This window comes from Arachis ipaensis, chromosome B6, assembly GCF_059453495.1.
Source record: "Arachis ipaensis isolate K30076 ecotype BB chromosome B6, ASM5945349v1, whole genome shotgun sequence".
NCBI classification, from domain to species: domain Eukaryota; kingdom Viridiplantae; phylum Streptophyta; class Magnoliopsida; order Fabales; family Fabaceae; genus Arachis; species Arachis ipaensis.
Window position 1 is genome coordinate 149964983 of NC_142441.1, and position 72089 is coordinate 150037071.

At 28.3% G+C, this 72089-nt stretch overlaps 3 protein-coding genes across 5 annotated transcripts; 1 reads left to right on the plus strand and 2 right to left on the minus strand.

Annotated features, from left to right (window-relative positions):
• The first annotated feature begins 16265 nt into the window (after window positions 1–16265).
• Window positions 16266–19621, plus strand: LOC107605576 (S-adenosyl-L-methionine-dependent methyltransferases superfamily protein). Of its 3 annotated transcripts, none has more exons than XM_016307489.3 (10): window positions 16266–16412; window positions 16481–16663; window positions 16783–16844; window positions 17227–17278; window positions 17987–18101; window positions 18204–18298; window positions 18831–18937; window positions 19014–19128; window positions 19206–19250; window positions 19373–19621. In XM_016307489.3, exons 2-10 carry the CDS (start codon window positions 16541–16543, stop codon window positions 19442–19444), a joined length of 786 nt encoding a protein of 261 aa, XP_016162975.1. In that variant the 5' UTR covers window positions 16266–16412; window positions 16481–16540; the 3' UTR covers window positions 19445–19621. The 3 variants fall into 3 exon arrangements, with proteins under 3 accessions (XP_016162975.1, XP_088347869.1, XP_088347870.1); XM_088491743.1 differs by having other exon boundaries at window positions 16492–16663; XM_088491744.1 differs by having other exon boundaries at window positions 16285–16412; window positions 16527–16663.
• A 16153-nt stretch (window positions 19622–35774) lies between these two features.
• On the minus strand, window positions 35775–40652 carry LOC107648565 (uncharacterized). The gene is made up of 9 exons (XM_088492184.1): window positions 39891–40652; window positions 38955–39741; window positions 38757–38839; window positions 38550–38558; window positions 38359–38447; window positions 38087–38160; window positions 37914–37964; window positions 37133–37209; window positions 35775–36631 (listed from the first exon to the last, which is right to left on the minus strand). The coding sequence occupies exons 1-9, from the start codon at window positions 40288–40290 to the stop codon at window positions 35940–35942; spliced, it is 2262 nt and encodes a 753-aa protein (XP_088348310.1). The 5' UTR covers window positions 40291–40652; the 3' UTR covers window positions 35775–35939.
• A 22004-nt stretch (window positions 40653–62656) lies between these two features.
• On the minus strand, window positions 62657–64820 carry LOC107605577 (uncharacterized). The gene is made up of 5 exons (XM_016307491.3): window positions 64421–64820; window positions 63935–64062; window positions 63759–63871; window positions 63254–63445; window positions 62657–62949 (listed from the first exon to the last, which is right to left on the minus strand). Exons 1-5 carry the CDS (start codon window positions 64687–64689, stop codon window positions 62920–62922), a joined length of 732 nt encoding a protein of 243 aa, XP_016162977.1. The 5' UTR covers window positions 64690–64820; the 3' UTR covers window positions 62657–62919.
• Between the last annotated feature and the right edge of the window lie 7269 nt (window positions 64821–72089).

A 72089-nucleotide genomic window follows, 5' to 3' on the forward strand; every position in this document is an offset into this window, starting at 1 on the left:
TTACAATTTTATTTTAACATAATAAAAGCATATTTGTTGATCAACAATAAAGGATTCATTATTTAATTTTGTGTAGTAAGTTCAATTCATCACCGCAATTTACATGTGTGTGGGCCATTTTTAATCTCTCTTTCAGAGAACAGAGATGGTAGTTATGTGGAAAACGACTGCAATAGAAACAAAGAAAGAAGACAATACAAAAAGATAACTAAAACTTAATGTGGGAACACGCGGAGTAGTTCGGTAATAAACTCTTTTAATTTAAAGATATAATAATATTTTATAAATAATATTACATAACCACTAAATATTATTATTTTTTATTGACAGTTAGTCATTAATAATTTATATTTATATTTACATACGTTTTTAATATAAAAAGCATATGTAATTTACACTTAATTTTGTTAGAATTTTTATATACATAAATTAATACCGTTTATATTTATATTTTTTAAAATTTATATATATAAATTAATAAAATTTATTTATTAAAAATAATTTAATATTTATATTTATCAAATAATAATTAAAAATATTAAAAATTGTTGATTTCTAATAATTTTTCATATTTTATTACTAATTAAGGTTATGCTTTGTTAGAAAACAAACTTGGGGTAAACTTTTTTATGAATATTATTGTTTCGAGATATTATATTGGGTTGGTGAAGACTTGAAATTCTTTGGCAATACGCAAACTAGTAATTGGGGATATTTACAAGGGATTTGTACTTTGTAGGTGTAGATAAGTAGAGTTTGAGTAACAGTTTTTGAAAGGTTTATGTAATTTGTGCAACATGTTATTTGAAAATTATAATATACATCAAATGAAATAAAATATCAACTTTTAAGGATGAAGAATAAATAATGCACCATGTTATTCTCAAAATTTCAAGGTGAAATATCGGAATGGAAGAGGGAAAATAAAAGAAAGAGAAAAAACAATGAATACGGATTTTAATTAGAACCATATTACTCTTCTATCTCATTCTCTTTAATATTTTAATAAGAAAAGTATCGTTTTTATTCTTAACCTTTGGATAAATTTTAAAATTATTTTTAATGTTTAAATAATTTTATTTAAATTTTTAATATTTTAAAATTATTTTAATATTATTCTGTTGTTAGTGATCTATTAAATTAACAAAACAATATTGAGACGATTTTAAAATATTATAAATTTAAATAAGATGAAAATATTAGGAATAAAAACGATACTTTACTTTTAGAAGAATTTTCAAATCAAGTAAAATAAAAGCGAATTTTAACAGAATAAATTACATTACAAATTCAAGATTTTTATTCATCATGGAATGCTGGTAGAATAACTAATAGATAAACTTCCAAAAAAAGAAAAATAAATCTTTTTAACGTATATTTTTGTCGCTAAATTATACCTTTTTGTCGCTAATGTACCGAACTTCTTTAATATTTAATTTAAATAAACTTTATTTTTATCTTTGAAATAAATTTTTATTTTATCCTTCAATAATATCAAATTTTTACGATACATAATTATTTAATTATTTTTTAGTCACATCTAAAAAAATTACTTTTAGTTACATTATTTTTATTCTAAGTAAATTTATTTTTAAATATTTTTACTCATTATGTGAAAGGAGTAAAGTATAGATAGCTTGTAATTAGTTATTAATAATCTGTATAGTCAGTAATCAGTCATAGTTAGTCAAGTGTGTATATAAATACATTAAGTCCATAATTATAATCAGTTAATCAATATAATATACACATTCTTATATCCAAAACTCTGTGTGTGTGTGTGTGTTAGGATCTGATACCTTTCATGGTATCAGAGCCAGATCCTCAACAATGACTGACTCAAGTTACAGAGGAATTCAAGCCTTCAACAACCCGTTCGGAATCAAGCTCGACGGAGATAACTTTCTGCCGTGAAAGGACTGAGCCGAATCAACCATAGAAGGATATGAACTTACTGATTATGTTCTTGGAGAAAGAATTCCAGAAATGTTCAGAACAAAGGAAGATCAAAGAAATGGAACAATCTCACCCAATTACAAGATGTGGAAAAGACAAGACGCACTCTTGAAGATCTGGCTCCTCGCATCGATGATGTCGTAGCTCACTGCAAGAATGGTTGGGTGCACGTTTTCATACCAGGTTTGAAAAAAAATAGAGACATTTTTTGCCTCACAAACTAGGGCAAAAGAGAATCAATTGAGAAATAAACTAAGAAATGTGAAGAAAGAATGTGCTAAAGGTTTCTTTAAAATCAATTCCTGGTCTTTGGTGAAAACCTTGAGCTACGAGTCATGCCTTGTATTTGTTTATAAAGCCATCTAGGTGATACTTTACACGAAACACCCACTTATTACCAATGGATTTTCGGTTTACAGGCAACTCAACAACATCTCAAGTATGATTCCTCATTAAGGCAGCATATTCTTCATCCGTGGCTTGCTTCCAATGAGGTATGGAAAGGGTTCTTTTGCTGTTTTTGGTGTAAGCTGCTTGAGTTCAACAGAAAATAATCTGGGTCTAAGTTTACCACTTTTAGCTCTCGTGACTATAGAACGAGTTTTTAGGGTAGGACAAGGTCGAGGCGGAGAAGAGGGAGGGTCGGGTTGAGTTGAATGTGGTTCAAGTTGAGGGGGTAATAAAGGTGGGAACTGTGGAGTGATATTTGTGGGAATTGGTTTTGGGATAATTAAAATTGCTGGTACAGGTTGAGGTAAGGGGGATAAGTTCGGTGGTGGTGATAAAGAAGCCATAGCTGGGATCTTTGAATGGGAACACTTTCTCTTCAAATATCATATTCTGGGTAATGAGTATTGTGCAAGATTTTGTGAGGCACTTGAACCCTTTGTATTGGGTTGCCATACCTAAATAAACGCAGGCCTCTGACCGAAACTATAGCTTAGTTTTGTTATATGGCCTAGTGTTGGAAAAACACAAGCACCCGAAGACTTTTAGCATGTCCAGCGACTGAGTTTTGCCAAAAAAGTTTTTGGTTTGGGGAGCTATGGGTCGCAGTAGCACAGGCTTCGCCCCAAAATTTCATTAGCAAGCCGGCTTCAGTAAAAAGAATGAGTCCCATTGTAGTAATATGTCGATGTTTTCACTCTGCACTACCGTTCTATTGGTGGACATAAGGACAAGAGAACCTATGTTGTATACCTTCATCACAAAGAAATTTTGTTAGAGCAACAAATTCTTTAGCATTATCAGATTGAATTTGTTTAATCTTCACACCTAGTTGAAGCTCTACCATTTTCTTAAATTGCATAAAGACATCATGTACTTGAGATTTAGAATAAGCATCAAGAAAGTGTATGTAATATCGAGAACAATTTATTGAAGGAATGGGAGAAGGTCCCCAAATATCAGTGTAAACAAGCTCTAATGGACTAGTAAGTTTTGTACTTAAAATATTGAAAGGAAGCTGCTCGGACTTTCCAAGACAGTAAGAACTACAAATCAAATCAGGGACTTTGAAGGGAATATTACACGACTTCAAGACTCTTACTAAAATATTAGTGGAAGGGTGACCTAATCTCAAGTGCCAAAGACAAAAATTTGCATTTTCTTGAACAGTGGTGACATTTGCAGCTGGTGAAACCGAGCTTTTATTGTTTGGTCCAAAGGAATAAAGGCCATAATCAACTGTTCTTCGGAGAAGTGTCTTCTTAGAATCCTGACATTTCACGTAACAAGCATCAGTATGAAATTCAATCCAGACTTTATTATCATAAACAAATTTGTGGATACTGAGAAGATTCTTTGTTAAATCAGGTACATACATTAATCTTTGTAGTTTAAAAGTTCTTGAAGCTGAAAATGATTTAAGTAAAGAGCTACCAACATTAGAGATGTGTAAAGAGTTACCATTACCCACTTGCACTTGCTCATTGCCTTTATGTGGATAATATTCTATGAATTGCAAAGCATCTGGTGTCGTATGATGAGTCGCTTCTGAGTCCGGGTACCAATTCGAATCAAAGATAGTGGATGATGAAGCTTGTGTGTCCGTGGCGGTGAGATTGGCTTGTCCTTTAAACTATCCACCAGAAAATTCTTTATTGAACCCGTGCTAGCAGTCTATGGCTGAATGACCATATTTCTGGCATAGTTGGCACGTAGGCCTCTCCTAAAGGAATCTGCCTCTGCTTCTTGTCACTCCCTGCCTCTTCCTCTAAAATTGTAGTTGCTGCCACTTCCATAGTTATTATTCATGTAATTTCTTCTAGCTCCTCTGTTATAGCCTTCAATAAAGTATCCATTTCCACCATTTACTCTATCGTATCCTTCATTGTTGAATTTTCTTTGTGCTACATTTTCTTGAATCACAGTCTCAGAATTTCGAAATTTCTCAACCCACTCCTCTTGTGCTAACAACATCGATTCAAGAACATCAACATTTATTGGAGTTTCTTTAGTATTAAATCGCTGCTATGAATGGACTGTATTCTTCCGATAAACCTCTCAAGATCACATTTACACATTCAGTTTCACTCATTTGAATCTCTATGGAGGTCAGAGAGTTTACAGTTTTTTTTATTTCTAACAAGTACTCAAACAGTTAGATGTTAATAATGCTTTTCTTAATGGAGAGCTGTGTGAAGAAGTTTATATGCAGCAACCCTATGGTTATGAAGTTGATGATTCTAAATTAGTGTACAAGCTGACCTGCTCTCTCTACCGTTTGAAGCAAGCGCCACGGGTCTGGTTTGAAAAGTTGACTAGTGCATTACAAAAGCTTGGTTTTACAGCAACAAAATCTGATGTCTCTCTTCTTTATAGGACTACATCTTCAGGCACCATCTTCATTATACTCTATGTGGATGATATTATTGTCACAGGGACATCAGCCACTGCTATTTCTACTCTTATTCAGTAGCTTAATGCTAGTTTTTCTCTTAAAGACATGGGTGATTTGTATTTCTTTATGGGGGTTGAAGTTAGACCGGTTAGCAATGGCCTTTTACTTACCCAATCCAAATATATTTTGATGTTCTAAAGAAATCCGATTTAGAAAATTGCAAGCCACTTCCCACGCCTATGATGTCTAATTTGAAGTTAACATCCACTGATGGTGAACTATTTGAGAACCCAAGTCTCTACCATTCTATTGCGGACAGCCTCCAGTATCTTACTATGACCAAGCATGAATTAGCTTATCTAGTTAATAAGGTCTGTCATTTCATGCAGCAGTCTCAAAAATCACATTGGAAATCCGTAAAGCGTATTCTTCGGTACCTTCAAGGGTCACTTACTTTGGGCTTGGATTTTCAACCAGCACCTTCTTTCAAGCTTACCAGCTACATTGACTCGGATTGGGCCTCCGACATTGAAGATCGAAAGTCCACCTCTAGTTTTTGTGTCTATTTTGGATCGAACTTAATTTCTTGGTCCTCTCAGAAGCAAGCTTCAGTCTCTCGCAGCAGCACAGAGGCTGAGTACAGAGGGGTGTGCAATTTAGCCACTGAACTACTTACTATCAATAAGCTTTTGTTTGAAATTCATATTACACTACATGTTCCTATGATATACTGTGATAATCAAGGAGCAATGCTCATGGCAACTAATCCGGTGCAACACTCACGGTCTAAACACTTTGAGACTGATCTTCATTTCCTCAGAGATCATATTGCAAAAGGAAGACTGCAAGTAACTCATATTCCTAGTGATGCTCAGTGGCAGACATTATGACCAAAGCTGTCTCCTCCACTAAATTTCTGGAGTTTCGTAACAAACTTAGGCTGCAGAATTTTAGCACCCTAAGTTTGAGCGGAAATGAAATGAGTAAAGTATAGATAGCTTGTATTTAGTTACTTATAACCTGTATAGCCAGTAATCAGTCATAGCTAGTAAAGTGTGTATATAAATACATTAAGTCCTAATTGTAATCAATTAATCAACATAATACACACACTCTTATATACAAAACCCTCTCTCTCTCTCTCTCTTCAATACTATTAATTTTTTACAATAGATAATTATTTAATTATATCTAAATAAATTACTATTAATCATGTTATTTTTATTCTAAATAAATTTATCTTTTATTAAGAGTAAAATTAAAAAAATTGAATAATTATGAACTGTAAAAATTTTGATATTATTAAAGAATAAAATTAAAATTAAAAATAAAATTTAATTAAATTAAATATTAAAAAAATTTGGTAGAGAGACAAAGTTAAAATTAAAATTTGATTAAATTTAACTTGATTTGATATTTTTTAAGAGTAATGTATCTATCGTTTTTGTCCCTAAAATTTTCATCTTATTTAAGTCCCTAATATTTCAAAATCATTTTAATATTGTCTTACCGTCAACCTTTTTTAATAGATTACTAACAATATGACAACATTAAAATAATTTTAAAACGTTAAAAACTTATGTAAAAAGATTTAAACATTATAAACAATTTTAAAACTTACCTATACGTTAAAAACAAAAACGATCATTTACTCTATTCTAATTCACAAACACATACGCTCTAATTTTAGGAGTTCATCAAATTTAGATTTACTTACACATTTTTTTCCATATTCCTTCTTTCTGATGCCATTTTCTTGAATTCTATCCTCATATGCTAATCATACTTATGTGAAAATACACATTTAATACTTAGCTTGTATATATAAATTCAAATTGTTAACTTTGTACTCACAAATTGGGATATAATTCTCTTCGGCAGAAGGAGTATTCGCAGGGATGGATTTACTCACCAAAGAATAAGTTTGGAGAACATTTTCTTTCCATGGGGATGGATACGGATACCCATGTAATAAATAGTGCAGGAGTGGAGATAAAGGTACCCACCCCATGAGTACCCGTTTAATATATATATATATATATAATTACAAAAATAACCCTATATATATATATATTAAAATCTAAACCTAATTCACAATTTCACACCGTCACTTCTCTTTATTGCTCTCTCATGCTTTCTTACAGGAGTCTCACTCTCTCATTCACGATCTCACCAGTCACCACCTCCTTTAGTCCTTCTTCCTTCTCACTGCATCCCTGGTGTTCTTCCTCTCAGCCCCTCACGTTGTCATCCCTCACCTTCCTTCGCCGTCGCCGCCATTCACTTTCTTTCTCTCATTGCGTCGCTCGCTGCTCACAGCTTCGTCGTCGCCTCCGCCTTTGCTCCAACAATGTCTCTTCAACATGACGTCTATGCTCCACGACGCCTCTGCTCCATGACGACGCCTCAGATCTGCAACGACGATGACAATTGTTCTCCAACGTCGCCTCTACTCAATGAAGACGATGATGTCTTTACTCTATAGCTAGTTTCTGTTGATTGATGAAATTGGCCGGTTTTAATATATATTTTGATTTTTCATTGATGAAATTGGATTTAGGGTTTGATTTATGGGTTTAGGATTATTGTTTTGATTCTGTTAGTTGATAAATTTGAGTTCAGAGTTAGATTCTATTGCTGTAAAATTTGATTTAGGATTTGAATTTATAAAATTGGGACATATACTAAGTTTATTTTGAACTATTTTTGAAATTTTTATTGATTATGTTTTTTTTTCTTTCAAACCTGTGAATATTCGCGGATATCCGAATATCTGGCGGGTACCAGGTCCTCGTGACCCATCACGGGACGGGGAGTGTTTTTAGAGGCGGAGACAGGGGCATGTCTCCATCTCCATGGAGACCCGTTGTCATCCCTACTCACAAATTATCTTTAAAAGTATACCGACAATAAAATATATATTAAAAATATGAAAAAATTGAATAGTACATTGTGAAAGATAATATTTATGCACGAAATTAAAGTTTATACAACAATGTGGCATAATTTTTGTTTTTTTACTTAATTATTACTTTCCCACCTAATTAATTTCCCTATTTTTTTTTCATATGTTAACTTGCCTATAATTTCTAAAATTAAATTTTAAATGTTTTCTTTAAGCAGCAATAAGAACAATGAAAAGTAGTGAAGGCAGTGTACACCACCACCATTTTAAGTTATGATATACATACAACAAAGTGAAGGAAAATGACTAAATATATATTTGATCTTTGTGTTTGTTTTTCTAATAACGGTTTATTTAATTTGTGTTCCAAAAATATATAATAAATTATTTTTTTTAAATATAATAAATTTAAATTTTTAATATATTTATTTTTTATTTATTAAATAAAAATATTTAAAACATTCTGTTAATATAATAATAATTTTGTCATGTGCTCTTAAAAACACATATTAACCAACTCTTCTGATAATAGAAATTAATGGTGGAGAAAAGCATAATTAAAGATGGGAGAAGCAACAAATAGAAGTGGGAAAAGAGAGTTTTTACAGCTAGGAGTTTGGGATTAATTAATTAAGTTGACAATAATTTGGCATCAAATGACAATAATGAGAACAAGCCTCTATTAGTCTAACTACTTTTTGGTCTGATGCCATCACAAGTTTTCAGGTTTTGTCTCACAATATTATAACTAATTATTTGATTATTCCAATTAAATTAATGCAATCGCTGAAAAAGGACGTTGACCCACCAACACCGGCGAAGCAATAAACATAGGTGAAGCAAACACAGTATATTATTGTTTACTTTAATAAATGCATGAACTTCTAAGTTGATGTAATGCAGTAATAGTAAGGGCAAGCAACAATTTTTTTCCTAAATATTTAGGTTAAATATTAATGTTTGTTTATAATTTTTTTTATTTAATTTTATTTGTGTTATAAATATTTTACAAATAATTAACTTAAGTTGGTAGAGTGGTCAGCTCGCTCGTCTGTTTAAGCAACTGCTGGGTTTTCGAATTTTACCTTATATATACAGCAATTCATTGGCTAACGACAAACTTTTGAATGGAGTTCAGATCCGCGATGGATTAATCATTGGTCTGTCAAACAGGAGAATATCGTGGACAATAAAAAATTTTTTTAAAACTTATTTAATATTATTTTATTATTAATTTCGACAACTATTGAGTCATTTTAGAAATATTAGCATAAATATGACAAAATGTTTTGGATAATATTGATATTTAATTTACTCTAAATATTTGGGAGTTTAAAACAAAAATAATACTTTATTAAATAATAATGTCTTAAATGCATCTTAAAACTTGTCATATTTGAAAAACTTTGTTTGTTCTCTGTTATTTTTTATTATTCTCAAATTTTTTAACCATATAAGTAAATTATTACTAGAAAAAATTTAGATACCTAAACTTTAATAATGATAATCTTTTCTTTATCATCCTCTTATTTAACAAGTTCATCTCTCACTATTTGAAAAAAAATCATCTAGGCAATAGTCTTTTTCCTGTAAACGTACATATTGGTATAGAAATGTTGTGATAATATGTATGTTATCAATTTTTAATTTAAATTTTAGAGAATTACTTTTCCCCCCATAGTTTACGTTCACAATTAAAACATTTGGGCTTGTTAGAAAATACTAAAAAATAAAATTATCTAACGTATAAATTGTTATGGATCAATTTATATTTTATTCTTAATTTAATGAATGTTAAATTACTCTATATAATCAAAATTTCAATTAGGTTCTAACATTTCGAAATTTGTAATTGAGTTCCTAAACTAGATAAAAAATTTCTTATTAAATCCTTACTAATTTTTTTTGTTAAAAATATGAAATATTTATTGTTGTGTTTTTATATAAGATGGATTATAAATATTCATGATTATTATTATCCATTTCCCCCTAAAATATAACAAATACCAATGGCTTATAATTAACGAAAACAATAAATTAATTAAAGAATTTAATTTTAATATAATATTAATATAAAATAATTTTATAAACATATTAAATTACGTAATATTATATTAATAAAAATAACAATATTTTACAATAATCACATAAGTAATTATAAAAAATAGATATAACTAAACGAACTTATAAAATATTTTATATCATCCTGTATAAAGATTAAAGTTTTAATTAAAGTTAAAACTTTGGATGAAATTAAGAAGGAGAAAGTAGGCGTATAATAAATTAAAGAAAGAGAAAAAGATAGAGAAGCTTATTGGGAGCACGCGTGCGTAGGTCTTCCAATTAAACTCATTGTCTTAATTATAATTATGGTCCACAAAGATGTATGTGGTCCTCCTCTTAATTAGCATTTAGCAATCATGCCTTTTATGTTGGTAATTACCATCAGAATCTTTCTTCAAGATATCCTCTCTAATTATTACAAGAGAAAAAGATAAATAAATTTTTAACCTTTTAATTCTTAAGTATTTAAGTTTTTAAAAATTTAAAAATATATTTAAATTTTTAATTTTTTTAAAATTTGGATATATCATTTCTTAATGTTCACTTGGATCTGTTAGAATTTACAGAAAAATCGAATGTGACTCTCATTGTACTGACTTAGTTGATACGGATGCACACATAAAAAAGTTTTTAAAATTTGATAAATTAGACTCAGTGATCGATATGTCCAGATTTTGAAGAGGCCAGACATTTAAATGTATTTTTAAATTTTTAGGAAATTAAATATCTGCGGTCTAAAAAATTAGAAATCAATTTATCCTTTACTCTTATTATAACAAGAGGATCTACACTTAACCATCTAAACTCGTAACGATTTAAATTTATATATTTTGTGCTATAAGAACACACATTAATATTATAAAATAATTTTTTTTTTAAAATATTAAATATTTTAATTTTTGAAATTTTAAAATACATAAAAATTTTTTTAACATTTATTTTTGTTAGATAATATTTCTCTCTAATTTAATTTAAAGAATGAAGTACAAAACATGTTTTAAAGAATTTAAAAAATTTTAAAAATTATCATTTTAATTAAACAAATTAAATTAGAATAAAATTATATTGTCCAACAATAATAAACGTTAAAGATTATTTTATATATTTTAAAATCTTAGAAACTAGAGTGTTTAATATTAAAAATCTAACGATCTGAACTTTTTTAAAAATAACACCAAATTTTTAAAAAATAGCACCAAATTTTTAAAAATAGCACCAAAATTTTTAATTGTAATACTGAATTTTTTTTAATATATCTTATTTTGTTTATTTTTCTTCCTGTTTTATCTTTTTTTTCCCTCTCAACATATTCTTTTTTTTTTTCAAATTTTGTTATTGGTGTAAATTTTTTTCTATATCTTCTGATATTTTACTTTAAAAATAAATGATTTTATCTAAATAAATTTATCTTAAAGTTGAATTGTATAATTTTAAGTTCTAAACAATAAACTGTTATGCAATATAACGCAAATATTAATTCAAATTTTATGTTTATTGTGATAACATTTTTGTGTTTTATATAAAAAATTTTGACATCATTTTTCATTATTATTATCATCATCATTATTTTTTGTATTCTATTTTTTATTCTTTTTTCATAATTTTTAAATACACAAACAAATAAATAGATAAAAAAATAAAAACAAAAGACATAAAAAAAGAAGAAAGTAATGCCAATGATAATAATGATAACAACGACGATAAAAAGAAAGAAAAAAAAAAGTCAAAAAAAAGAAAGAATAAATATATATCATGATTTGATTGAGTTTAATTATATTAAAGACTTTATATAAATTTAAATTTAGGTTGTTTAACGGAAGTAATTAATTTATTACAATATGACGAATTACAAGAGATAATTTTCAAAATGCGGCAACTAGCATCAAAGCATATAAGTAGTTTTTCTGGCAACGAGCAAATAATAATGACATTTTTAATTTTCACGAGAGCTGGTCTTTGGAAAAAGTAACTTGTCTGTTATTAGTTTTAGAAAAAGAGTTTAGGAGTATTTTTGAATTACAATGTATATCTCTTCTTTTTATTTTAAGTGGTTCTTGAAATCCCCAATCCCTTAGTATTTTTAAGATTAATTGTGATGCAAGTTATTCTGATTCTTATGATAGTATTGATTTTGCTTGCGTTATTAGAGATTGTAATATAAATTGGCAAATGGGGTATTTAAGAATGATTGGGAGTAACAGTATTTTTTATGAGGAATTGTTTGCTATTTGGAGAGAATATTTCTTAATCTGATGTGGGTCAACGAAATGTTATTTGTGAGACGGATTGTGTGGAAGCGTTTAATTTTGTTACTAATCACCAATATAATCTTGGATTTATTGATCTGTTGGTACTCAAAATAAGAGATATCATGCATTGAAATTAGCGTGTTGACTTTTATTTGATTATGAGAGATATAAACACGGTGTCAGACATCATAATAAAGATGGCGATGAGATTACAATTTTATTAGGTGGAACTTCTTTCTCCTTAAAAAGAGTTTGAGAATAATCTTAAATGGAACTGTCTCTATATTTAAACAAATTTTTTTTGTTTTTCTTAATTTTTTTATTTAACTTATTTAAATTAAAAAAAAAACACATAAAAGTAGTTACACCTAACGAAATGATAAATATTCAATCAATGTCCATTTAAGATATAACAAATATATGTCGTTTTCAATATATATATATAACAAATATGTCTAATTCAGAGTGATTATGCTCCAAAAAAATATTATATGAATAAATTATTTTTTTAATTAAAATTTTTATTATTAATCTTTAAATTATTTAACTAATTGAATTGAATTGAATTATCTAAATAATTTAGTCCTGTGGCATCCCATTCTTTATACCTCGGCTGTAATTGGTGTCTCATAATAATGGGATTTTTTTTTTAACATTTGATATTTATATTGTTATGCCACACACACGTGTATATATATAGAAAGATAAATAAAAACCAAAAATTTAGATAAGTAAAATTTCATTGTATATTGCATGACATAATCTAAAGGATAAATTTTACCGAACCTTTCTAATATCAGATGATGCTGCTTAAATATCCTTTCATTTATCATATTTTATAGGGCAAAAAACATAAATAAACTAAGGAGAGAATAATTTTATACACATCAGTCAAAGTAAAATCTGATTTATCAATCAACCAAACTATGTTTATATGTAGTTTGAATATACTTGTTTTAAACTTGGATTGTATATAATTCGAATCACATAGATTCGAATTACTTACTGACACTCAAAGCAACATAATTCGAATTCAGCTTATTCGAATTAGATAGAAACATGTAATTCGAATCAAGTTGATTCGAACTACTTTCATGCAGGCCATTCAACGTAATTCGAAGTGGATTAATTCGAACTACACCTGAATATTTTTTTTATGAACTTTTTTAATAAATTTATTTAAATTATACCACAAAAAAATATTTTATTCTATACAAAATAATTTTAAAAAATGGTTTAAAAGATGTTAGGAGTACTATAAAAATTTGTAATGTCCTAATGACTTAGGATATTAAAGAAATACTCTACATCGTCAACAATAATTTAAAAATTAAAATAAATATAGTTATAACCAATAGTTACCTAAATTACTATAATATTACAAACTTTTATACTACTTCTAACATTTTTTAAGCTATTTTTTAAAAATTATTTTGCATAGAATAAAGGGCATTTTAAGCCATTTTCTATACAAAATAATTTTAAAAAAATGACTTAAAAAATGTTAGGAGTACTATAAAAGTTTGTAATATTCTAGTATTTTAGGTAAATACGGGTTATAACTATATTTATTTTAATTTTTAAATTATTATTGACTATGTAGCGTATTTCTTTAATGTCCTAAGTCATTAGGATATTACAAACTTTTATAGTACTTCTAACATTTTTAAGCCATTTTTTTTAAATTAAGCTATTTTCTATGCAAAACAATTTAAAAAATGGCTTAAAAAATGTTAGGAGTATTATAAAAGTTTGTAATATTCTAGTAATGTAGGTAAATACTGGTTATAACTATATTTATTTTAATTTTTAAATTATTGTTGACTATGTAGAGTATTTCTTTAATATCCTAAGGACATTACAAATTTTTATAGTACTCCTAACATCTTTTAAGCCTTTTTTTTAAATTATTTTGTATAGAATAAAATATTTTTTGTGGTATAATTTAAATAAATTTATTTAAAAAATTTATAAAAAAATATTCAGGTGTAGTTCGAATTAATCCGCTTCGAATTACGTTGAATGGTGTGCGTGGAAGTAGTTTGAATGAACTTGATTCGAATTATGTTGCTTTGAGTGTCAGTGAGTTGATTCGAATTACATGCAATCTAAGTTTAAAGCAAGTAAGTTCGAACTACATATAAACGTAATTTAGTTGATTGATGAATCAGATTTTGTTTTGGCTAATTTGTATAAAATTATTCTCTCCTAGGCTTATTTATGTTTTTTGCCCTATTTTATATATACGCACTTAAAAGTTTAAGGAAATTTAATATATATTTTTAAAAATAAAAAGTTATCGTATAGTTTCACCTAATATTAAAAGGATTAGTAAAATTTACTCAAATTAAAATATTAAAATACGAATAAAAATGTGTACATATTTGATGTGGGTATTTGCTTTCACAAGCAAACTTGTATGCATTACATAAATCTCTCAAACATATTTCTTAGTCTTTTCGAGGCAAGCAACAATTAAACAATATTTCTCAATCTCTACTTCTAAAGAAGCTTTTCCCTTCTTTTTCTTTACATAAAGTTGTGTCAAATTGCCAACCGTACCTTAACTTTTTTTTTTTTTAATTTTTAAATTCGATTAGACAATACTTCTCGTGGATATAACTCAAAACAATCAATTCGTCCCATAATTATTAGGTAAATTATCAAAAATATACTTGGACTATTTTGATAAAAATATAGTCAAATTATGTTATCGAAAAAAATATTTTCAGTTATTTAAAAAAATGATAAAAACACTTTTTTTTTCATTTACATAGAATATCTCAATTTTATAGGGGTGTATTTTTAATATATTTTTAAATTATTTAAAAAAAATTATCAATAATAAAATTTAAAAGTATTTGTGTCAAGGACGAAATAATTTGAATATATTTTTTATGGTTTACACTAATTATTATTATTATTATTATTATTATTATTATTATTATTATTATTATTATTATTAATTAGTGGTCAATTAGAGAATCTAATGAGAGCATACATAGTACAACTTAAACTCAAATCAAATCAAATGGCTGAATAAAGTTTACTTCATTATATCTCACTGGTTAATTACTTAAGAATAGAGTTCTATGATGCATGTATCCATACATTTATTTTTATCCATACATGTATCAAAACTTTCATGTAAACTTAAACTAGTTAAAGTTTTAGTATTTTAATTTTTCCATTTCAAAATAAATGTATCTTAAGAAAAAATAGATTCTGATATTAAAAAAAGAAAGAAAAGTTTAATCCTTTATGATGTGGGTGATATTATGGGGGTGGTAAGATTTAGAGTATAATAAGCATAAGGCTTGGAATGGAAAAAGGAGGAAGCATGCGGAGGAAGAAATAGATGCAATGATCATCAGGTTTTGCTTTCATTATTTTAACTGAAAAGGCTGCTATTTATTAAGAACCTTATAACTTGGATGCTTCCTCTCTCATGCAAAACCTCATCAATGTATCAAAACTAATCACAACTAGCAATCATTTCAACCCATTCCTCTTTCATGTTTCCACATTAAGAATTCCACCATATTTTTCCCTTGTAAAACATCATAGTTTTTTAAGTATATATATATATAGGCAGGCATACATATCTTTTTAATATGTTAATACTTAAACAGATTATTTTACTCGGAAAAAATTATGGAGCTTAGACTGCGTTTTGTTTTTAAAAATAGAATAAAACAAGATATTAAGAACAAAATATAAAAGATAAAAATATAAAAATTAATGTTTTTATATTTTGTTTGGTAATAAAATAGATAAATTTTAAAAGTCTAATTTATTTTTATTTTTTTATTAAAAAAATTTGAGAAAAAAATATAATAATAAAAATTTAATTATAAAAAATTAACAAAATTAACAAAATTAAAAAAAAAATAAATTATGTCTCTTGTTAGTGTCTCTGTGTCATTTCTGTCAGAATAGACACTTCATTAAATCCTTTTTGAAACTCTGAAGATAGATGCCTCTTTTGTTTTTGGTCAATAGATAGATACCTCTTTTTTTTGGGCTTGAGATAGATACCTCTTTGACTTTTTTTTAGTTTTTGTTATGATATTCAACTGGGCCATACAAACAAATACCAATCTGCAATAACTGGGCCTTTAAATATATATTATGTTTTATTTTGGGCCTTGTGTCGGCCCAGTTGATGGGTAAATGCAACGTACTGGGCTACATGAAACTTGTCAGCCCAAAATGAATATCAAATCCATTCATCACTGTTAGGGGCATTAGAATCCTGATTCCACGACCAAAAAATACACACACACACACACACAAAAAAAATCCTTGAATCCCATAACAGCCACCAGAGGCGGAGGAACTTCCAGGATATAAACCGTCGCGCCGTTTCTCGCGTCTCGCCGCCAGTCCGTCTGAGGTAAGCTGTTGCCGTTTCCGTTTCCGTTTACGTTGCCGTCACCTCTGTTTCTTAGGTTTTTCTTTTAGCTGGCTGTTAGGTTTAGGTTTAGGAACTTAGGGTTCCTACTTTCAGTTGAATAGAAGAAAATGACGAAGAGTGAGCGAAAGAAACGAAACAACAAGAGTAAAGACGAGCAACGATTTACTGCGGATACTGCTAAGCTCAGAAAGTTCAAGGAACCATCCAAATCCTCTACTTTTCTGGATAAAGCAAGTCACAATTCTTAGCCTTTTTTTTTCTTTTTATGTTGAATTTATTATCACGTTATTCCAAATTAATAATTTGAGATTTTCTAATTGAATAATGGTGTGTTGTTTGGTTGTTGTAGATGAAAGCAAGATTGTCAGGTGGTCATTTCAGGATGATTAACGAGAAGCTCTACACTTGCACGTATGTACTATTATTATTCACTCTTTCACTCAGTTTTTGTCTTTTTTTAAGTTTTTGAGTTGTGCATGGTAGTAATTTTAGCCTGTGATGCAAGGAAACACCAACGAAGCAAGGTGTACAAGGCATGTCATACTTTTATTTGTAGTTGTTTGAATATTGATGGCAGTGAATATTGGTAATTTGGCATTTACAAGTACTTGAATACCCTATAAATCTTGAAAATATATATCTGAATATCTGATGTTCTTGTCCTGTATTTCCAAAAGTTTGGTGTGTCGTGGCACACGCTGCTGTCTGCAATTGCTTTTAAAGTTTGATTGCTCCTCCTTGTAATGTTTTGTTCATCTTGGCAAGATTTAAGAATTTGTGTTATTCTTTTCAGTGGGAAGGAGGCGCTAAATTATTTCCAAGAAGAACCATCGCTATTTGACCTGGTAAGGGTTGTTTGCATTGATTCAATATCCTTTTTGGAAAATATGCGGGTTCATTGCTTTTTGTATAACTGAAATAAGATTGATTTTTGTTTTTTTATTTATTACAACCAAATATGTGCACATTGACAGCCATGAAAGAAACTACTCTCATGCATGCTGGTTTGCTTTAAAAAAAATATTATTCTGATTTCACAACATGTATAGGAGGACCAACTTTAAAAAAATGCTTAGATGCGTTTGAGTTTGAAGTTTTGAACCAATAATAGAACATTAAACTTTCACAACAGTTGTGGACACCGGAGGTTTGAAGACCTTCATGGTTATTTATACTGCGAAAATGCGTATCATTGTCAATGAAATCAGCATTAGTTTTCAAAAAGAAACATGTTTTAAGTGTGGTGTGTGTTTCACTAGATCAGGAATGAATAAGTGTCATAACCTGCTTGATATTCTCTTTCTTTCTGTCATGTATTTTACTTCTGTTGTGTCAATCTTTTCAAGCCTATTTGGTTTTCCTGAATGAGCTTATCAAATGAGATTTAGGTATAAATGGTTGAGTTAAAATAAGATTCATGACATGCAATGGTGTCCTTGTATCCTTGTAGCTGACCTTACCTGGTCATTAAGTAGTGAAATGGAATGGTTTGAGTATCTTGTTCTTCTTGACTTTCTCAATTTATCTTTCATTTATGATTTATCCCTGGCTAGTATCATGCAGGATACAAAATGCAAATGTCAAATTGGCCTCAACAGCCAGTTAATGTGATTATTGATTGGCTAAAAAAGAAGAGCCCTTCATTGGTCGTAGCTGATTTTGGTTGTGGTGAGAGTTTATTCTGCCCTTGTTCATATTTTCAACTTAAGTACAAATGCTTATTTTCTCTTTTATATCTGCTAATGCTTTCATGATTCCATTGTGTTCTAGGGGATGCACTCATTGCTAAAAGCGTGAAGAATAAAGTCTACTCTCTCGATCTCGTATCCAATGATCCTAACATAATTGCTTGTGACATGTCAAATGTATGTTTCCTTCTTGCAACACTAGTAGTAATACAACAGAAAGTTACTTTTGTTACATTTTACTGTTGCAGTCTCATAGTTATGTCTTCATACATCTCCATAAGAGGATATTGTCCCATATTCAGAAAATAGAATTTATATTGGCTGTAACATGTTTACTGTAGAACATGAATCTCATTATAGGCTATAATAGTTGCTCACATGTTACAATTCAAACGTTATTGGTCAGGGTTCAGGTTTCTATATCTGTCTCACAGTGAAATGTACATTCCTTGTATTCTATTTATACCTTAGCCAACTCATAAAAAAGCATGTGGATTCCTTTATCTACCAAAAGGAAGGGAAAATGTGCATTCCTGGTGTCCTAGTATTATAAATTTATAATTATGTATACCTTCGAGCATTTAAAGCCTAGTACTATTTTAAATGAGTAGAAGGAACCCTAAAAAGAGTGTCAGTTTTTGTTTCAAAATCTGAAAGGTTTATGGAATGATTATTTACAAGAGGATCTGCATTTTGTGGTTGCTGTCAGACACCGCTTGATGACTCATCTATTGATGTTGCTGTCTTCTGTCTTTCTTTGATGGGAACCAACTACCAAAGTTACATCAAAGAAGCAAACAGGGTGCTTAAGCCAGGGTTTGTTCCTTCTCCATTATTGAATCTTTCCAGGCTTACAATTGCTCAGAACAGGATCTAACATAGTTTTGGACAGTGGCTGGCTGTTGATAGCAGAAGTAAAGAGCAGGTTTGATCCAAACACTGGAGGAGCCAACCCTGAGAAGTTTACGAATGCTATTTCTGAGTTAGGTTTCAAGTCTGTAAAAAAGGTAAAACGGATGCATCTTTTCGAGATTTCTATTAACAAATCGTATGATGTGCTAAACTGATATTGACAACCATGCAGGACTTCTCAAATAAAATGTTCATTCTGTTTTACTTTACAAAAAAGGTATGCAGCTTATTGCTCATTGAATAGCACTTCCAATTTCATCATTTCATTCATCTGTGATTATATTTGCAGTGTCTGTTTTGAACCTCACCACTGATTTAGTTCCCTCTTTCTGTGTGTAGGATAAGCAAAATTTTAAAAGGAAAGAAATTGAATGGCCTTTGCTTAAACCTTGTTTGTACAAGCGCCGTTGAGACCAAGTTAGCTTGCTTTCTTTTTTATGTTCCTCAATTCTCACTTGTTATATGCTCAAAATTTTAACCATCTTTTTTTTTTTTTTCCCATATATGCCTGTCTTGTTGATCATTAAGGCATTGTTTGTTACATTGTATTAGGTCTTATATTAAAATTTCAGGTTTCATGATGCTAAATAGTATATTTTTATGTTCGAGTCCAGCAATATTATACATAGTTCTTATCGTACTCTATGCTAAGATTTATATATTTAAGGTATGTTTGGTTGGAGGGTAAACATCAGGATAAAAAATGTATCATAATAGTAGATAAATACCATGACTTACGATGTTAGTTCTGTTAAAAAAATTTACATTATATTAATACTCTCATATGAAGTTGAAAATAAAAAACCCATATAACTATGACATGAACACTCCCATACCAAGGTCGCCAGTATAATTTTTCATTATCGAGTTTAGTCAGTCTTATAAAATTCCATCACTCCTAAAGCAAAGCAGGCTTGGCATGCAACTTGAAAATTAGAAAACCCTGGTTTTCCACAAAATCCTGGAATTCTGTCATGGTTCTTCACTGCCATTATCAAGAAACATGAGATTGTCAAAGCCTGTAACCATTTTATCAGCTTCTGTGGGTTGAATTACTTCAGGCATTATGAAATCCACAACTATCACTTTATCATTTTGTGGCAAAGATTTGTAACAATTCCTTATGATTTTCAATCTTCCTCACACCAATTGTGCAATACACCCTGCAAATATAATTGGAAATGCATATTGTAATCACATAACATGCAAAATAGGTGGTATGATTTTGAGATGATAAATAGCTCAGTAAGATTATTTTATATCTGTAGTTATTTTTTTCTTCACGGTGACAGTACATACACAAATTAAATCCAACAAGTTATTAATGGACAATTAGGAATATGATGAAATCGTAGTCAAGTGTTATAAGTTAAATTGTTTGGACTATAACCTTCAATAATATGGCATACAAACATGTCTCCTGCAATTTGTTCTATACCTACAAAGAATTTCATAATTCATTATTTAGTAGTAGTAATATATAAAAGAATTAAGCAATGTTATTTGAGCTTTTGATTATTGATTAATTGTGGAATTCAGGATATCAATCTTTCAATTGTTGTTTAAATCAGATCATGCAATGTATTATTGCTCCGGAGCAAAGTTGAACAACCCAACCGAAGAGACTCATACTAAACTTATTATTGTTTTTATAATAATATAATGAATCACCAAGTTTTGGGCAAAACACTATAATAAGCTAACATCAGTTCAAATTTACCTATATGAGCCAAAAGGAAAATCGATTCAGCAATAAGCCAAATGGTATTTTAATGTAATTCGAACCAGGCTAGTTCGAACTGCATTTAGGAATAAATCGAACCAGGCCAGTTCGAATTAGGAAGAAAGAGTTGTTAGTAAATCGAACCAGGCTGGTTCGAACTAGCAATGCATGTAATTCGAACCACCCTAGTTCGAATTATAGGTAAGTTAGTGTCTTCAAGTAATTCGAACCACCCTGGTTCGAATTACACTTAAGCTGCGTTCTTAGTAATCGAACCACCCTGGTTCGAATTACTAGTGATTGGGTATATAAGGAGTTCGAATCAGCCTCATTCGAACCATTCTCACCTTCCCCTACCCCACCAAATCTCAGAGAAAACGATCCAGATTCTCTCTGACAAAGACCTCGCCGGATGCTGTAAGTCTTCACACTTAACAGGGCCTCGTCTTTATCCTGAAATTGGTGACCAACCTGGAACTCTGTCAAACCAGCAGTCCCTTCAGCATCTCTAGCTCCGAATCCAACAGAGTGCCCTGAAACACCCTCTTGCCTCATGGCATCCAGGTCCAAAGAGGAAAAATGTGGTGGATACTGATGTGTGCCAGAACTAGAACCACCGACCGCCAATGCAGGCTCAGTCGGTCCAACCTCGTCGCCACTGTCATCCTCAATCATATCCGGTTCGACGTCGTCCTCCTCTACATCACCCAACACTCCGTCTCCGACGCCAACCGGTGGAACTCCCTGTAAAGCGTTCGGCAGAATATCAACTGATCCTACCACGTCGCCTACTCCATCATTGAGATCAACAGCAAAAGACGGGGAGGCGACTGGTTGAACCGCTGGCTCGTACACAGGACGGACGAAGAAGCAACGGCAGAACTGGAACCGGCTGCCGCTGCTTCAGTGGTGGCATTCCGGTTCGAACCCCCTGAGCTGGATACCACATCAACCAGCTTTGCCAACAACTCTGGTGTCCTCACCTCGGAAAACTGCCTCCGACATAGAAACATGACTTGCAGGTCCTCATCACTACCAATCGTGAAGCAATCATACTTCACGGTATCCTGCAAGACAGTGATTGGAATGCGATAGAAAAACTTCTTCACTCGCTTCGCACCTTCCAGACCAAGTTTCATCAGCACATATCTAACAAGGTCATCATAGCTCGTCGTTGGTTTCACGACAATACAGAGAGGATCCTTATCTGTAAACTTCACACCGGAGCGAGTTTTCCTCTTAATGGATCCTCTGTGGTGAACCAAAACCACAAAACTCTCCTCACTAGCCATCTTACACCCTCTATGAGAGCAACTCACGTTTAGAACCATATATATACTGCACTGTCTACCACTAAATCGAACCGGACTGGTTCGAATTCAGTTTGTGTAATTCGAACCAGCCTGGTTCGAATTACTTGATGCAGCGTCTCCCCATATAATTCGAACCAGCTTGGTTCGAATTATGTGCTGCAGTTTCCTCCCCTGTAATTCGAACCACCCTGGTTCGATTTACTTGAACCAATTACTCTCTTAGTAATTCGAACCACCCTGGTTCGAATTACTCATGAATAGAGTTCGAACCATACTGGTTCGAATTACATAAAGATAGGTCTTGACTCATTGCTGAAACAATTTTCACTTTGGCTTATTTAGGTAATTCTCAACTTCCCTTGGCTTATAATGGTTTTTTGCCCCCAAGTTTTGATTCATTATAGTGAATTTTTCTAATTCGAAATGAGTAAATTATCATTGAAGTTCAACAATGTATGAGGAAAAATTTAGATGATGTTACAATTTTATATCATATATACTAGAAACAAAAATCTAAAAACAAAATTTAAAGAGTTACATCTAAAATAACTTTAATATGAAATTTTTGAAAGAAAAAGTTGTTTAATAAACTTTTTACTTTAGGCCCTTAATTAATTAAGTGATGTACCTGGAAATGTTGGAGCATTTAGAATCACTTGGGGCAGATCAAAATTGACACCCTTAATTGAAAGATACTTGTTGATAATCATTTTTTTTTTCAAATGGTTTGTCAGCTCCCAATCTTAGGCATTACAAATTCACCCACACCACATTTACACAATACTTAAGGGTTCCATCTACTATTTGGTCCAGTCAAATTTCGAATCTGTACACGGAATATAGTCGATTAAAATTTTTTATATATCTTGTCTGTACATATTTCGTTTACAATATAAAAGAGATACTTATATAATTGTCTCATTTACAGTATAAATAGGATAAATAATACAATATAAATTATTATATTCTCAAATTATGTATTTAAGTAAATAGAATATTTAATTTATTTATTTGAAAAAAAAAGTCCTCATCTCTATGGTACAACCGTACAAATGTTGGCCATTCCTTTGTTTTTTTGTGTTTTTTTTTTTTTTGTCACGGGCCATTGCTTTGTTACACACATCGGTTCCATTTTGGGTCAGACTGAATTCCTTGATTTGTTGGCATTCCATGAGTTTTCATGAACAGGCCTTTATCACAGTCCAAAAGTATGTCCTTAAAATTGAAGCTAATAGCATGAAACATAAAATCTTGGTCAATCTTTTTTTTGTAACAATAACAGCAAAGTCTTACCCTATTGGTTTGGGTAGACAACATAGATCAAACAATGTCATTGTCTTCTATCATATTTATAATGAAATTGCTAATACTTAGAATTTTTTTGACCACCTCATAAAGTTTTTTAGTTCTTCCTCTGCCATTTGTGTCCACTTTTCATCCTATCCACATTTTTAACTAAGTACTTTGTTGATATTTTTTTCACATGTTCAAATCATTTGAGATGAGATTCTACCATCTTTCTACAATAAGTGCTACTCTAACTTTTTCTCTTGTATCTTCATTCCTTATTTTATCCATATATGTAACCACTCATCTATCTTCACATATTCGTCTCTGCTACAATTAGCTTATATTTATACTCTTCTTTTGCCGTACAATACTTTATTCCATTTAACATAGCCGGTCTAATGGCAGTGCAATAACATTTTCTTTTAAGTTTTAGAGTTAATTTTTTGTCACATATAAAATAAGATACAAATCACTACTGTAACCAACCAACTTATATCCGATATTTTACGTCCTCTTTAATTTTTTTATTCTCTTATATGATACGCCTAAGATAATTAAAACACTTTACTTATGATAAAATATTTTTTTTCAATTTTTACTTCTATATTATTATTTTTCCATCACTTACCAAATTTACATTCTATATATACTGTCTTACTGTAGCTTATACTCAAATTATACCCTTCTAAAACTCGTCTTCATAACTTTAGACATTTGTATGAGTAAATTAAAAAAAAAAAAAACCTTAATATTAGAATTAGTTCATCACACTTGATCTTTAAAATGGAGTAATGTTTTTTTTTTCTCCGTTTATCCCAAACTTGACTTCACAAATAATTTAAGATGGTATAGTAATTTATTGATCCATTGTGGAAATTCAATTGTTTGGCCAATTGAAGGGAAAATAAAATTCTCAATTAAATGATTAATTAATTCATTACTTAATTAAATGGGGATAAGGTTTCTTCAATTCACTGTCTAGATCAGAATCAGAGGGGGCATGTGTCCATGTCCTTGTGTTTACAGGTTTTTTTTGGCTGTTTATATCTTTATTACTATCTCAGCATATTTAATCAAAATATCTTAGCTTCAATGATATGGAATATTAAATAATATTTTATTATAAAATTATCTTTTAATTTTATTAGTTAGACAATTTAGAATTTATAATTAAAATTTAAGATTTAAAATTTAAAATTCAAAATTAAAAAAAATTAATTAATATTAACCATAAAAAGTTGACTTTCTAATCAAACTCTAGCTAGGCAAATAGTCTAGATATTAATTGTATATCAAATGGGTAAAAAATAGAATTAGAGGACTATACAAAAATATTATCTTATGGGCAATATATTAATATTAATTGTATATAGATCAAATTAAACCACTAGCTAGGATGTCTGACTTTTCTGTAAATTCTTATGTTTTCACTTTTCACCAACCCCATAAAAAAAAAAGTTTTTACCAAGAATATATCCGTTTAGAAAAACATGTAGTTTTTGGAGCCATGCATATATATTCAGTAGAAATTATCAAATAGAACAAATGAGCCCTGCAAACGTTGGAAAAGATAAAAATAGATACATATCTTCTCTGCCAATTCTGAACACATAGCACAAATTTAATTGAATATAGATAACATGGAAACAAAAAAAACAAAATTGAACCCTAAAAGGAGGCAAGAGTATATAGTAGTAGTTCAAATTTCATAGAGAAGTTGGATTTCATTTTTCATTGTGAAGTCATTTTTTTCCAGATATCCATCACCACCTGATGACAAATGAGAAATGATGGGACCAAAAATTGAAAATGATTTAATAAAGTTATATATGAACCCAAAATAAATGTAGAGATATGTACTCCAAATTGAGTATATAATCACAGATTTTAACTGTAAATAACATTTTCTTATTCGTTTAATGGGTTTTACTAATTAATATGCCTTAAAGAAAATTGTCAAGGAATGAAAAGTATAATTTTTGTGATATTATTTTTTAAAAAGTCAATATTAAAGAAAATTTATTATTTATTAATTTATTAATTTTTTTTTTTTTTTGTATCATTATTTTTTTTATATAGGCTTCCTTGAATGAAACATGGCTCATCCATAGGAGACACCCCCATTTTATTCTCTATCCTTCTTATTATTGACACATAACAAGACATTCAAAATGTTTTACTAGGTCCCCTATATGTATGGTCCTATGTACATTATTACTGAAGAAAAGTATGACACTGCTGGATTTGGTGTATATGCATGCATGTGTACATCAACCATGTTTGATAAATATAAATTAAAATGTGACACCATATTTTTGGGACCATTTCTGATACAATTCATGCTGCATGTTTTTTGTGGGGACCTTCCCACGTACAAAACCTTCATATAAAAGTATTATAGATTAAATAATGTGTTGATGTTATTTTTATTTGTGATGTTATTAATAGAAAGTATTTGACTTTAAAAATAAATAATATGGATCATCATCATATGCAATAAAAATTATTACAGTTTTGAGTGAAATAATTGAAGAATAAATATGAATGTAGACGTCATGAAATTATTTTTTAAAATAATTTAAATCGATATAAAAAAGATACACCAACTATAAATTATTGGTATGAATTATGCAATTATTAATCAGTGATTCTGACAATAATGTCACCCTCTCACCTTGACTTATATAAAATTATGAACATGTGTACATGAATGAATTCATGGAGCACTATTTTCCATTTGAATTTTATATATATATCACCTAGCTACCATGTACATTCTCTACAATATTAAATCCTTAAATAGATTCAAAGTTTAATTTAAACTTTAATAATGAGATAAGACAATTATTATATTATCGAAAAGAGAAATGTTATTTATACAATGGTTGTTAAACTCGCGAGTTAACTCGTAAACTCGTACGAGTTTACGAGTTTAGGTAGTGGAATCGAATTGATTCGGACACAAACTCGTTTCTGGGTAGACTCGGCTAGACTCAGACAGAATCGCTCAAACTCGCGAGTTTGCTAGCGAGTCAGCGATTTTGAATTCGATACCCATTTTCGCCAAAACGGTGTCGTTTTGAGCCAAAAAAAAAACTACAGCTAACCACTAACTAACCCAGACCCTGTAAGGGACCCGGTAAGAGTGTAACCCTAATTCGAAACCCTCACAGGCTCACACTCCACCAGCACCAAGCCCTCACTACTCACTCTCTTCTTCTCCAACGTCGCTGAATCGCCACCATCTACCAGCACCGTTGTTTGCGCCGCCACGCAGAGGCCAGACGCCGAACGGATCCCTCATCCCTCGCTTGTCGCCTCGCCTCATCCCTCATCCCTCATCGAACGCAGAGGCCACGCAGAGTCGCAGATCCCACCACCATGCAGTGAAGGTTCGTCGTCGACACTAGCCCACCACCACGCAAAGTCGCAGAGCCCAACCTTCACTCGTCGACACCAGCCCACCACCACGCAGAGGTCACACAGAGTCGCAGAGCCCACCACCACGCAGTGAAGGTTCATCGCTCCTGTTCTGCGTTCGTCGGCCGTCGCACTCCTCCCTGTTCTGCTTCACTGCGTTTGCCTCCCTTCCCCTGTTCGTCGCCATTGTTCTTCACTGCCGATCTGCTTCAATTCTGCCCTGTTCTCCAAGGTAATTTTTTTAAACAAATTCAAATATTAACAATCTTGCTAGCAATTCTGCAATTTTGGTTCTGAACTTCTGATGTTAACATGGTTAATTTTTTTTTAGTTTAGTTTAAATCATACACAGAATTGGTTAATGAGATTTGATATGTTGAAAAAAAAAATTAAACTGATGCTGCTTCATGCTTCATGCTTCATGGTTAAAATGTGTGGTACTGTGGTTTACTGGTTGTCTCTTGTCTGGTTTAAACTTTAAACTGTTACTTAATACTTTGTGGTTTTTTTTGTTAGTGTTTCTGAATATCTGACTGAAACTCTGAAGTCTGAAATGTTAGTGTTACTATGTTAGTTATGAATTTAGTTAGTGGATAATCTGAATCTGAATTTGTTATCTGGGTTGTTGATTTGTAGGGATAAAAATACAAAATGTTTGAAAGAAATAATGTTTCTGATGAAGATGGTGAAGATGATGATGTTGATGCCATGGAAGATGACGATATTGGAGGATTTGAGTTTTAGACTTTATTAGAACATTTAATTATTGCTTTGTTGTTTTCTTTTGTGTTTTGGTTGTGTCTTATGAAGCTTTGATTGTGTGATTGTGTGTTTTATGTTGAACTAGATATATACTTGTGAAGAATTTAAATGTGTGATCTAGAGTACTTGTTGTAACTTGTAATTGTAGTATTATGTTAATTTATTATATGTTTTGATGTTGAAATTGTTAAGTTTAAATGTCTATATCTGAGTAAATATATATATTATACATGATATATATATATTTTTTATAAAAAATGTATAACAGGTAAACTCGTACGAGTCTACGAGTCGAATCTACGAGTCGAGTCTAGGTCAGCTCCACGAGTTTACCTAGACTCGCGAGTTTGACAACCTTGATTTATACACTAAAATTAGTTACTAAAATCAGCCACCAATATATTTATGTATAAATACATGTGTGGTTTAATTTATTTTTATAGTGTATTTATATTCCAACATGTATTTTATACTGGTGGCTAATTTTAGTGTACACGTAGCATAATCCTATTGAAAAATAATAAAAATAGAAAATATTAAAAATAAAAAATATTTTCTTAACTTGTGATAAGAAATATATATATGATCCAGCTCATGCGCAAGTGCTTTCTCGAAAGTGTCCTTTGTTAACTTTTGGTGCTTAGGATGTCCACAATAAAATTTTTGTAATCATATTTGTTGACTAATAATAATGTCTGTAGAATATGGATATAAGGAAACAAAATTAAAAATAAAAATGTACCCATACAATTGAAATGGACCTTACCTTTTTTTTTCTGTTAAAAATTAAAGATTGATGTACATACATGCATCTTTTACTTTCCTATATTTTTCCATGGGAATTGGTAGCTTTTTGACCACCAATAATCTTTATTATATTATTATATAGTTTCACCTTTTGTTTCTCATGCAATTCGGTTTGTGGTGTTTCACTTTTATTATATGTTATCTTTTCCTTTGTCAAAACAAAGATAATTTATTTACATACTAGTTTACTTTGGTGAAAATCATAATAATAATAATAAAGGGAACAAAAAAGGTGAAGAAATTGATGTTCCCTTTTTTGCACTGTTTAAAGAATAATTAATCACATAAATAACCCTGTTAAATGAAGTAAAGAAAATAGATTTAAGAAAAAAGTAGAATTGATGAGAATGATTTTATGCACTCCTTTAAATTCATTAAATTAAGAGAATTTTAACTATTCTCTTATTTATGTATTTGATTAAAATTTTTAAAATTTAAATTCTTTAAAATGATAAAACTTGAGATTAATATTTGCTATTAAATCCACGATATAACTTCTTTTATAAATAGATATAACCAAATTGATCTTTGTTATTTTACTATTGTTGTCACTTTAATTTGGCATTTTTCACTTTAAACTTTATATAATTTTTCATATTTTAAATTTAAAATAGCAATGATATGATATGCGTACATCAGGCACAAATTAAACTCCGCATTAATGTAGAGAAATTTTGTCGTTCACAGTTCACATTCTTAATTGGCTCTGTACATTGAAATCACTAATTAGAAGTAGCAGCTATGGCAGCTGTATTCAATAATCTGATTACTTCTCATCCAACAACGATTACTATTATCAGGCTAAATATATTTTTTTCTCTAAAATTTATTAAAATTTTAAAAATATTTATAAAATTTATTTTGTTTTAATTTTATTTTAAAAGTTTTTTATTTAAATCTAATTAAATATATCTCTAATAACTAAATTAAAAAAATTAGAACTAATTTAATAATAATGCATGACAATTATATCTAGTTTGTTTATGTTGAAGATTGTTCTTATAAAATTGTTGCTAAATTGATTTTAAATTTTTTAAAAAATTAACTGCCAATAATATATTTGATACAGATCAAAAACTTTTGAGACAAATTAAAATTAAAACAAAATAAAACTTAAAAATATTTTAAAAATTTTTAACAAATTTTGAGAATAAACAATATACTTTATCCTCCTCCTCCTCCTCCTCCTTATTATTATTATTATTATTATTAAGACTTGTAATTTCCTTCCCATTTCTTACCAAATGAATTATTAAAAGAGTATTTACCTAAATTGGTCCCCAAAAATTTTTGAAGTGGACGTTTTAGTTCCCAACAAAATTTAATTATATAATTAGTCCCCAACTTTTGTAAACGTCCGTCGCTTTAGTCTTTCTGTTAGTTTACTCCGTGAAATTTTAACGGTGGAGTCCAACGTGTCACGTTAAGGTGTTGAGTCAGCCGTTAAACGTCACGTGGGATGAAAGACAAAATGATCGCTGGAAAGGCAACTACAAAAGTGTTCTTGTGTGATGCCTTAAATCCTAAAACAACGGCGTGAAGGTCATCATCATCTTCGTGTGCTACTCTGAAAATGTGTAACCATGGCAAGTGGAGGGAATTCGGCAAGCTCTTATCGTCGACGAGTTAGAGGTAGCAGAGATGGTAGTGCTAGCAATGCTTCAGGTGACCCCCAATTTGAAATTGCAAGAGGGGAGAATCCAAGATGCCACTGCGGAGCTTATGCCAATGTTGTGGAGTCTGAAACAGATAAGAACCCAAGAAGACCTTTCTTTGGATGTCCTTATTATAGGGTAAGAAACATTGGGTATGGTACCTTTTTTATGCATTGCAAAATTCATGGGTTAACTCTGATTTTGTGCATTTTTTCCTTCAATGTAGGAGAATCTTTCACACTGTGAATTTTTTATATGGTTTGACAAAGTTTTTCCCCATAAAATACAAGGTAGCCAGCATAATGTTGTACTGGAAGAGAGGATGAAGAAGTTAAAAGATTTGGTAGATGAATTAGAGAAGAAGCCTAAAAATGTAAGTAGAAAAAAGGAGTGGAGCAGTGAATGTAAAACTGTGTTCTTTTTCATGTTAGGTTTTTTGGTTTGTATTTTTGTAGGAAAGATATAGCTAAGTAGGAAAATAAGGGAATTAGGTGCTTGTAATGTATGGATATATTGCAATTGAATAATTAATCAAAGTGTAATTGTCAATATTATAGTCTGGCAGAATTGTCTAATGAAATTTCCTTTACCTAAGATTAGAATCATATGCATTCACAAAAATAATATTCTAAAAACCTGATTTAATAAAAAATCACAGCACTCATAATTATCAAAATAATCTAATAACCATAATTTCATATAATTGAAATCAAGCATCAAAGTTCTGAATATTCCAACAAAAAATTTACTCGTAGCTAGTTTATATCTGTTGCTAGCATCAAAGATACATTCCAAAAGCATATCTTAAAGTTGCATAGATGCACTACATAATCATAATCTATTACAAAAGGGTCTCAAAAAACTAAACAACATAACTACAATCAGCATGATATCACAAAACAATATCATTTCTTCTTTTGGAGGTTGAGTCCTGGTATAGGCATGAACTTGAATATTCTGGCAGCAATTATTTTTGGAGAGACTCTTGGTATCTGATTCAGATGGAGTGACTTAGGTACTAGAACAAATGAGACTGTAGGTAGAGAAGTTAGAGTAGGTGGAGGTGAAGGTTTTGGAGCCGAAACAAGCTTCGTAGGAGGTGTTGGGGTAGTGATCAGAGCTACATGAGGTCTCAGAATTTGTTGTTTGGGTCTTGGAGGCCTAAAACTTATTGCTGATGCAACTTGGTTGGATGAGTTAGTAATGTGCTATTATATTTGCCAATAATATCACAACTGAATATTATATTATGCAACAATAAACATGATATTATTAGGTGAAGTGTAACATGCTCTTTATATCTGCGAATAATATCACATGAATAGTAACACACTTTTTTGTATGGAATGCTTCCTCATCCAAAGAGTAGCTTGAGACATGACTATACGCAAAAAATAAAATGGAAAAGTTAATTTATGAACAAATTTTAATATAATAAGTGACATTAAAATAAAAGAAGCAGCACTAATTACTAACCAAACAGATTCTGAGATAGAAGAGAAAATACAAGTAAGCATTAACATTCCCAAATATGATTATAGTAAGCATTAACAACAATTATAACAACTCTTTGCAACTATTATAACAACAATTCAATTCAAATGCAACTAGACCAACCCAAATATAATCACAGCAAGTAAAATAAAGTCAAATACAATCAGTGCAACAGTCATTTACCTTCTGCTGATCTGAGATAAAATTTCATTCTTCTGTTGAGCAGTTACCAATGTCCTCTTGAAGAAGTTGTAGAAATCACTTCCAACTTTGTTTTGTTTCACTGTCAACCACCGTATAGGCAATCACATAGAAGTGATTGTTTACATCTTGAGCTACAGCAGACAACAGTTGCCCCCCATAATATCCTTTCAAGTGACATCCGTCCAACTCAATCAGTGGTCTGCAACCAGCCTTAAACCCCCTTTTACACCCATTCAGACAAATATACAGTTTGCTAAACAATGGCGGTGAACCAAAAATTGTGTGGGTTGTTTCCAGCAATGCAGTGCTGCCAGGATTACTTCTGTAAATTTCAGTGAGATAATCTCTCAACTTTTCATACTGAGCCATCTCATTCCCAACATACCTTTCTCTAGCAACCCTTAAAACTCTATAAATTATCTTGTCACTGCACATCACATTAAAGTCTATCTTAATATGATCAAAAGCTTCGCCATGAGTCATGTGGGGTTGGGTCAATAACCTCTTCTCTAATTTATCAGCCATCCATTTCTGATCAGCCATGTTAGATCCGAATTCCCTAGCACAAGTATGTTTAGGCTCATACGTCTTAATCTAGTAGCACCTTCCAGCACTATTCTAGGCACAATAGATCAGCCAGGGACATTCATTAGCATTACTACTAGGGACAATAGCAGTTTCATTCCCTCCAGTCTCATTGGTCATTGCTGCAACTTCTGTAACCAGAGCATTTGCCTTCACAGTTCTAGTATCTTTTGTTCCTGATCCTCCATTATTTTCAGCATTAGATTCCTTTTGTTTTTCTCCAGAGTTATTCGCTTCTGCAGCATCATTCTCTTTCCTTTTAGCCTTACACTTAGCCTTACACTTTACCTTTGCAATCATAGCCTTCTCTTTCCCACTTGCACACTTGCATCTAACTCTTCTATTATCATTTTTAACATAAAAAATTCTCCTTCCTTCAGCAATAGTATAGTCCTTTAAGGCATGCTTGAATTGCTCCAATGTGGTAAACTCCATGTTCAATTGGGGTTGAACATCACCAAAGTCTGCTTCCTCATTGAATTGGGGCCAAGTTAAAACCATCTCCCTCGTTGTCTGATGATTGAGGTGTATCAAACCCCTCTGACTCAAATCCTTAACCATCATACTTATCACTAAAGATGTTATCCTCTTCCTCTGCTATACCCTGTCCAACACCAAATTCTGACTCACCAGCAGTAGGAGTAGGCCCAGCAGTAGGAGTAGACCCATTAGTAGGAGTAGCCCCAACAGTTATATTGGGCCCAGTTTTGTCATTGGGCCTAGTAGTCTGTTTAGGCCCACCTTTCTTCCTTGCATTATCCGTTTTTTCAATAGCTATCTTCCTTGCATTATCCTTTTTTCCAACAGCTTTCTTCTTACCCTTCTTATCTCTTTCGCCACCTTTGAGTCCTTCATCTTCATAGCTATCATAGCTATCATTAGTGTCATCGTCAAAGCCTGGAGGTGGGGATTTATACGCCTTCAGCATTGTCATAGCTATCATTGTTAGAAATTGGTTCATCAGACAAGACCTCAGCCTCGCTGTGCTCATCAGTATCATCGCTATCCTCCGCAGGGTCCTCAAAATCAACATCTTCCATGATTGGATGATCAAAGAACAGACACAATTCATCTGTCTCTCTGTCCTCCCTCTTTTTGTCACACATATCTCTAATTTTCTTGTCTCCATATATAGGATGTAGGTTTGCTTCATAATTAGGAGTTGTTGGGTCATACCAATACATCTTCTTATATGCATGGTAGCCAAGCCCTTCAAACATTTTCTTCAAATCAAAACAATTCACTAAATCAAGATCCAACGGAGGAAATCTCTTTACATTCCCATTAATGTAAAGAAGTTCACCCTCGTTATCTTTGACAAAACTCCCCCATGTTGAAAGACAGGAATAACCCAATCAGTCATCTACAATCCATAAACATGAAATAAAATGTCAAAACCAGAACACAAACTTATACAGAGCAATTACATATTAAACACCAACTGCTCAAACTTTGATTTTCTAATTGTGATAACTAGATTAATCAATGTATAAAGTGTATTTACCACAAAATGTTGAATCTTTTTAATGTTAAGCTCATATATGCATGCATTACGTCACTTATTAGTAACTAATTTCTACTATCAGAAATAAATACACAGGGTAAACACATTCGAACAATTGCAATGATGATCAACTATACCATCCGCATCATAATAGAGAAGAGATATACTAATCTGACCGGTGAAGACTGATAGACCGGCAAAACCTTCTTCTACAATAACTCCGTCTTGTACAAAGCCTTGAGTCAATAATGTCAGCGGAGGTCGTCGGAAGACTAGCGGTTCATGTGGTGGTGACTTTCTTTGTAAAACCTAGGGGAAGAGAGGGTGTTGGTTGTAATTTCGTTTTGGGAGAGGAAGATAAAAATGAACCTTTAATGCCACTCAACTAACGAAACGACACACGCCCTTGTGCCCTACTCCCAAAACGCAGCGTTTAGCATCATTCAGAATATGGACCAATTCGTCTTTATTGAACACGTGGTGCTTAACGGCTGACTCATCACTTGAACGTGACACGTTAGACTCCACCGTTAGGGTTTCACGGAGAAACTAATAGAAAGACTAAAGTGACGGATGTTTACAAAAGCTGAGGACTAATTATATAATTAAATTTTGTTAAGGACTAAAACGTCCACTTCAAAACTTTTTAGGGACCAATTTGGATAAATACTCTTATTAAAAATATGTTTTTCATATTTAACCAAAAAAGGTATTATTTACCCTTAAGACCACTACGTTATGTAACACTCAAAGTATTATTTACCCATATAATAATTTGCATAGTTAAAAACTTAAAAACGTTAATTGATTCCATGCACAAAAGACAGCTATATTCCCAAAACGAGTTTAGAAATATTTCCAGCTTTCCGGCACTTATTATTCATTATTTTCGTCCTATGTTTTTTGTATGGTCACAAGAAATCAAAGATTGCAATCGAGAACAACATGAATGACACACACGTGGGAAAGCAAAGAGCTTCATAATTAAAACGATGAACATACACTATAGTTAGTTTAGGCCCCAAATCATTAATTTTACAATAAATTATTACATGCTCTTAAGTTATATATTTTATAAGAATAAATATAGAGAATTAGTTTTTAATTTGTTAATATTTAATTAATTTTTTTAATTATTATAAATTACTTTTTTTAACTCTTATTATTTTTTTTAAAAAAATAGGATTTACAGTTTAGAATAAAAAATTTAAGATTGATGAATTAAGATTTAAAATCTAAAATAAAAAAAAATAATTTTCTAATTGAACTCATATTATAAATATTTACTACTACCTTTTTCTCATTTATATATAATACTTAAAAAACTTTATATTGGAAAAATAAATACTTATAAAATAAACATTAATTAAATACGTTTTAATTAAAAGGATAGAACTATTTCTCTTATTTTCCCACACCAAGCACAGAATCACTTTGGTCCCAATGTCTCTCTTTGGAATTTGGATTTGTCAGGAATTATATAAAAGAAAAGAAAGTTACATTAACTTTTAACCCACAAGACATCATCTTTTAATTTAGAGGTGTCCACAACCAATTATGACAAATTAATCAAACAAAAACTTTAGTGCTAAGAATATTTGCTACAACCCACTTTTCCTTTTGCCTTTGGAAGATGATCAAAGATAAGAGAAAAAGGTTTATGCAATGATTATGTTGTGTAGATTGAGGAACACATTGGATACAAAATGAGATAATATGATCAAAGGTTATGCCTCTTTTTGCATTATTGTGAAACATGAGCTGGTTTTTGTACTTAGCTATATGTGTCTACTATAAAAAAGTTGAAACTATTAATTAAATAAAGCAAATTCAATAATGTTTTAAGCTATAATATATATAAGCTAAGGTCCACACACACCATTCCTTATTGTCAAACATCATTTCACACATTTAATCATTTGGCCCTCTTGTAAATAATAACTATTAATTAATAATTAATTTCCCTCCAAAAAAAAAGGTAAAGTTTGGAAAAGGTCTTTGTAATTGTTCCACTAAGATACAAAACATGACATATATAATTGTGGCCCCCACTAGCCATAAAATTTAACTAATCCGATTCCCCCAAATAAAATACATATTCTTAATTAATAATGTTAATTACTTCAAAAACAACCTTCCAAATAAAACCCTAGGGTTCAGTCCAAGCCGCAAAAATGGGCATGGGAGACATAGTAGACCTAATTTGAGGAGGTGGTGAAGGGAACCAAGAACTAACAACACTAGTAGTACTAGTATTATTGGCAACAATAATAGGGCTAACAACATTATTATTATTATTAACCTTTTGATGAAACACATTTTGATGATGACTACTATTGTTGTTCTTGTTCATGTTGTGAACAGGGCTACCTTCTCTTGATGAGTTGCTCAAACTTGTCACTAGTGAAGATGGGTTTGAAAAATGAGTCCCTCCTCCCATATTAGGGTTTTGAATGCCAATTAGATCTTGTAGGGCCCCACCACCACAGAAAGTTTGACAATTTCTATAATCATCATTAAATCCAATCTTCTTCCATTCATCTGAACCATTTTCAATGTTGTTGTTGTTACAACCTTCAACTTCTACCAACTCCTTCTTGTTGATGTGGCTTGTTACAACATTGTACTCTAGGGTTGTTGCCGGTGCCGGTGCCGGCGCCGCCTCGATCGCCTTCGGCTGCTCGTTGTTGTTCTTTCTGGCCAATTCTCCGGCAAGTAGGGTGTTACTAGCCATGATCCTTTCAACATCATATCTTGAAATGTCAAAGTTTGTGACTGCATTCACCCCACGGAATTTGATTGCAGCCACATCATATGCTTCTGCTGCTTCTTCTTGAGTACCTTAAAAAAATTAATAAAAATAAATTATTTCATTAATTAGCAAATTGCCAAATTATGGTACACATATTTTGATATTACATTTTATTATATTTCTCACCATATACACTATATATTTGCTTTTATTACCAAAATTTTCTAAAGTGGTTCTAAATTAGAAAAAAAAAAAAAAAGAACATTTTTAGAAAATTTTGAAACTTTCATGAGACTCATTTTTTGGTTGAGGAATATCCTTGTTTTTTTATCAATTACATGAAAAAAACAGCCTTAAAAAAAAATTAAAAAGTGAATTGTTACTGTCCAAAGTCAGCCTTATAAAAAGAGCATTAATCAAAGTCACAACCACTGGCATAAAAACAAAGTAAGTACCCCCCAATATATATATAAAAAAAAGGTTACTTTAATTTTAGGCACGCTAGCACCTTATAAATTTGAATGGCAAAAAACATATGTAGTAATTTAGTACGATGAATTTGATATGTAACACTTTTTGGAAGTACTTACTGAATGTCCCAAGATAAAGGTCCTTATTTCCCGCTACTCTGCCTATCCTTGCTTGCCATCTCCCATGTTGGTGGTGCCTAAATAGTAATTAAATACCTTTCATTAATTACATTTATTTAGTTTTAATTAATTCACAAGTGCTTGTTTATTTGGTTTTATGGGTTTGCATGCATAAAATATTAAAAGGAGAAAATCTTCATTGTTAATAACACAAAAGAAAAAAGAAAAACAAGATTTCATGGGTCTGTTTGATTTGTGTGTTGATTCTCTATTTTGAAAATCATGTAAAGTAAACATATTTTCAATGTTACTTTTTAATAAGTACAAAGAATTACTTTTAATTAATAACATTAGTTAACTTTTTTATTGTAAAATTATATTCTAACTATTATTTTTTAGAGAATTTAATATTTAAATTTAGGAATTAGAATTCAGAATTTAAACATTTAAAATTTAAGATAAAAATAATAATTTCAAAAAGTTAGTTTTGATATGCACACAATAAAGCAAAAAATATTAAAAATGAAAATAAAAAATTAATTACAAATAAAAAAGTATTGATAACAAAAATACACTGAAAATAAAACTAGAAAATTAAAACAAAAACAAAAAACAAAGAAACCCTTTATTTTTTTTTTCTCGAGTCAGTTTCATAACTAAATATTTGTTTTGTTTATATCAAGAGTACTTTTGCATCTATCAAACAATAAATCAATCCCACACCATCTAACAAAGTATTCCAAATTCATATAAAAAAAGAGCAAAGGGGAACCACACTAACCTTGTCACCCCTCTATACATTGAAGCTCCCCTTGAAAATCCACTACTTTTTCTGTAGGGCAATCAACTCATCATTCATTACAATAATAATTGAAATATTTTAATTATTATAGCTAAACAAACATAATATTATAATCAATTAAAGAATATAATTAGTATTTAACATGTATATACCTTCTCAAATGTGCAACATATTCCTGCCTGTTCATGTTCTTCATTTCTTCAAGTTCATTTTGGTAGTTTTCTAGCTGCCAAATTTAAGATATATATTTATATATACATAGTAACAAGTATTCTCCAATATTTAAAGTTATTCTCTAGATTCCTTTTATTTATGTTTAATAATTATTTTTAAAATTTTTTAATACAATGTTACAAAATAAATATGAAATAAAAGAAAAAAAAAAGAATAATAATTAGAATAAAAACAAAACTATAGAATATACCGGAAAGTTTATGTGTGTTGAAGGTCCCCAATACTTAAGGGCTGCAAGATCATAAGCCCTTGCAGCTTTTTCTTCCATATCATAGCCACCTTTAATCAATTCACATAAAAGAAAAAAAAAAGAAAAAAAAAACACTTATTAGCAATCACAACAAGAGGGTTGAAAATAAAAGTGTTTGGTTAAGAACTTACCCAAATAAACTATATCATGCAACGTTCATTTGATTGAATTTGTAATCCACAGTGTGAACATTAGAGAGAGTGAGAGAAAGAGTTAGAGTGGAAACTGGAAACAGCTCATAACTATGCATACTAATTGGACCAAAAAATATTTGCAAAAGGGAAAAAAAATAATGAATAATATATAATTTTTTATTTTAATTTTTTTTCACTAATTACCTTGTCTTCCTTTCCTAGTTTGCCCTTCTTTTTTGCAACTATTATCCCACAAATGTGCTTCATATCTGCCGGTCCATCTATGCCTAATAGAAAAAAATCAAAAGGAAAAAAATGTTAAAAAATAAAATAAAAAGTAAGTTTAAAATAGTTGATAAAATTAATAATGAAATGAAAGTGAAAGTGAAAAATTTGACTAACCTTGTGACACCTCTGTACTGTGAAGTTCTTTGACCAAATGTCTCAATGGATTTCCTATGAACAGTTTGCTTACTACTATTATTGTGTCCTCTCTTATTATTCTTTGCAACTTCCACCATGGCCTTGCAAGAATTTGAAGAAGAAGAACCTGCTGAGATCTGATTATGATTATGAGTAGTTGTTGAAACACTTACATGGCTTGATGATGATTGAGAAGTAGATGAACAACCAGGACTCATTGAAAGACTTAAAGTCTTCAAATTCCCACCTCCACCATTAACATTCACATTAACACTTTCCACCATTCCATTATTATTATTATTATTATTATTATTTCCATTAACCCAGTTTCTGATGAAGCAATTATTATTCTCTTGTTCTTGATGCATTTGATGATGAGGTTCCTTTGTTGTTTCTTCTTCTTCTTCTTCAACAAATGGTAGAATGTTAGTAGAACCATCATTGCTGCAGCCAAGTGCTGAATAGTATTGATTCACATCATGATCATGTTCATGATGATGATTATTACTATTATGCCCTTGTTGCTTAAAAGGGTCTGAGAGAATAAGGTCCAAAGAAGAATTAGAAGAACAATGTTGTTGTCTGTTGTTGTTTTCAGCCTCAGAATTTTGATGATGATGATGATGGCTATTGTTATAGTAAATGCTGTCTAAGCTTAGAGCCATTGCTTCTCTTTCATGTTCACCATATTCATGAGCTCCCATTGTTGCACCACCTAGAAAGTCCTCAAGCTTTGGAGATGAACATGAAGAACTTGGCACCATCACTTCAATAAAACCCAAAAAACCAAAAAGAAAAAAAGACTAATTTTTAATACCAAAAACACATCAAAAACCAAACTTTTTTCAATATATAGAACTTAGAACAACATATTATGAAGATAAAACAAAGAACATGAATTGGGTCCTAACTAACCTTGGGTTTGTGATGTAGTGAGAGCTTCCATTATGCAGAGTGAGCCATCAGATTTGAGTGGCATCATAGCCAGAGAAGGAGAAGAATGAAAGGGAGAAGGGTTTTCAGCATAACACATTGTTGAAGAAGGATTATTCAACTGTGAAGGTGACAAGTAGAATAAGCTACTTGTTGTTGAGGCAGTGCTTGAAGGATGATGAAGATGATGATAATACTGATGGTGATGATGATGATGATGATGATTATGATTATGATCATTGGGAACCTCCATTTTCATGTTGTGGTGGTGGTGGGGTGAGAGAGAGAAACCCATCAACCAGTTATGATTGTTACTATCATCATCATGATTAGTAGTAGTAGCAGTAGTAGTATTGTTTCCATCATTCAAGAAAGACTTCATTTTTCAGCTTCTTACTTGAAAAAGCTTTGAACTTTGAACTTGGTTTTGCTACCAATGTGTGGTGTTGTTTTTGCAGCAAGGCAAGTCAATCATTGGGTGCTAAATCAACAAATCATCATCATCATCACATTATCACCAACCCAAAACAATAAAAATAAAAACAAAATTACTTGTATTTGCATACTACTACTACTAGTGCTGCAATATGAAGACTTGTTTTTTGTTGTGTAGCTAATGGATGAAGCTAAGTTTTTTTCATTTTTTTGTTTTTTTTTTTTAATCTCGAAGACCAAAGAACGAAAGGAAGTGTGTATGGTTTTGTATGGACTATGAAGTGGTGATCAAAATTTCACAATTCTCACACAAACACAACAAAAGTGGTGTCTTTGAAAATAAGCAAAAAGAATGAGATTTCCTATATAGCAATGCATGCGCTAGTGCTGGAACCAACCCAATTCATTCCATAGGGATCTGTGTATCTATCTATATATCGAAAATAAAAAATACTATATATAAATTAAAAATCTTTGATTAAATTAATCCTTATCATCATAATAGTTATGAAGTTTTGGCCAAATTTAATTTAAAAAATTATAGCTAAAATTAATGTGACATATTTTTAAATTTATTAATATAAAAAGTACAAAATATTATTATATTAAAAATATTATTAGATAATAAAAAATATAACATTAATTTTTTTACACTGTTATAATAGTTCATTGTTTTATATGTATTTTTTATATATTTATATGTTTTATTTTATATATTTTATATTTAATTATATTTTATATAAATGGTTGATTTTTAGGGTTATGTAACAAAATTAATAAGCCAATGAGTAATAGCTCAAATGGCATAGTCTCCCCATTCTCAATTAAGAGGTTGCGGATTCGAGTCTCCTATATCTTTGGTAAAAAAAAAAAAAAACAAAATTAATAAAAGAACACTCATCTTTATTTTGTCTTTCTTGTTTTTTTTTTTTATTAACTGTATTGGTCAAACTACATTTTATGATTATAATCTTTTTGCCGCTCGAACTCCAAGTTAAAGGCTAGACAAGTTAGTTAGAAAATGCTCTCATTCTCAAGCTTGAATAAGTCCAATCCAGGCCCCTCATTGAAAGATCCAATAAATTAATTTTTGTCTATAATCAATTTGAATTAGTGTAATGATTAATTCACTAATCTAAAGTTCAAATATACAGACAATATTAACCAACTTGGCTTGATCGAGTGGTCAGTTCACTCGTTCGCTTAAACAAGTGTCGGGAGTGCATGTAGCACACCCTTAAATGGAGTTCAGATCTGCGACGAATTAATCCTTAACCTGTCGAGTTGGGAGATACCGTTTGGATAAACAAAAAATATATATATTTTCGTTAAAAAAATATTTTTATATATATACCTGTCAATTTAGAATCTTTTTCCTTTTTTTTTCTTTCTTCATTTTGTATAATACATCTTTTTCTGTTAAACCAATCCTATCTTAAACCCAAAATCAAGAGATTAACCCAAGCCTAAAAAGGCGCAAGGCGGATAAGAAGAAAGACCCGGAAAGGGTAATGGTAATATAAGCTATTTTTGGTTAGTTACTTCTCTTTTTTTTTTTTAAATTAAAAAAAAAAAAAAAGAGGAAAAAGAAAAGAATTGAAACTGTGCGCCTTGGAAACTTGTGAATGGGAGTAAATAGGTAGTGTGGTATAGGTAGCTGAATGTAGGCTACAGAGAGCAAATAGCCATTGGAGTGAATAGGACATACGACATTTTCAAAATTAAATTAAATAAAAGGACATCATAGCAGATCACAGGATTGGCCTCTCATGCTGTCATGCAAACAAATTAACAATTATTATTATTATTATTTTTTTTTTTTTTAATAATATGGATATGTTTTATAATGTTTAAGAATTAAATCTGGTTTAATCATTTTTATTTATATAATATTTTAAAATAATGTATTATATGAATTACTTTATTTTGATAATTGAAAAAAGGACAAATAGGCCCTGACCTTTTGTCTCGCGGATATTTTCGTCCTTAACTATTGAAAAATACTTTTAAGTCCCTGACCTTCACAAAACTTGGACAGGTCAGTCCCTCCGTCCAAATGCCTCCGTCAGGGACTGGTCCGTCCAAATGCCTCCGTCAGGGACTGATCCGTCCAAATGTCTCCGTCATGGACTGATCCGTCCAAATTTTGTGAATGTTAGGAACTTAAAAGTATTTTTCAATGGTTAGGGACAAAAATGTCCGCAGAACAAAAGGTCGGAGACCTATTTATCATTTTCTCTTGATAATTTATATAAAAATTAATTTTAAGATTTGTGCTTAGAATATATACAAAATAGTATAAAATGATTGTTTATATTGTTATTTAAGATTTGATCATTAATATTAAAGTTGTAATTAATATCACATAGTTCCAAAATTTTTTTACCTATAATTAGAAGTTTGAAAAAAATCAGCTTTAGCTTATAATTTTTTAACTTAAACTTATCAATTTTGATAATCTTTTTCTTTATTTTTTGTTCAAACATGATTAGCTTTTGGATATATAATTTTTTCTTCAAAACAAAGCATCCATGATGATTTTCAAACATGATCTAAATATTATTGTATTAATACTATTTTTTGAAAATATATAAACTTAACAAAAAATACTCTTAATTTTCTCTACTAGCTAGGATGGTATAAAGAACTTATATTTCAACAATACATAATTCTTTGTATTTAAAATTTTCAATAATTATAAGGTTTTTGACTTTCTATTTTCAGATTCTCAAGATCAATACTTAAAAAAATATATATTAGGGTCTAATCCTTGAAAAAAAAATTGTAAAGATGTGAATTTTCTAACCATAATAGCTAATATTTACGATGATAATTTTTCTAAAATCTAGTAGCATTAGAGTTTTTATCAAGAGTTAGTCAAGTGACCAAAAATTTATCTACAGAAGATTTTGACTTATTCCCAACATAAAACCATTGGAATATTGCCTTTAAAATAAGTTTCATATTAAAGGATTAACACTTCAAAAAAATTAGAGGTTATTTATTCTGTTTATAGTGAAAATAAAAGTATTTGATAATATATTTACTATCACCATCAATTAACTATTATATATTCTATGTTTTGTCGTTAAAAGTTTTAATAATAATTAAAAAATTGTCGATAAAGACTATTGTAGTGGCCCCAAAAAACTTATATATATTAGCGACTATTTTTGTAAATAGAGATATTTTTTCAGAAAGAATTTGAATGTTTTTTTTTTTCAAAATTTGTAACATTTTTTTAGCTACAATAATTGAAATTACTATTATAATTTTTTAGTATTAACGGCAAAACAATAACCATAAAAAAAAATTTAAGGAAAAGAAATTATAACAATAACACTATTGTCACTAAGAGTTAGAGGTTAAACGTCTTTTTCTTGTAAAGTTATAAAATTATGGACTCATTATAACAAGTAGTTTTTATTTTTTTTAATATTATATATATACCATTTTTAATGAGAGTAAATCACCTCCTTAAAATGGTGAGTTCAATATTGTAAAATTATCCTGTTTTGATTTTTTTTTTTCAAAATATTCTTATATAAATTGATTTAATTTAAACAGAAAATCTAATAAATTGGTTTAAATTGAACTAATTTAGTATATCCTACCAATTTTTTTTAACATGAAGTGATTTACTAGAATAGCAATTTTTTAAAGTATATCGATTCATGTTAAACTGATTTACTAGAAAATTCGAAAATGATAAATCTGAACAATGTTAAACAGATTTAGTAAAAAAAAAAAAAAAAAAGCTACATAAATCATTCTTGTTAAGGACGATTAAGGGTGTGTTTGGAAATTGTTGCAAGAGAAGAAATATATTTAGACTTCTTAAAAATTTTAACTTTTGGTTTGACAATTTTTTTTTATGAATACAAAAGTGATTTTGCTACCAAAATTACGATTTTAAGAAGCAACTATTTTTAGTTTCTACTGTTTTTAGTCACAGATATTAACCATTTATTTATTTTTTACCAACTTTATCCGTTATGTATGTTATTGTATTATTTATAAAATTCTTGTTATTTTTATTTTTATGAGTTCTATTTTTTATTATTTATTATTTTTATTTTTTTTCAACTGCTTGTTTGACATTATATACTTTTATAATTGTGATTTTTGTGTATTATGTTTATTATTATATTTTTTATAATATGATTTATTGTTTCTATTAGGTAAAGTAACTTTAAATAATAATAATAATAGTAAAAAATTATAACATACTAAAAAAAATACTAAAATACTAAAAATCTTAAGAACTTTTAGATTTGTTTCGATCGCTACAAAGTAAATATTTATTTTTTTTTATTATTTTTAGTACTCTCTTTCATAGTTATAATTCTCGTATACTATGTTTTAACGTAATTTTTTATACTATAGATTATGATTCTATTAAAAAAGATAAATTAAATAAAAAATTAATCATAGATAATAATGAAATCATAAACGTTGGATTCTAAATTAATATTAAGAATAAAATTATTGAGAGTACTAGAATAAGAGTACAATGTAAAAAAAATACTAAAATAACATTCTTACGTTAATACTTAAAAAATGTAACATCTATTTGGTTAAATATTTTTTTACATATATATATATATATCTAAAATTTATATTTTTTATTTTTATTTAAAAATATATTTTGTCTATTTTTATATGTTATTTTATTTTAGTAAGTAAATATTAATTTGATTATAAAATTAACTAATAAGATCTATTTAAATATCTAAATTAAAATGATAGGATAATATAAAAAAAATTATTTAAGTGATTTTGAATGGTATAAGCCAAACAACATTTATTTTATTATAATATATTTGATATAAAAATAACCAAATATAAATCATTTTAACACAAACTTACTTTTTATCAAAATCAAATTTGTAAAATTAATTTTATACAAACTACTATAATTCAAATACACACTAACAGGCGATAATTAATGGTTTATATTCCAATGCTTGGAATCAACAAAAATAATACAAACTAAAAAAATAAACATTAAAAATTTTTATTGTAAATATTTTTTACAATTATTTAAGTACTTTTATAATTTTTTTTAAATTTTATTGTCTTATTTATTTTGTAACGAGTATAATTAAAATAACATGTACCACTAAATTTTTTATAATAATTATAATTAAACATTTTATAAAATTTTAAAATTTTTATTATAAATATTTATAATTATTATAAACACCTTTCTAAAATTTGGAAATTCGATACAAAAAGTTACAAGTACCATAAAAATTAAAGTACTCGCTATATAATAAAAATTTATATTATGCTTAAAATTTATTTACTACCTATTCATTACATAATATAAATTTTTATAAAATGAATAAATACAAGATAATTTACCTTTCCAAATGACCAATAATTATGCCAATCCATCTCGTAGCTAGTTATGCCAATCCACAATCCTTAAATATTATTATTTATTAATTGATATTTATTACCGTGACAAGGTTGCAGGATAGAGGGGCCTTAGATAGATTTGATGGGTAGGACATATATATCTGCCCATCCAGTCACTTCATACAGTGTCCCATCCTGTGCCACCCTGCCCTCTGCATCAACGCATCTATTTCTACTCTCTTTTTTATATTAATTAATAATTAATAATATATAAAAAATTAATTTTAATCAGCTTATTAATCTTATAAAATTGAAATAAATGCTAAACTATTTAAATAATTAATTATGCTAAATTTTAATACTAATAATAAAATCTGATTTTTTTTAAATATAATATATATTTAATATGTCCAAAATAAATACTCAAGTATTGGAATTACTTTGCTTTTACCATGCTAACAAAATTTACCCATTGGAAAGATTTGATGTGTGTTTTTTCACATGATGTACAAACTATCCCATTTTAGTTACTGCACCACATTTTTACTAGTTTCTTGTTTTTGATGGTACCACCCTCAACAATGTCAATTTGGCCCACAACTTTAGTTTTTTTCTGTTTATTAATTAAATTAATGAATTAATTTGCTGAAATTGAAATGAATTGATTTATTATTTGTTGCAGTATGAATGGGTGACAACGTGCAAGCCATGAAGGTCCAAACTGGACAAAGAGAGTTTTCTCTTGTGGGTCATATGATCTGACCTTTGCTGACTTTAGGGTCTTTATATACATTACATTACCCTCTTTCAATTAATATTAATTTTTTATTTAATAATTATTACACGTATAATTTTTTAAAAAAATTATTTTATGATATAATATTAAAATTTTTATAATTTAAAAATTTATTTTTTAATTAAAAATTTTTAAAATATCATTATTTATATATTTAATTTATCAATTTAATTTTTAAAATATAACTTTACGAGTAAAAAAATTACTATCAAACCAATAAAAAAAGAAAAAGGCCAGAAAATTAAATTCATTTAAAATAATAAAATGCTTAAAATTAATGGAATTGATTAACTAAAACTAGAAAAAATATTAAAAATATTTATCTCGTTCATAAAATTGTTAATAATATACTTTGAAGGTCTATAGTTGAATAAAAATTTTAAAAATTAATATACTTAAATATAAGCCATTTGTACTCAAAAGTACAATATTAATTCAAGTCAAATTAATCGTGCCAAATTTATCAAATAATATATAATTAAAATAATTAAAAAATATTATATATCAATAATCATTCCGTTCGGTGGTTTGACAGCAAAGAGTGTGACTTTATGTTTCTGCGAAAACAAAAATTTCTGTAACAACAATTAAGGAAAATCACTAATTTCCCAATACCAATGTGTCCTCTCTATAGGAAACATATCCTAAAGTCAAAAAAGAAGAGTAAAATTAAAAAATTAAAAAATCTCTTGTATGAGTAGTAAAACATTTTGTATTCTTTTATTTTTTTTTACTGAATACTTTTGGTATTCCTGTTTCTTAATCAATTCCAATGATATATACATTCTTATAATAAGATATTTTTCTTGTATTTTCTTTTGTCACATTATTGATATCTATATTGTAGTAACAGAAACAGTTATTCATTTCTCTCTATAAAGATTGTGCTATACTATTGTGGTAAACTAATATATTTATTTATATCCAAAAAATGATATTATATGTATATAAAATGAAAGGAAGACCATATAACTTTTTGTAGTGTCTCTTTGTGTGTAGTCAACAACTGCTTCCAGACAAAAATGTGAAAGTAGGTCTTTGATAAGCTTGAAATATCCCGGAAATGATTATCAAAAGGGTCCCAAAAACAAACTTTATATAAAAAATTAATTTTACTCCTTAATACTAATTATCTTTAAAGCAAAATTAATTAAGATAGTTGTGGTTGGAGGTGCCACTGCTAGAAAAAGTAACGGTGACAGAAAATCAATTCTCATGTGAGATTATTTATTTATATAATATGAAAATTTAAAAAATTATTAAAACAATTATATTTTTATTAAATAATAATAAGAACTGATTTTAATTATTAATTTTAATTTTTGACAAGGATTAAAATATTCAACTAAAAGTTTTTTATAATTAATTTGAATAATTACTCAATATTTTATGTCGGTAGCTTCGTACATTGTTATCAAATAAACATATTATATTATACGCTTTTGTTTTGACCTCTAACACTACAGCACAACCACAACCAATAGATTGCAACAGTTTTGGAGGTTTTTTGCGGCAATTTCAAACCAGCATTAAATAGTTCAGTGGCGGTTGGTAGAGCGTCATCCTTTGAGACAACGAAAAACAATTTTGCAACTGTTTTTAGCAATTGTTATATAACCGTCGCTAAATCAAATATTGCAGCGGTTTGATTTTGTTGTAATGTAATTTTGAATTAAACTTAAAATTTTAAGCGTGAATATTTGAATTATCATATATATTAACTATTTACAAAAATTTAAAAAAAATTAGGATAATTACTGGTGTATGTACAAACTTTTCAAAAATAAATAAATGGAAAATATGCTACAAAATTTAAGTAAAATATATACTTTATTATCTTATTATGTAAACACGTCATTAGATTAAAAAGTCAATCTTAAAAATGATGTGCACAAGTTCATCCAAGTGTTTAAAACATCCCATATATATATATATATATATATATATATATATATATATATATATATATATATATATAGTAAATACTATTATATCCTCTCTAAAATAATATGTAAAATATTTTTTTTAATGTGTCATGGATGTTTATTTATTTTAATTTTTTAGTAAAATTTATTGAATGACTAATTTATCTAATAAAATAAAAATAAGAAATTGATTTTTGGTCATTAAAATTTGTTAAAAATTTAACAAAATATTTGAAAAATAATATTATATATTATTCTTTTATTTTTCACACAAAAATATCTGATTTCTAACAAAAATTAAATAAAAATCCAGACATTCATAAAAAATAATTGCAAACTAGCTATATTAATTTTTAAAAACCAAGATATAAAGTGTTTCAATTTCTTCCCTTTTTTTATATAATTCGAAACCAAATTGTATAGAATAAATTTCTAAATTTAAATATCTATTTGACACGATAAACTTTTTAAGTTGAAAATTTTCACTGTGACATTAATTTGTGTTTTTATTTTTAATTTGTCATATCAATATTTTAATTTAGAATTTAGTTAATATGAAAATATTTTTAAATTAATATTTTAATAAATATATAACAAATGTATTAAAATAAATATCGAATTAGAATATAACACATTAGATAGAGTAATTTACATATTACTTTAAAGAGGATAGGGTAGCATTCACCTATATTTATATATAATATATATTTATATATATATAGAAGTTGTTTTGAGCTTGTGAAAAAATAAAATAAAACCTGAACAATTGTTCTGAGAATGATATGAAAATGTCGTATAGGACAATTATTTATTATCTAAAATATCTCTTTTCTAGCAGTACATACATGGGATGATCATAAAAGTCCTTCACCAAATTTCCAAATATTAAAAATTAAAGAAAAAATAGAAACTAAATATGGGGCCTTATTTTGTTGTTTTATTTTCGTTCAGTCACACAAAGAAAGAATATTCTCTTCTTCCCCACTCCCATTTCACCTTTCCATGCTAATTGCTGGGCATGCATATCTTCTTTGTCCAAGTTTGCATGGAATGCATGGTGGAGAAGACAAGACAGCACAATTTTTCAAATGGAAATGATTTTGGTTTGAATATTATGAAATTAAATGTTGTCCCAATTTGAGATGGAAAATAAATGCTTAAAAAGGTATATGTCTCTACTTTGGTTATAATAAAGAAATCATGACCTGTTATTTATTTATTTCTCTTATTTATTTTTGCTTATAATTAACAAGATTGTACTAAACAATACACGATTTTTTTTTAATCAATTCTAACATATGCATTTATTCTATTAATTATAAGGTTATAATATTGTAAAAGCTAAGTGAAAGAAATAATAAAAATAATTAATTATTAATTAATTAATGTATATCATTTTATCCTTAGTAGTGAAGTTATTCACCCTTGCCACCGTTGTACCCTTCGGAAAATCAACGAATTCGTTTCTGTTGTTCACTTATTACAGTCTGGCAGGGCTTTTCAATTAAAATCTAATGTGGTAGATTCGGTAGGTAGAGCTATAGCTAGGTACGTGGTGCATGTTCATCATTTACCTATCATCTTCTTTTCGGGCTGAAATTACCCTTCAATTTTAAAAATAGATAGGCTAATTTACACTAATAAATTGATGGAATTTAAAATTATGTAGATGTTTTAAATCAATTTTCGTTACACATTTATTTTAGAATATTTCTATGTAAATCGAATCAATTGGATTATATTCAATAAGTTGTATAAGTAGTAAAGCGAATCAAGCTGATTTGATTTATCATATATATATTGCAAAAGTAGCAAATCGAATTTAGTTTAGAAGAATGCTAAGGACCAACAACTTTTGTGATCTGTAACTATTAAGTAGCTATTAATGATATTTTTAATGGTGTGAGATTTTATCCAATAATATGAAATTACTCATTTTTTTGCTGATTACATGTTACCATGCTGGCCAGAATTTAATAAAATTGCTGACCCCTAGACTTTTTCTTTAGTTTATTCGATTTACTACTAATCTACTATTATAGCTAAATCGAATCCAATTACTTATAGAGATATTATAACGAAAATTAATTTAGGATATCTACATAATTTTAAACTTCATTTAATTTATTAGTGTAAATTACCCATAAAGATATATATAGATAGAAAAAAAGATAGAAGATTAAAAAGGAGTAAATTGTTACAATTCTAGTTTGGTCCTAAAAAAATTTATTTTTGGTTAAACAATTTTTTATGGAGAAAATGTAATTATTCTTTAGAGATTATTTTAATTCATTAAAATGCATAAATTTTTTATAAGTGACAAATGATTTGTATTTAATAAAATTTTTTTGCAAAAATATTTTTAAAAAATATTTAGAAAATATTTAAAAAAAAATTATTCACAAAAAATCATTTACTGCAGAAGTTAGAATTTTCTTTTTGGTACTAATAATGATCGAATTCTAAATTTTTAGGTCATACAAATTTTGATACTATATTAAAATTGTAATTGAATGAGTCTAATTCAACTCCAAAAACTAATTCATGAGATACGTATAACCTCGTACTTATAAATAAAAAAAAGTCTAGGTAATCAACATTTTAACAAACTAGCTAACTTTATAACAAAATACTAAACAAACAAAAAATATCTAAAATTATTAAAAAATAACATTCAAAACTTAATAAAAAATATCTAAAATCATAGAAAAGGATCATTTAAAACCTAATAAAGAACATTCAAAATATTTTTAATAGTTTGCTTTCAAATACTTTTAATTGTACATTTTCAAAAAATATATTAAATCTCTAAAATTTAAACGTATAAAGTCTAGGTATAAGAAACATCCAAAATGATGCATTTTTTTTAATTGTTTGCTTTTATTTAATTTTATTGTACATTTTGAAAAAATATCTGAAACATCTAAAATATAAATATCTAAAATTTAAGTATAAAAAAATCTCAAAAGTGATGCATTTTTTTTTATCATAATTAAATTTTTTTTATTATATTTATATTTTATATTTTTTTTTTGTTAGATTTTGGATTTTTTCTTAAAATAATTCTATATATTTCTATTAATTTGGTTTTAGATATTTTTTTGTTTTTGAATTTTTTATTTGATTTGGATGTTTCTTTTTATTTGATTTTAAATTTTTTTTATTTGTTTGCATCCCAACTAATAATTAACTGTTGTTGACTGATATCCTAATTAATTACCTAACAAAATTGTATAAATAATTTAAAGATATTATCTTTGAGATGTGTGAGACTTGTAATATATAGTTTCAACTTTCATGTATATTTTAATAAAAATCTATTTGATCTAATTCTATATACACTTATATATATATATTTCATATTTATCTTACTAAATAGTTTTATTTATATATTATTATATTTAATATTTAGTTTAGAATATTTAATACATATTTCATTTAAATGTATATTTGTTATTGTATCACATCCATATTTGCACATGTTTATATTCCAGACAATAATTTTTTGGAGTAAAAGGATGTATTACAAGTCCTATGTCTCAAGGATAAAGTTCATACATAATTTTAATAGGGCAAAAAATAGAAATAAGCCAAGGGAGAAAATAATTTACGTGAATAAGCCAAAACGAAAACTGCTTCATGAATCCACCAATGTACATTTATATGTAGTTCGAATCAATTTGGTTCGAATTTCATTTCTACATAATTCGAACCAGTTTGGTTCGAATTACACACAAACACACGCACACACTAATTCGAACCAGCTTGGTTCGAATTACACACACAGTAATTTATGGTATAATTCGAATTATGCTGTTAAAAAATTAATAATTTAAAAATTAAAAAAATATATATTTTATTTCATACGTTAAAAAAAAGCTAACAAAATATTTAATTACGAGACTTCTTTAAAATATTAACGAGCTATCAATTCGATCATACAATACTTTTCTGTCCATTTTTAATAGCTCATGAATATTTTTTAATAATTTTTTTTAATAAATTTTTTTAAATTATACTACAAAAAATATTTTATCCTATGCAAAACAATTTAAAAAAATGGCTTAAAAAAAGGTTAGGATTACTATAAAAATTTGTAATGTTCTAATAACTTAGGTAAATACATGCATGTACTCAAATTTTAAATAAAATATTCTACATAGTCAATAATAATTTAGAAATGAAAGAAAATATTTTATTCCATACAAAATAATTAAAAAATATATTTTATTCTATACAAAATAATTTTAAAAAATGGCTTAAAAGATGTTATAAGTACTATAAAAATTTGTAATATTCTAGTGATTTAGGTAAATACATGATAAAAATATTTTTTCTTTAATTTCTAAATTATTAGTGACTATGTAGAGTATTTCTTTAATGTCCTAAGTCATTAGGACATTACAAATTTTTATAGTACTTCTAACATTTTTTAAGCCATTTTTTAAATTATTTTGCATAGAATAAAATATTTTTTTGTGGTATAATTTAAATAAATTTATTAAAAAAATTTATTAAAAAATATTCATGAGCTAATAAAAATAGACAGAAAAGTATTGTATGGAATTCGAATTGATAGCTCATTAATATTTTAAAGAAGTTTCGTAATTAAATATTTTGTTAGCTTTTTTTAACGTATGAAATAAAATATATATATATTTAATTTTTTAATAAATTTTTTAATAATTTTTTAAAATAAATTATTAATTTTTTAACAGCATTATTCAAATTATACCATGAATTACTGTGTGTAATTCAAACCAAGCTGGTTCGAATTAGTGTATGCGTGTGTTTGTGTATAATTCGAACCAAACTGATTCGAATTATGTAGAAATGAAGTTTGAACCAAGCTGGTTCGAACTATATATAAACGTGCATTGGTGGATTCATGAAGCAGTTTTCGTTTTGGATTATTCACGTAAATTATTTTCTCCCTTGACTTATTATTGTGATTTGTCCTAAAAAATATGAACTTAATGCGATTAAAATCTTTTATAAACCCTAGTTCCGGAATACTATTCACAACACTATTTTTTGTGTGGTCATGAAATATATATATCACAATAAGCTGTAGGCTATTTTTAATTATAAATTATTATATTAATAGAAGTATCTAACATATATATATTATATAAGAACATAAGAATTTCTAGCCATTGGCTGGGGTAAAACGGGTCCATTCCTACAGTATATATGACAAATTTAAACCACTCTTTAATAGACCAAACAAGTCATAACATACCAAAAGCTTTAGAGGGTAGAACCTCATTTGGGTCTTCCAATTGCATTGAATCCGATGGAAGAGTACACAACCATCACAATGAGTAGTCTTAGTTTATTATTCTTAACCTACACAAATACATGCAAGTAGTTTTTGGTTTACCCAAATGGTGTCCTCCAATCCGACAGGTTAAGGACTAATCTGTCGCAGATCTGAGCTCCATTTAAGGGTCTGCAGCTGGCCAATGAGTTGTTGCATGCACAAGGTAGGATTCGAACTCCTGACACTTGCTTAAGCGGACGAATAAACTGACCACTCAACCAACTCAAGTTGGTTTAAATACATGCAAGTAGTTAATTATATATCTTATTATTTGGGTAAATTAAACTAGCTTTCAAAGTTTGTAATTAGGTTTTTATAGCATTTTTTTATTATTTCTAAAAGTCCTCGTAATATGTAAAAAAAAAGTAGTATTGATGTTTTCTAAGTTACAAAGATAAATTAAAGATTTATGTAGAATAACTAAATCTGTTATGGACCCACTAAAAATTAGTCATAATGTTTTTGTATATAATAACTAAATATATGTGTAATTTAACTTATTTTTAAAATTATTTTTACACGTATATTTAGGTTTAAGGTAGTACAACGAAGTTTGATGTTAAAAGAAAGAAGGAATAAGAATTAAAAAAGAAAATGATAAATATAAGAGTAACAAGATTAAAGAAATGTTGCATAACTAATAAAATTTATTATTTTTAGTCAACACCAAATTAATATTTTATACTCTAAATAGTAAATTTTAAATCCTAAATTCTAATAGCATAAAAAGTATTAGTTTCTTAACATTTCTTAAAAGATAATTGATTTAAGAAAATGAAATTAGTCACGATATAAATTGATTTTTGTGAAATTTCTTTCCAACAAGTAATCGCAAATTAATTTTAATACGAGAGATACATTAGTATAATACATTAATATTGGGTTAAAATAGTGTAAAATATATTGATATGGGATGTATATTAGTAATAGTGAGTGATGTTGATTTTTTTTTTCACTCTATAAAAAGAAATCGCGGTTCACAATTTTTGAAGGGAGAAGTTTAGAATTGAAATCATTACTTACAATTTCATATTAATAAAATGGTGGAAATTCAAGTGCGTCGACTTCACGTGAAGTTGATAGCTGAGAGCCGTTAGATGAAAATTTAGTCAAATCAGTCAAACTATCTAACGGCTCTCAACTATCAACTTCATCTAAAGTCGACTGCACCTGAATTTTCACCTAATAAAATACACGAACAAATCCTAATATTATGATAAATCTGACGTGACAATCCAATATTGAAAAAATGTGTCTATCTAGAAACCCTAATTAATTATGGGAAGGAAGAAGGGTACGTGCTGATTACATTATGACATAATTAAATTTGGACAATCAAACTTTTATGTCTATGGTCTCCTTTTGGGACAATCTGTTAAACACTGAATCAATAAGACACTGACATCATAAGAAGAAAAGAAAATAAAAGACGAAGAACTAACTTGGAACACAAAAGTGGTGACAAGCACTGTTCAAATGCACACAACACTTCTTCAACCTAAACACCCAATCTCCCAACTCCTAGAATTTTCAAAGTAACATCATCTTTTACCCTAACCCTAGAAAACTTCTCTCTCTCTCTCTTTGCTTCTTTTTAAAAGAATTATTAATGACAAGAAGATAGGTTACTTAACAAGAATTATCATTACACTTGTGATGATATATATCGCTTTTCTCAAAAATTTAACCTGATAAAAAAAATACACAAATAATTATATCTCTGATAACACTTAAAAATTGATTACAAGAAGTTATATGTCATGCATAATTAGTTAATTACATATAAAGTTGTACTACGTTCAATTATCCGTTTAAATAAATATCAAAAATTCAAATCTTACTTTATGCATGCAGTATTTCATTAATCAATAATAAACACTTAAATAAAACTTAAATCTACAATAAATTAATCGTTAATTTGTCAGATTATAATAAATCTCATAATTTTTATGAGTATTAAACAACCTAATTATTGAATCCTAAAAATCCAAAGATTTGAACCATAAAGAGAGTGAATGAAATGAAATTAAAAGGTATAAGGATGAGTTATGAGAATCACGTGAGATGAGAAAATCCAAGATATATATGATTCATGGGTCAGAGATGATGAGAAGAAGATAAAACAAAGTTAGATATTATGAAATGACTGTCCCAACACTGGTTTGATGGCTACCACACTTAGAAAGACCACTTGAGCTGTGTTGTGTTTTATTTGTTTTGTGGCCCTCTCTGCTCACTGCCACTGCACCCCTGCATGCTTCTCTTCTCATGACATGCAAATATATATTGCTAATAACTTTTTTTTCCCTTTTAATTATAAATTATTCTACTAATTTATGTGTATATATGCATTGGCTATGATATTACACCAGTCCAATTTTAAATTAAAATGGTATTCAAAAATTTAATTAGAGTAAACTATCAAAATGATACTCAAAAGTTTATATCGCTGATAAAAAAATCTAAAAAATGTTAACGGCCAATAAATTTTTGAAAGATAAAAAACGTAACAAAAAAAATTAGATATTAAATATATATTTAAAATTATTAAAAAAAGTTTTTATCTTTAAAATTTAGTAATTTTATGTAAGTGAATTTTTTTAAAAGTTTTTTATATCGTGAATTATCATATGTTTTTAAAAAATAAAAAAATTAAAGATTAAATTTTACTTTAAATTATTTTAAACATCTTCTAAATATTTATTCAAATGTTGCCACAAATTTTCAAATAAAATAAATAAGATGTTTGCTAAATGTAAAATTTTTGTTGTCATTTATAAAAAATATAATAAATATTGATTATTTTTGTTACATTTTTAAATCATTCAAGAACTGTTTTATTGATAACATTTTTTAGAAATTTTTTTGTCAGCTTAGATATGAAATTGATAATTAATCTATTTAATTATATTAATTACTAATATAATATACTTTTAAAAATATAATTAATGTAATTACTCAAAGACTATTTTAATGCACCCAGAGGATCTCGTCAATCATTTTGGGTTTAACTCAATATTACACTCGTTCATATTTTTATACGATTTCTTATTGGATGGAATATCAATTAGGTGTTGGATGACTATGTATGTGTATTGACGAATTTCATCATTATCCAAGTCTTTTAAATAATAATACTTGCACATCTAATAATTTAATATTTATTTGAGACATATATATCTAAAGAATTTAGAATAATAACCTAATTGATTATTATATTATAGATTGGATATCAAAAATTTTATAAACTAATTTTAATGCACGGATAAAGTTCTTCTCAACCGCCTCTGATGTTGCTCCCTCAATGGACACAGAAGCTGGACCTTCAATTCAACTCTCCTATAATCCTATTAATATAAAGTTTTTGTTTTAAAAAATAGATTTTTAATTATATATAAAACACTTTAACACCTTATATCATTTAATTAACGGTAGAAACTATGCAGTCGACTTCATGTAAAGTTGATAGTTGAGAGTCGTTGAATAAAAATTTAGTCAAATCAATCAAATTATTTAACGACTCTCAGCTATCAACTTCACGTAAAGTCGACTGCATCTGAGTTTTCACCTTTAATTAATTAAATATACAGAAGAATGTGAGATAAGATTAATATATAGAGGAAGGATTTTGAGATGATTTATTTATGACATAATTTGATATTTGATATTTTGTTAGAAATTCCATTTATGTGCATAAAAGTACTTGGAATATAAAGGTAGATATGAATGAATCTAAGAAATTATCCTTTCAGAAAATGTAGGTAGCTAGCTACCGTGTCTGAGCCCGTGATGAAATGTCAAAATCCAAGCTTGTATGTCATGTCACCATCACATTAGATTCTCTTTTCTTTCTTTCTTTCTTTCTTTCTTTCCTCTTTTTATTCTTTTTTCTTGTTCCTAAGGAGACACATGATAGCTCATACACAACTCACTTGGCGTCTGCATTCTCTCTCTTTTCTTTTTTCATTATTATTATTTTCTTTACTAACTAAAAAACATGTTATTATTCATTAGCCTCTACTAATAAATGTATTCTTTTATTTTATACAAAATTTTAAAATTATTTCTTTTCATTCTCTCGTAAAAAAAAAAAAAAGTGGGTGTAAATTCATCTAATCATAAGAGATATCAATATCATAATCCAAGACTTTGGATTTTGGGTTTGACTTAATTTAGGGTATCCTAACTGATTTTGTTGTTTATAAAATAAAAGTAATATTTATTAATTTTAACGATTTTAGCTAATTTATTTTCATATAATTAAAAAAGTTTAATTATTCTATTGGTTTTTATAATTTTATAAAATTCTCAATTAAGTTTTTATATTTTTTTATTTTTAATTAAATTTTTGTACCAAAATTTTTTTTTAATTAGATTCCTCTTAACAGTAATTGATTTAATTATATAGAGATCTAATTAGAAAAAAAAATTAGTACAGGGACTAAATAAAAGAAAAAAAATATACAGACCCAATTAAAAATAAAATTTAGTGGAATGACTCAATTAAAAAAAAGAAGTATAAAAATCTAATTAAAAATTTCACAAAACTATAAAGACTAACAAAATAATTAAACTTCAAAAAAATATAGTAACAAAGAAAAAAAAGTAACAAATAGAAGAAAGTTAATCAGAAAGAGAAAGTGGACATAAAAAAATTATAATTTGAAAACAATTATTTACACGTTTAAATTAATATTTAATATTGATAAATTTTACACACATTTTTATTCTATGCATGATCGTTATCCTTAAAATTAAATGGATATGGATATCCATATATATATAATAATAATAATTATAGTGATAAAAGATTGAAAGGTACTATCTATCCCTCAAGAATTAAACTTGCCTTGAAACTCGAAGCAAATGAAATGAAGAGAAGCAGCTACATTAACCTAAGCCACCATCTACTACATTCTAGCTACTTTCTAAAATAGTGAAAAAGATGATATATTTATTTATAGATATCAACCTCATGCATCATCCTCAAGCTTTATAAGATTTTCAAAATCTATAGGGTAAATCTAATCTTCCTGAAACTAGGGTTTTGGCTCCTTGTTCCCAAAAACCAAATCCATGCCCTTCCCTTGTCACCACTCTCTATATATAAATACAACAAGTACCTTTTGATGTGTTTGGTTTTATGTATTGACTTTGCTTTGATAATAATTATATATACATAAGCTTATTAATGGAACAAGATATGTGAGACTATGATATATGTTTCTTTTTATGGTATTATAGGTTTTTAAGAGCAAGCACTAACTGAACATGCCAGGAATGTGATGAAAAAGAAAGCTAACCCTATAATCCCCATAACTAGCTACCCTAGCTTCTATTCATATAATTCAAATGTCATCCAATCTATTTTGTCCAGAGGATATTGTGTGTAATCTACCAACACTAATTATAAGTTACTTTCTAATTCAGGACATTTATTTCTACTTCAAAATTTAACAATTTCTTTAATTTAGAATTGACTATATCTACCTAGCTTATGATACTCTTTCACATGTTTAGGGAGGCTCAATTTTATGGTTATGAAAGTTTTGTATGTGATGTGTCCGAATATAGATTTATGGGGTACAAGATAAATTTGTGGGACAGCTTTTTTTGAGTGTCAGGATGTAGAACTCGAATCCTGCGAATTGTTTGATTTAAAAATTTTGCAGAACAAATTGGATCTTTCATGTTCTTTTCCTTTAACAACTTCGACCGTCCGTTTATCATAGAGGAACTCGCATGGTCCAAGTTCTTACTCTGACACTATACAGATGTGAAGCACCTATGTTCTCCAAATCACAGTCCAACCCCATTAGTACCTCCATATTCAAATTGAAAAGCTGGTTTAGGGATGAACATTTAGAATCACAATTTTGCATGACTTAATTTCTATTAAGGCTCATCTAGTTAACACATTCAAACAAAACTCCAAGGAGCCGTTTATTATTGATTTAAAGAAATTCACTTTATTTATAGGAATTGTCTATATAAAAAATATTATTTTATGTCTAATTAAAGTTTTAAAATCTAATTTCTATGAAAAATTACTCTCAGGGATTTTTTTATTAAAATATAAAATTTTATTTCCATATTAATTAAGAAAATAAAATTAATATATGAAAATATTATTATTACATTCTCAATTATTATGTTTCTTATCAAATAGCTCATCATTTTATTGATATTGAAGTTATTTTAGAAATTAATAATCTATTTCAAATATATATATAATAGAACAAACATATTCTAATTTATTCTTGAAATATTAAAACGAATTCCCAATTATTTATAGTACTTAACAAAACATTTTTATATAATGATACACATGTATAATATTTCCGGCATAATATTTCTGAGAATATAATTATTTGGAATATATTTCTTAACCTTGACACAAATTAAACACCCACAAAACTCTTATTCATATTATGATTGAATGAATTTAACCTAAATTTAAAAATGGTTAAATATTAATTATTTATGTGTTTTAAACAATGCATGCAAAAAATATGACCAAACTTTGATTTCTAGATTTTTTTATTTTTATAAATATTTTTCTATTTACAAAAAGGTAAATAATATATCAAAATTTGATATCTAAAATTCTTTTTGCTAATATATATATATATATGACTCTCTAAGTTTTTAAGATAATTTCATGATATATATAGTATTAAGTTTTTAAGGGTTAAATTCATATTACCTCTATTCTAAATAAAGATCAAATTGTAGTACAACTTAAAAATGAATTTGTGCATAACCTAAATTTCAAATAATTTCGTGATAAAAAAACAGGGAAAAAGAAAAGAAGAAGGTAAAAGTAGCTAAACATAACTCAAAATTGAAGGTCCAATTTTTGATAATACAAAAAATTTTAGAGTAATGATTTTGAGTTTAAGATTAGGTATCAACATTTTAATTCAACACATAAGGCAGATAAAAAATTTAACCAATATTTTTTGTAAGCATTGAATTGAACTAATATATTTTACAATTTGGGATAGAAGGTTATTATTAGATATTATTATTCATATTTTGAAGTTTAAACTTCAAATTTTGAATTCAACCGTATGAATAATAATGTTAAAGCAAAAAGAGAATTATTAATTAACTAATTACTAAATAAAAATTAATTTTCAATTTTTTTTATTTATTCTATGCAAAGAGTTCATACTTCAGTTTTCCTTTTTAAGTATCGACTCCTATGTTTGGTTTTTATCTACAAATAACAATTATTCATTATTTAATATTTATACAAAAGTTGGCAGCGTATCTAGTGAAAGGGTGACATGACGCTGCATGCCATGCACCGTTGCCTAATAATAATAAAAATATATATACATATTAAATTATTTAATAATTTTGAACTATTATATTAATTTTATATAAAATTAAGCGTATTTAAGTTTTTACGTATATATTTGATTTGATTCCCAAGATTAACGGCAGCGTGTAAAACACAGAGAAGTGAAAGCTATAATGGGCTATGTAGCTCTGTAAACCCTATTCATATATTCATCCCTCTTTCCTACGTTCTTTTCTGTGCCTATGCCTATCACTCTATCTCCTCAATTATCCTCATCCACATTCTTTATTTTTTATCCATATTATAATATAATATTAATTAATAACCATTATCATCATCACCTGCATGCACCGTATTTCTATATTTGAAAGGTAGGTCAACTGAATTCAAATGATAAAATAATTAATTTTTATTCAATTTGTATTAGGTTGTTTATTAGAATTAAAAAAAATTATATTTATCGACAAAATTATATGTCTAGTATTTTAATTTATATTCATCTAATTTATTACTTTTGCTTAAATCTATGATTATTTACTTAGTTAATCAAATTGACAGATTTTCTTTTATATGTTATAAAATAAAAATTAAAAACCAAATAAACTAATTTAAATTATTTTTTTATTTCTTACCGTATTTTCCAGTATGACAAATCAAGAACAAATTCACTATAAATTTAAACTCGATTGAAAAATCTATCACTAACCAATAGAATATTATATATACACGAGAAAATTTAAATTTTTGATAGTTACACAAGTGAGATCCAAATTGGTTCATTTATATATTTGGCCATATGAAACTTCCTTTCACATAGTGTTGTCACTTAAAAATGGGTTTGATCATGTAACAAAACAATAGACATGGCAGTTTCCTTTTTTTGTTTTTTAAATGGAACACATTCGAATCCGTCAAGTTTTAATGGTCTTCTTTTCTTTTCTTTTTGGACTTGGCCTATACAAAAATAGTTTTAAGATCCAACAAATAATGGAAGGGCTTCAAATAAGCTCAAAGCCTACTTCTAAATAGACTTCCTAAATGGGCCTGAAAGCCTTCTTCTAATTCTAAAGAAATAGTGTGGGACTCACACAGGGCTTTAGCCCCATCTTTAATACCAAAAAAAAAAAAAGTGGGACTCACACATGTCGCGTATAAACCAAATGTATAAATAGAACAATGCTAGACAGTTAACAAATATTATCATTTTGATCAATAATAATTTGTATTCATATTTATCAAAATTTTATACAAAAAATATATAATTTACATTTTATATTTATATTTATTAGAGTTTGCATACATAAATCAATACCGTTTGCGCTAACATTTTTTAGAATCTACACATATGAATTAGTAAAATGTATTTGTTAAAGACAATTTAGCATTTGTGCTAATCAAATAATATCCAAAAAGAAAAAGTATAGGGCACTGTTGTTAAAATCTGGTCAATACTTAATCAGCAAAAGAAAAGATGAATAATTCCACACCATTAGATGTAATCTCCCATCATTAAAAATACTAATGATGACTAATAGATAGCTACAAATTACAGAACCTACACCTAGAATAATTTTATTGACCATACCATACTAGGTGTACATTAAAATCAACTCATTTACTCAAACAAATTTACATTGTTAAGGATATATTATATATAAATAGAAGCTAATTGAAAAAATAGGATATCCTCAACAAACTGGCAGATCATAGTTACCAATGTATGATCAAAGGTAAAATAATAATATGATACATAGAAAACTCGTACACATCTATAAACATGTAAGCTTACTTGTTTCATGCGAATCCCGGAATCCATAACAAAATGGAAGAATAGCTTAGGAAACTGATGTAAAGCATTGCTACCACCTCCGTACTAATGATGTGAGCAGCTACAAAACAAAACAAAAGGTTTTCATTTCCACGATGATTCAATATCTCAATGCTTTTACATATGGCCATTCAATCCCTTAAGTTATTTACTATGAAATGAATTCTTTTTTCTTCAAAAAAAGATAAGCATATTACATAGCTTATGATCTTTTGTAATCGTTTCTAAAACAGACAACTTGATGATAACTAAGATGTGGATACATGTTATGTTAAGCAGTTTGGCCAAATATATTAAGTCATCTAACGATTCACAACTATTATGTAGCAGAGTTATGAATTTTAGTATCTTAAGATTTTGTATACCTCAAAGAGTTCGAAAGGACTGCCACGGCGATAGACATCGTCGTCGGCCTTGCTTTTATTTGGGAGAGGAAGAAGAGTATAGAGCAATGCTCTGAATGTGATGAGCAAAACAGCAGTGCTTCCCAGACTCACAAATATGAAGCCATAGTTTGGAAGATTACCGGACGTTGCGGTCCTTATTGCTATTCCTATCTGTAAACAAAATGACAACAATGAAATAAGAAGCTTATGAATCCAAAGCAAACTGAATGGATAATGATTGCTTCACAACTTACTTATACTAGGTTTTTTTTTTTTTAAACAAAAAGCTCAACACAACAAGGTGAAGCAACCAGAAAGTACAAAGTTATTAGGTAATAAAACAGAAAATTAAACTGTAGTCATCTCCAGCATAGCTATCAACAACTAGAAGGATTAAAATCAGTCTACTCTTTGTAGCTCCTAATCGAACTTACTTATACTAGTGAAGACATTGATGAGTTGATTAAGAAAGCATTCAACTTACAGGGATCCCAAGTGCCCAGGACTTAGCAGTAGCAATGAGAGCAGTGGGGAGACCCTTCATCCCTCGGCCATCCTCGCTGTAACCTCCAAGAAAGTAAGCACCAAGGAACCATCCTGTGCAGCATTATCCAATCAAGAGTGCTATTTATACAATCTAATGAGAATGAAGCAAAGTACCGGCTATGAAAGGATCGGCGGTTCGCAGGGTTTGGAGGTCCATGGTAGATAATCCATGACTGTATCTTCCAATGGTGGCAAAGACAAGTAAGGCCAATACATCCACACCAGCTAGCAGAGCCACACGCCTGAACAATAATCATGTTTTCACTAACTTGTAAAATATTAAACTATTCTTTCACCTTAATCCATAACAACAATAAAAAAGTTTCGCCACAAATTCAGTTCAACAGAATACATAAATTCAATTACAATTTTAATCTTTATTATTTTATTTTATGTTTAATTATTATTATCTTATTTTTATTTGCTTTTATCTATTTTTAGGCCAATGCTATATATATATTTAATTTTATCTTCATAATACAATTCAATTCAATCAATTAAAAAATACAAAATATAATATTCTTTCTCTCTTCTTTTTCTTATTCTTTCACAATTTTATCATTTTGACTCGGAAAAATTTAAAGAAAAAGGCAAGATTACCCCCATTTTTGAATACGGGAAGAAGAAGAGGAGGAGGTTGGCTTGTCAAACTGGATGACACCCTCCAATGGAACATCCTGGGCAGTGACAAAAAGGGGTTGGTCATTGGAGGTAGCTGAAGAATTGGAATTGTTGTTGTCTCCTTGAGCCTTGGTGATTGTGAGATGATGAAAGGGTCTTCTTGTTGTTGGATTAAGATGGAATGAGGATGGAAGGGGTTTCAAGTTTAGAGATGAACAAGGGGTCAAGAAGGACGCAATTCCAGCCATGGATGGATCCACGATTCACTTCGATTTTATTATCCACACACTACAAAAACAAATAACCAATTAAGCAAAAATACACACACATTCACTCTACTGACACACACCCATTAGATACTCTTTTTTTCATCAGAGAGATTCCAACCCATGTAGCACCTTTAAGAAGCAAATACATTTGCCATTGGGACAAGCCTCAGCCACAAAGCTAATTGGTAATTGTTGAAAGCAAAATAAAAGCCCAAATTCTTTTGTCAAAATGGCTATGCTTTAGTAATCAACTATGACCTAACGTCCTAACCCATCCGTTTATTGAAGCCCAGTATGAATATTTACTTCTTGGGCCATCATATTTTGTACCTCTGACCCTTTGACATATTTTTTAGGCCCAAAAAGTGTAATTCAAGCCCAGAAAAAACATGAAAATGCTTGACAAGATTGTTAGGTGATTTTTATTTTTGGATATTAACAAATGTTGTTAAGTTGAATACAGCTTTACTCTATGGATAACAAATTGGCTTACTAATTTGCTATAACTCTAATGCACCTTGGAAAACAAATAATTACTCAAATCAGTCCGAATTGTTTTTAAGATTTGACATTTTAGTCTTTTAAATATTAAAATTATAAATAATCTCTAAAGTTTAATTTCGTCAATCTCGTATAAATTATTCCGTTAGTTATTCACAAAAAATATTAACATAGAACATTAAGTCACATACGTGACCATTAAATATTTACATATGCGAGATGGACGAATCAATCTCTGTGGTAAGATAGATGAATCAATCCCTCGACTCCACAACCTTCTTCCTTTCCAACACACTTTTCTCCACTATAACAGTTCATGTCTCCTCCTCCTTCTCATCATCTCCAATCTCCCTTCTCTACTCCTCTTCCATTGCCCCTCTCCTCTTTTTCATCATTAACTTTGTCCTCTTTTATATCGCCTCCACTCGTGATACGTGTTTTAAATGTTCGTGTGTATCATGAAGAGTGCAAGTATTATTTTGTAGTTATTAGCTTAAATTTTTTAAATATTAAAATGTTAAGTTTAATTTCATGTGTTTTTATTTTATTTATTTTGTTAGCATATTGGACTTTATGTTACTTGGTTTAAGATTTTTTATCTTTAACCTAGTATGAGGTATATAAATACCTTTTAAACTATTGTAGGTGTCAAACATAGATTAGAGGAATGAAAAATCACTTGAGAGTTTCGTGAAAAAATTATGGTATAGACAAATGAGGTTGAGTGAGTCCCTCTCTTATTGTATCAAAAAATTGGATAAAAGGTAGAGTAATTTCCTTCCGTTCAATTTCAGTTTATCCAAACTATGGTAATATAGACAAGTAAGTTTAAATGAGTCCACTTCATGTTACATTAAGAAATAGAATAAAAAGTAGAATAATTTCCTTTGTACTTAATTTTAATCTATTCTTTTTGTTGTGGCGAATGAGAGTGTGTTGAAAAGATGGAAAATTATAAGGTCGAGAGACTAATTCTTTCAGCTCGCACGTATAAACACTTAACGGCACGTGTGCAAGCTAACGTTCTATATTAGTATTTTCTATTAGTGATTAACAAAATAATTTAAATAGAAACTAATTTAATTAATATAATTAAACTTTGAAAATTATTTTTTTATATTTTAAAATTTAGAAGACGAAAGTATCTGATTTTAAAAAATTCAAAAACGAAAATAAATAATTACTTAAAAAAAAAAAAGAGAGTTTGGCCAACTTTAAAATTATTATTGACAACTCTATTAATGGAACTCTATGATAGCTCTATCGAATAGTTTGCCCACTTTCTATACTTGCTTCTTAGTTCATAATAATGAGAAAATAAACAAGTGAATGAATCTCGAGCAAATAAAACATAAGTCGCTATATATCATTACCTCATCAAAACATATATATATATATATATATATATATATATATATATATATATATATATATATATATATATATATATATATATATATATGTTTTTCTTCAATTTTTTATTTAAGAGCGAAAATGGACTTACTAGATAGCTCTGCACAATAATTTAATTTATCTCTAACCTAGACATATGTGACCCCCCACTCCATGCGTTACAACACCCAACATATATAAAACAAAACAAAATTATGTGTTACATGTGTCTATGCATTTTCTAGGCACATGCATGCATGTTACATATCCATGTTTAGTGCATGTCTTTGGAAATTCAGCAACGGTTTGATTTGTTGCTCAATTTCAAACATCATATCTAAATTAATAAATAAAGTTGTTCAATAATTAATCTTATCCTCATCCAACCTAACATAATCATATAGATATTGTTTGAGATAACCTCAAGCTAAGACATTATTGCAATTATTGCAGTCCAAAATAATTCAAGCCAAATAATAAAAGGAAGAGACAAAAGAATGAAAAGATAGATCCATGTCACATGATGAACATATATATCATCTTGGTCTTGGGTGATTGATTTACTATTACCTATATGATATGTGTACGTTTACCCCTCTAAAGTCAAAACAATATCTTTGTAGATTAGGCCTACTAGAAGTAGAAAGACTAGAACCTTCCTTTCTTGTTCTTGATAAAGACACATCAAATGGTGATCAATATTCAATACGGAGTAAAATATTATTTTTGTTCTGATGTTTAGGGTAAGTTCTATTTGTGTCCCTAACGTTTAAATCGTCATATTTATATTCCTAACGTTTATAAAAATGGTTCAATATTATCTTATTATCAATTATACTAACAAATCAGATTATATTTTTCAATTATTCTCACTTGGATGTATTCATTCTCAATTAGATCTCACTTAGATGTGTTCGATTTTAATATTATACCCACTATTTGTGTTTAGATTCAATTATGTCTATAGAAAAGTGAATTATATAAATGTTGTAGGAATTATTTTCAACTTTTGATGAGTTATTTTTCGGAATAAATCATCAATTTTATCTCAGACATTTGTATTATAACTTCAAGAAGAGATTTTTAAAACTCAAACTAAAGCGCTCATGATGTGTAATTGATGGCAGGATAACATTGAATCACTTTTACAAACGTTAGGAATACAAATAGGACGATTTAAACGTTAGGGACAAAAACGATACTTTACTCTTCAATACATGTATATAAGAAGCTAAGCTAAGGGAAAAAGAATAATTTGTAATTCATATTTGTAAGACACTATAATAATATATTCTTATTTCATTAATAGTTAGAACATAAATTTTACCTAGTGTAGATTTAATTGTAAATAAAAACATATTTAAATAGTTTTTTAATTAAATATAATAATTTACATTATTTTACTATAAAAAAGATTTAGCATAGACAATTTCAATAATAAAATATATAAACTAATTTAATATAAATTGAATTAATTTGACAAAATTATCTAAAATATTACATAAAATTATCAAATAAACTTGTTTTATATATTCTATCAAACTAATTCAATTTTTATTATAAATCGAATTAGTTTATATTTTTTTACCATTAAAATTATGTGGCTAATTTTTTTTTAATAGATGTGAGATGAGTGATATACTTTAACATAGTAATTTTGAGTATTTTTTAAAACTGCAGAAGATACAGAAATTATTATTCCAAATTTTGTACCTCAAAATTTTTAATCTTTTTAAAGTAGAAATCAAAAAGTCCAATTTCTAAAAAATCAAAAGATAGTCCAATTTTTGTATTTCAAATTAAACGATATCACATTTAAAATTAACTTCCAATAATTTATAATCTAAAAAATTACCATGGTCAACTCCATATAAAAATAAAAAGTGAATGTATCTTAAAGTTTTTATGATAAAAAAGTTCTAACATTATTCAAAAACTTAAAATAATGCCCTAATTCCCAAGGTTTGTCTAGTGAAAGCCACAATTTCCTACAAGCTATATATAGTTGTCTATAATATAAGCTACTACGTGTCTTGATCAATCTTTACATAAGATAGCAATATGATATTCTCAACACTAGTCACAGGTCAGATATTATATATATATATGAACAATTTCTCCATTGTCCTACATATATAGCAATGTTGAGGTGTAATTGTTTGCCTTACTGCGTTTCTTATTTTTGTTACTTCTAGGCATGTATGTGTAACATAATGTGATTATGTTTCCGCTTTCTAGCTTTCAAACCCTATTTTCTAGCTAGGTTATATTAGGCATGCACTATATTGCATGACCTAAATCGATGAAAAATTAAAATCATGCTATCATGTATATAGATTGTGTTTTATACGATATTGAAATTGTATGTATACAATTTAGTCTCCTTGGTTGCATTACAATCTGATTTTTATACGAACAACACAAAAAAAAAAAAAAACACATGATTTAGAGATATGACCGAATTTAAGAATAATACAAAGTCAGAAAATTACACATCATCAACAATATCTAAAATCAAACCATCAGTGGCAGCACTCAAAAGAAGGAAGAAGAAACTAACAATTGAAGAATTGAAAAAGCTAGATAAATCGAAAAATCGAATTTATCTTAGGTTAGGGTTTAAATTAAAAAAAAAAAGTATAAACTGCATAAAAATATTTTAAGAGAGATAGAAAAAAAAATCAAATTAAGCACGGAATTTAAAAGTGAAAATCGTTCGATTTTGTTACGGTGATCATTGAGTTTGTGGTCATTGAAAAAACTTGTCTCAAATTAGTCACGAACAAACAAAATCGTCTAAAAACTTCACAAAATTTAGCTGCAGAAATACAAGACGTTGCAAGTGGTTACCACGATCATCAAAATTTGCCACTATTTTTAGTTCGCGAATATTTTTCCGTTGGTAACCTCCGTATTTCTGGCAGTGTCTGTATTGTCAATTATCGTTTTCCTTTTATCACATTCTCATGGATTATTATATTAGGATAAAATCTATGTATCATGCATCACTTCATGCAATAGTTGGAACTTAAATAGATATGAAAATAGTCGTCACTCGCTAGTTCATTTTATTAGTGATGAGTCGACGAGTTATCCTTACAATATTAGCGAAAATATGACTTGTTTATAAACCAGTTATTTTGGCTCGATTCAATAACTCGTGAATTAAGCGAACTAGGATGAGGCTAAACAAGCATAAATACTTGTTCTAATTTTATTAAATTTAGTGTGATCTGGATTTATTATGTTCTATACAATTTAAAAAATATATATTAAAATATGAAAAAGAATAACTTTGTAATAAGACGCAAATAAAACTTCAATTTAAAGGTGATAGTATCCATCCTCTAATTAAGATCATATATAGAAATAGTATTGGTGTAAATTGAATTTCTTTTGTCATTTGACCTAGTTTGGAAATCGCAATAATAATATAGTAAATACTTGGCCGTCTAATAATGTAAATTATTGTTGTTTAATTGAAGAAAGTTCAGGTAGATGGAAAAGCAAGTAGTAGAAAAAACGAAGCAAATAAGGCACACCTATTTGTAGTACTCTAATATGTCCTATCTAACTAGCTAGTTAATAATTAAACTAAGTTAATTTGATCTAGTAGTTAATTCATTAATCCGTTTAAGTAAATATTGAAGTTTAAATCTCGTCTTTTAGTGAAAAAAAAATCATATCAAATTTATATGTATTTCATTTTGTGTATTAAAAATAATTAATAAAAGATAAACAATGTATTGTATATCATTAAAAATATTTTAAAAAAATGTATAAAAAATATTTTTTAAGAGAGGAAGTTGTGTGGGAAAGGAGAGAGAAGAAAATATCAAGTGTGGGCCCACAATCATTAAAGGCCCATTAACAAATGGTACCAAAAGAGAGACGTAACAGCAAGTAGGACATACTATAAAGGTAGGTGGGCCCCAGCCCAACCTGTCGGCCTTGGGGAGGCTCGCTCTCTCCCAGCCCAACATTCTCTCTCTCTCTCTCTCTCTCTCTCTCTCTCTCTCTCTCTCTCTCTCTCTCTCTCTCTCTCTCTCTCTCTCTCTCTCTCTCTCTCTCTCTCTCTCTCTCTCTCTCTCTCTCTCTCTCTCTCAATTTTTTACAATTATTAGTCTTGATTAGGTAACAAAACTGAGAGCTGAAGAAGGAGCTTTCATGCTTCGTTTTTATTTTTATTTTTTCCAGACCAAATCATCTAGATAAAATTAAATAATTTTCAAAAATTTAATTCTATTAGTTGATTGTTTGTCAATGAAAAAGATTTTTTTTAGTAAAATCATAATATATAATTAATTAATCAATTTTTTAAACCAATAAAAAAGAAAAAAAAAGAAAAAAGGTTTAACAAGGACAAAGTTTTTTTTTTTTTTTTATCAAGCATAAATATTCATTAATATAAATAAGGTTATAAACAGCTAATTAAGGATGATAAGCACAATGTTAGGGGACAAATATACATTTAAGATAATATATTTTATTATTTCTCATTGAAATTTTTTTAAAATATTAATGTTTCAATAATTTTAATCTTTAATTTTAATTAATATATTATATTTTTTTATGATTGAAACCAACGCTAACAAAATATGATATACACAATTACACATACACGTCATCTTAAATTAATAAATTGTCAACATCACCAACCTCTCCAATTTCCATTACCTACTCTCTCTCTCTCTCTCTCAAGAATAATTAAAGTGAATTTTCTTTTTCTCTCTCCCTACTTACTCATTGAAATGTATGTTGACCATTTTTACTATGAAGTAGAAATGTTTATATAAGATGATGACATTTTCACATTTTATTTTGGTATATATTATTCCCTTATTATAATTGTAAGAATAATGGAAGGTAATGGTGTCCAAGAAGGTTAATTTACATGCATGATAAAATACATTCTTTATTTTCAATTCCTTGTTGCAACATTATTGAACACAGTACAAGTTTGGTTACCAATTGAAGCCTTAGTCGTCCTTCTTATAAATTAAACAAACAAAATAACAAATTGAACAGATTCTTTGCGTGCTGTCAGATTTGCTTATTATCTTACATTACATACATTTATGAGTTTTGTTTTGTTTTTTTTTTTACACTTGTTTCTTTTCCGTTTTTTATATATATAGTCATTGAGCGTGTATAAAGTATAAACTATAGAAAACATTTCAAGTGAACCAAGAAATTTGAACTTAATCGAAATCTTTATAGTTTAAGAAATATTTCGAGTGCTCCTGTTTTAACTGTTGATTTTAATTAATATATATTATATATATTTTTTATAATTCAGATCAACGGTTAAAACAACTGAAATACCGGTACTTTCGGGGCACTCAAAATATTTCTTAAACTATAAAGATTTCGATTAAGTTCAAATTTTTCGCATTTTAAATGATTTTAGAATTCAAATTTAAAGAAAAAAAGACAAGAGTAAAATGATAAATAATTCTATGAGTATTTATATTTTAAAAAAATTT

Excerpts from the sequence above, each read along its gene's own strand:
- LOC107648565 (XM_088492184.1), bottom strand. The coding sequence starts at position 40,290 with ATGAAGTCTTTCTTGAATGATGGAAACAATACTACTACTGCTACTACT. Across the intron at positions 37,965-38,086 it reads TATGTTGCACATTTGAGAAG|AAAAAGTAGTGGATTTTCAA; the intron begins GTATATACATGT and ends ATTGCCCTACAG. Across the intron at positions 36,632-37,132 it reads CCTTTATCTTGGGACATTCA|GTACTCAAGAAGAAGCAGCA; the intron begins GTAAGTACTTCC and ends AATTTTTTTAAG.
- LOC107605576 (XM_016307489.3), top strand. The coding sequence starts at position 16,541 with ATGACGAAGAGTGAGCGAAAGAAACGAAACAACAAGAGTAAAGACGAG. Across the intron at positions 16,664-16,782 it reads CCTCTACTTTTCTGGATAAA|ATGAAAGCAAGATTGTCAGG; the intron begins GCAAGTCACAAT and ends TGGTTGTTGTAG. Across the intron at positions 16,845-17,226 it reads GAGAAGCTCTACACTTGCAC|TGGGAAGGAGGCGCTAAATT; the intron begins GTATGTACTATT and ends TATTCTTTTCAG.
- LOC107605577 (XM_016307491.3), bottom strand. The coding sequence starts at position 64,689 with ATGGCTGGAATTGCGTCCTTCTTGACCCCTTGTTCATCTCTAAACTTG. Across the intron at positions 63,872-63,934 it reads CGCCGATCCTTTCATAGCCG|GATGGTTCCTTGGTGCTTAC; the intron begins GTACTTTGCTTC and ends AATGCTGCACAG. Across the intron at positions 63,446-63,758 it reads CCTGGGCACTTGGGATCCCT|ATAGGAATAGCAATAAGGAC; the intron begins GTAAGTTGAATG and ends TTTTGTTTACAG.